At 45.8% G+C, this 52,697-nt stretch overlaps 2 protein-coding genes and 1 pseudogene across 2 annotated transcripts; 1 reads left to right on the top strand and 2 right to left on the bottom strand.

Moving 5' to 3' along the window:
• Positions 1-8,900: 8,900 nt before the first annotated feature.
• On the bottom strand, positions 8,901-23,156 carry SIGLEC5 (sialic acid binding Ig like lectin 5). Its single transcript, XM_055310224.1, has 8 exons — positions 22,661-23,156; positions 22,157-22,435; positions 21,908-21,955; positions 20,699-20,956; positions 20,332-20,616; positions 20,019-20,118; positions 19,140-19,221; positions 8,901-10,225 (listed from the first exon to the last, which is right to left on the bottom strand). The coding sequence occupies exons 1-8, from the start codon at positions 23,154-23,156 to the stop codon at positions 10,037-10,039; spliced, it is 1,737 nt and encodes a 578-aa protein (XP_055166199.1). The 3' UTR covers positions 8,901-10,036.
• Positions 23,157-23,180: 24 nt separating this feature from the next.
• LOC129500095 (syntaxin-12-like) lies at positions 23,181-24,596 on the top strand (annotated as a pseudogene).
• Positions 24,597-34,114: 9,518 nt separating this feature from the next.
• On the bottom strand, positions 34,115-37,720 carry SIGLEC14 (sialic acid binding Ig like lectin 14). The gene is given in 7 exon segments (XM_055310223.1): positions 34,115-34,206; positions 34,209-34,259; positions 34,364-34,621; positions 36,721-36,999; positions 37,225-37,356; positions 37,359-37,621; positions 37,683-37,720. Coding segments are annotated over 7 exon segments (1,113 nt in total).
• Between the last annotated feature and the right edge of the window lie 14,977 nt (positions 37,721-52,697).

Here is a 52,697-nt window from a genome sequence, read left to right as displayed (position 1 = left end):
CATGGAGAAAGGGGCTGAGTGCTCTAATAAATCCCTCGTCTTGGGATCCCTGGGTGGCACAGCAGTTTAGCGCCTGCCTTTGGCCCAGGGCGTGATCCTGGAGACCCGGGATCGAATCCCACATCAGGCTCCCGGTGCATGGAGCCTGCTTCTCCCTCTGCCTATGTCTCTGCCTCTCTCTCTCCCTCTGTGACTATCATAAATAAATAAAAAATTAAAAAAAATTATTTAAAAAAATCCCTCGTCTTAGCTCCCTCCCTGGGTGCTTCCCTAACTGCACCCACTCATACAGCTATGACAAATTCTAGAGACAATTTTAGATTCTGTATAGTAGTATTCTCTTCCTCCAGAATATATTTCTTGCCTGTAGCAGGCAGAGCATTTCAATACAATCAGGGATCAAGGGAGTTTAAAACCCAGCTTCAGTCCTTATGGGGTGAACTTTTTTTCCAGTCTACCCTCACTGGTAGTCCCAGCTACAGGACTGTAATGGAGCCAGGGCCCCTCCCCCTTGGCAAACCCTCAACTGTCTTTCTTCTCTAGCGCTCCTGACACTCTTAAGGTTCTATGTAACTTCTCAGTACCTGCTCAGAATCGGCAATCTAGCGGGGAAAGGGGGCTTTAAATACTTGGCTCATGTCTTTTAACTTCCTGCTTCTTCCATCTTCACTGTGCAATTTTCTCTGTCAACTCCAAACATCTGAAAAATTGTATCCAGGTTGTCTGATATTTGTTTTTTTTCCACAAGGAAGGTTGGTTTGAAATACCCTGACAGGCCACTGCCAGAATCGTGTAACCTGAACTAGAGAGTTTGCCAAGCTTCCTATGTGTGCTGAGTGCCATTACCAGAAGGTTCTGGGATCCCACCCACTGAGGGGCTCCCCACAGGTTTTGTTTCTCCCAGAACCGGCTAACCACCCCCAACTCATGAGCCAGACCACAGTATTGTTTGCTCTGAAGCTCTACCAGCTCTGGAGCAAGTCACCCAATAGATGGATCAGGAGTCCATATGCCTTCCTGCTCTAGGCCCCACACACACCCCACCCCCTATATCCCCATGCACCCCATCTTCATGTCCTCTTCTAGTGCTAGCTCCAGCTGGTACCTGCTGTTGTCACAAACAGCTTGAATGTCCCCTCATCCCACATCTGGGCACCTTTCATGCTCTGGGAGCAGTTGCTGGTCTGGAGGTCTCAGAGGAAGTGGATTTTTGTGGCCCTGTTGTTGCACATTTAGATTCTGTTATGTGTGCTCACTGGAGCATCCAGGTGAGGATCCTCCTTCCCAGAACCAATAGCCACGCACTGGATCTGGGCCTACCTCAACCCATCTTGAGGTGGAGAAGATTCAAGCACACACAGAACCGTCTGCGTCATCACAACCATAGAAGTGTGTTGGAGGGAGGCTAACTCAGGATAATTCCTTCTCAGTAAAAGTTGTGGGGTGTCCTACCCCATTCACCAGGCCCTGGCATGGGAAGATCAGGTTCCCCCCACACCTAGACTCTAGGATCCCCAGGGTGAGGATGTCAGGTATCTGGGTTAGCACTGAGGAGGAGAGGGAGAGGCCCAGAGCTCAGAAAAATGACACAAGGAGAATCTCTCAAGCCAACCCAATCCCCTAGCTGAGGCCCTTCCCCTAATTGTCACAGCCAGAGATCGTGTTTTCCGTTTGTGGTGGTATCTTTCAAGAAATCTCTTCTCCAAGGAGCAATATCCTAGTCTCCCTCATCCTAGTACTTCTGTTGCTCACAGAACAGTCACAGGTGGAGGTCCCCAAGGAAACAGCCCGAGGTCCAGGGTCCTCTCCTGCAGCTTCAGACCTGGTCTGTTTGTGGGCTCAGGAGGAGTGTGGTATGTATTGGCCCCTTCCACAAATCAGAAGATGTAGGCTATTCTAGAATAAACACAGAAATCTCAGGGCAAAAGAAGGTCGGAGCATGAGGACCCACTTTGTCCTATACCATGTTCTTGTTTCTCATACTTGCAGCTCCTACCCTGCATGCTTCTCCAAGTTGTGCCTCAAATGGAGACCTAAGATCTTCTGTGAAATCACAAGTCCTACAGCCCTCTTACCACCCCCCTGCCCCAAGCTCCCAGCAAGGGGAGCAGCAGCAGTAGCTTGGGCTTGGATGGGGCAGGTCTGGGCCCCCGACACTGCCAGATCAATCCTTTCCAGCTGGAGATCAGAAGCAGTGGACCTGGGGCACCTGGGTGGCTCAGTGGTTGAGTGTCTGCCTTTGGCTCAGGTGGTGATCCTGGGGTCCTGGGATCAAGTCCCACATTGGGCTTCCTGCTTGGTGGGGAGTCTGCTTCTCCCTCTCATGTTCTGCTCTCTCTCTCTCTCTCTAAAATAAATAAAAATTAAGAAAAAAAAAAACGCATCTCCTCACTGTCACCACAGTTGTCCCCGAGCTGCATCTTCTTCCCAGATAACGGCTGTTTAGATTACCATAGCACCTAATAGTGGTTCCTGCTCCCTAGAGTTCCTTACCCCCCACCATTCCCCACCACCACCTTCCCTACTACCCCCTCCACCACCAACCTCAGGGCCTGACTGAGGCCTTCCCCTCATCTGAATATTTAACTTTCAGATAAAATGAAGGAAAACTTAGAATTTATCTCTGTGACCCACCAGCTCCCAATATAACATCTCATCCAGGCTTCTTTTTTTTAAGATTTTATTTAATTATCCGTGATAGACACACAGAGAGAGGCAGAGACATAGGCAGAGGGCGAAGCAGGCTCCACGCAGGAAGCCTGATGTGGGACTCGATCCAGGGACTATGGGATCATGCCCTGAGCCAAAGGCAGACGCTCAACCGCTGAGCCGCCCAGGCGTCCCTCATCCAGGCTTCTGATGCTTCACTCCTTCACCTGAGCTGAATCAGGGCTTCCTATAGCACCAGGCACAGAGCAGGATCACAAGTCATGCTGTCATCCAGAATTCCATGGCTGCACAAGGAAGGGATTAAAAGCAATAGTGAATATCAACCCACTGGAAAGTGATGGGAGGAAGGGGAGGAATGGGACACTGAGAGAATTTTCTGGAGGGGGTGAAGGCAGAGGCAGCCCTGGGGGGCAAGGCATCTTGTGTTTTGTGAGAAATGCATTATGTCTCTGAAGTTAACTAAGCCACCAGGATGAGGAGGTTTTCAGAGAGAGACTAAGGAGAAGCCTGGATGTCCTCCAGCCACCACTTTTGTCCCCTAGAACAGAATTTCACACCAGTCCCATTCCCCAGCCCTCCTCCTTCTCCATCTGAGGCAGGTCAGGGATATGCCTCCAGGGGGTGCTCCACCCATCATGCCCACCTGGGGACCTCCCAGCCCTAGGGTTGGCGCTGTCCGTGGTTCTAGAGCAAAGCTGAGTGAGTTCAGTTCAGTAGGGTTCCCCAACTCTGCCAGGACCCTAATCCACAGGCACAAGGTCCCGAGCCCTAGGTCAGCAGGGCACCTAAGTCAGAGCAGTTTCAGAAAGTCTGGGTTCCCCCTGGGAAGGAGGATCCAGAAGAAGGGGTGGGAGTGGGCTGGGCTTATCTCTGTGCTTTCCCCCTCAACCCTCTTGTTGCCTTAACATTGATGCCAGCCTGGTGAAGCATAGGGTCAGGTCTTCTCTGAGGTTCCAGGTTATGCTCATGCTGTTGGCCCCTGGACCACACTTCAAGTAGGAAATCTGTGCCCCGATCTCCCTTCGAGTAGAGGATTAGGAAAGAGATGGTTGTTCACCGGAGCTCCTCATGTGCTGGACTCAGGGTTGTGCCTTTCTACAAACTGGCCCAGTGAGCCTTCACAACCATTCCTAGAGAGGACTGGCTAACAATTCTCATTTGGCAGAGCAGGAAACTGCAACTCAAGGTGCTAAGCAATCTTCACAGGGTTTCACATTGTTAATGCTCCTTTGGAGGCTGGGCTGCGACCTACACGTGCTTGATACCATAGAGTGACTCCTGAATCCACTGTATTCTAGTCTCAGAAAAGCAGATGACCCACACTGGGGAGGTGTTTTATTTATAAGGGATAGAGACCATCATACGATAATCAGAACACATGGCAGCAGACAGCAGAAGGTGAAACCCTCATAGGAGGGGGAATCGAGGGCAGATCGGGTGGCTCAGTGGTTTAGCACCTGCCTTCAGCCCAGGGCTGATCCTGGAGACCCAGGATGGAGTCCCACGTCAGGCTCCCTGCATGGAGCCTACTTCTCCCTCTGCCTGTGTCTCTGCCTTTCTCTCTCTCCTTCTCATTCTCTGTCTCTCTCTGTCTCTCTCTCTTTCTCTCTGTCTCTCACGAATAAATGAATAAAATCTTATTTAAAAAAAAAAAGGAGAGGGAATCGAAAGTGGTGAAGATCATGTCTTCAAGGACCAGCCTCTATGCCATCTTCCAACTGGTTCAGGAGACTCTGCTGCTAATAGACATGCAGCATGCTCACCAGTAGTGACAGAGTAGATTTCACTTAGCATTTGCCACTGGAATGTCTCTAGAAGAGGAAGTTCCCCAGTGAACTTCATATCCTAGGGAAGCTTCCAAGCTCATCAGGCCTCCACTGAGAATTAAGGTCTCAGTGTGACCTACAGAGAGGGTAGTTTTTGAGAATGCTAGGCCAGCTATGGAGAAGCAGGGGACTGGGGAAGAAGCAGAGCATGAGGGGGAAGAATGTGCAGAAATTTGTTTAAAAAAAAAAAACAAAAACAAAACCAGGGCACCTGGCTGGCTCAGTTGGTGGAGCATGTGGCTCTTGATTTCAGGTTGTGAGTTTGAGCCCCACCTTGGGTGCAGAGATTATGTAAAAATAAAATCTTAAAAAAAAATTCGTCTCACACCTGTCAGAATGGCTAAAATCAAAAATACAAAACGGGCACCTGGCTGGCTCAGTCAGAGAGTATGCAACTCTTGATCACGAATTTGAGCCCCATGTTTGGTGCAGAAATTACTAAAACAAAATAAACATTTTCCTTCAGGGATTTTATTTATTTATTTATTTGAGAGAGTGAGATTGAATACAAGCTGGGGGGAGGAGAGGGAGAAGTAGACTCCCCACTGAGTAGGGAGCCAAACATGGGGCTCCATCCCAGGACCTCAGGATCACAACCTGAGCCGAAAGCAGACACTTAACTGACTGAGCCACCTATGTACCCCTAAAACAAAATAAACTTAAAAAGAAACCAACAGTGGCACCTGGATGGCTCAGTGGTTGAGCATCTGCCTTTGGCTCAGGTCGTGATCCCGGGGTCCTGGGATTGAGTCACACATCAGGCTCCCTGTGGGGAGCCTGCTTCTCCCTCAAAAACCAAAAAGCACAAGAAACAACAAGTGTTGGAGAGGCTGTGGAGAAAAAGGGACCCTCATGCACTGTTGGTGGGAATGTGAACTGGTGCAGCCACTTTGGAAAACAGTATGTAGGTTCCTCAAAAAAATTAAAAATAGTGGCACCTGGGTGACTCAGTTGGTTAAGTGTCTGCCTTTGGCTCAAGTCATTATTCTGGGGCTCTGTGGTCAAGCCCCACATTAGGCTTTCTGCTCAGCAAGGAGTCTGCTTCTCCCTCTGCCCCTCCCCTCCCCACTCATTCTCTCTTTCTCTTTGTCTCAAATAAATAAATGAAATATTTTTAAAATTTTAAAAATAGAAATACCATATGATCCAGTAATTCCACCACTGACCACTGAGTACCCCCAAAATACAAAAACACTAATTTAAAGGGACACATGCACCCTTATGTTTATTGCAACATTATTTAAAATAGCCAAATTATGGAAGCAGCCCAAGTGTCCACTGATAGATGAATAGATAAAGAAGACATGGTACACACACACACACACACACATACACACACACTCAATGAAATACAAGCCATAAACAAGAATGAAATCTTGCCATTTGCACAACATTGATGGGTCAAGAGGGTATATGCTAAGTGAAATAAATCAGTCAGAAAAAGACAATTACCATATGATTTCACTCATGTGGAATTTGAGAGACAAAACAAATGAACAAAGAAAAAAGAAAGACCAAAAAAGATTTAAAAAAAGATTTTATTTGTTCATTTGAGAGAGTGAGAGAGAGATAGCAGAAGCAGAGGGAGAGGGAGAAGCAGATTCCCCATTGAGCAGGGAGCCCAGCTCTGGGCTAGATCTCAAGACCCTGAGACCATGACCTGGCCTGAAGGCAGATGCTCAACCAACCAAGACACCCAGGAGCCCCCCAAAAACAGACTCTTAAATATGGAGAACTGAAGGTTACCTGAGCAGAGGTGGATGGGGGGATGGGTGAAGTAGGTGAGGGAATAAGAACACACTTCAATGATGAGCACGTAGTAATGTATAGAATTGTTGAATCACTATATCGTACAGCTGAAATTGCTATAACATCATATGTTAACTATACTGGAATTTTTTTAAAGATTTTATTTATTTATTCATGAGAGGCACACAGAGAGAGAGAGAGAGAGAGACTGAGAAAGAGAGGCAGAGACACAGGTAGAGGGAGAAGCAGGCTCCACGTAGGGAGCCCAATGCAGGACTTGATCCTGGGACTCCGGGATCACACCCTGAGCTGAAGGCAGACGCTCAACCACTGAGCCACTCAGGCATCCCAACTATACTGGAATTAAAAGAAAAAGGCCACAGGTACAAAATAGTGTCATTTATGCTTAATCCCCAAAATGAAACTTAACACATAATCTCACTACAGTTTCAACCTCCTATAACTAGGGAGCGGGGGCTCTGGGAGCTCCAAACAGACCAGGTTCAGTGACTCCAAAGGCAGAGACACAAGCAGTGGTGAAACAAGAAAGGGATTTACTTGAAGGAGGCCAACACTGGGAAGACAGCAGACTAGCATCTCAAAGACTGTCTCCAGAATGCTGAAAATATTCCTAGGTTCCTATATGGAAAGTGGGGGCGGGGTGGTGCCTGGTTAAGTGGCTCAGCCGGTTAAGTGTCTGACTCTTGATTTTGGCTCAGGTCATGATCTCAGGGTCGTGAGACAGCCCCACATTGGGCTCCACTCTCAGCACAGAGTCTACTGGAGATTCTCTCTCTCTCTCTCTCTCTCTCTCTCTCTCTCTCTCTCCCTCCCCTCCCCAACCCCTACCCACAAAAACCCCCACCCCACATCCCTTCATCCATCCCCACCCCAGCATATCTCTGAGCTTTTTCTTAAAAAAAGGAAAGGAAAGAAAATGTAGGGAAAAGACAGTGAGGACATGCCGCTGGGCAGTAAAAGACAGGTGGATCATTGTCTTTGGGTCAGTCATGCCAGGTCTTACAGGCAAAGGACAGTTTTTATTGCTTGAGGGAGTAGTTTCAGTTCCCATCACGGGATGCTTTGCCCACAAGGTCTTTTGCTTAAGAGATAAGCTGCAAGGACGAACTAAATCAATTAGAAGTACTGAGGGGGCACCTGGGTGGTTCAGTCATTAAGGGTCTAATTCTTGATTTCAGCTCAAGTCTTGACCCAGGGGTCATGAGTTCAAGCCCCTTATTGAGCTCCACACTGGGCATGGAGCCTACTTACAACAAAGCGGGGGTGGGGCACCTGGATGGCTCAGTTAGTTGAGCAGCTGCCTTTGGCTCAGGTCATGTCCTGGGATTGAGCCTTGAGTTGGGCTCCCTGCTAAGCAGGGAGCCTGCTTCTCCCTCTCCTTCTGCCTGCTGCTCCCCCTGCTTGTGCTCTCTCTGTCAAATAAATAAATAAAATCTTTAAAAAAAAAAGGTCACCCTGACCTAGACTGAGGTCAAGGTCAGGGTGGGTCACCCTCTCCCCCCCAGAAATGTAGTCTTAACTGGTCAGTCAGGAAATTTTTGATCAGCACCAATGATCTGACACAAGGATCTTCCTTCCATCCCCAAAGGAAGATGAGGTAATGTGCAGAAGACCCCATACCTTCAATTCCCAGCACCAGGGAAAGCAGCCTAGCCGGGACAAATCCTTTTCTTTTGCTAGCTTTTTTGTCCCATCTCCTTCCAGAAAAATTTGCATTTTGTACCTCAGTAGAAATGCTTAATGTCAGGCACTTAACAATCAGAAAAGCTTGTTGCTGGACATTTGCACTGCAGTGCCACTGGTGAAGTTCTGGCTGTTTTTGTTCTAGTGCTTTGTGGAAAAGAAATAACACATTAGTCCCACTTTAGAGAAAGGGAGAGAGTGAGCTCTTTCTTTGGTCCAGGCTCTCAACTGGGATCTGTGCAAGGACTCAGGTGTGAAGGACCAGCTAGCATTGGCCAGGTGAAGCAGAGAGGCTGGGTCTCCAGGAGAGGGTCAGAACAACACAGATGTTGTAAGGAAGACAGCAGAGAGAAGTGCAGATGAGCAGTGCTAATGAAGGAAATTCAGCTAAGTAAATTGGAGGATGTAACGGGCTTTATTCCATGACTTATGAGGTGGTCAGCATCCCTTCCAGCAAAGAGACAGGTGCTCCGAGGAGCTGTACACAGTGGAAGGTTTATAGAGGCAGGAGGGTGGGGCAAGGGAGTTATTGTCAAAAGAAAGCAGGTATTTTCAGATCGGGCCATCTTTTTGGGGGGAGGGTATTAACTTGCAGGTGACCTCACCAGTGCTGATCAGGACATTTCAGATCCACTGTTTATTTTTTTTTTTAACTTTATTTTTTATTTATTTTTATTTATTTATGATAGTCACACACAGAGAGAGAGAGAGGCAGAGACACAGGCAGAGGGAGAAGCAGGCTCCATGCACCAGGAGCCCGACATGGGATTCGATCCTGGGTCTCCAGGATTGTGCCCTGGGCCAAAGGCAGGCGCCAAACTGCTGCACCACCCAGGGATCCCCTCAGATCCACTGTTTAAAAAGCACATTTCTGGGAGAGCTTGAAACCACTGTTAGTCTTGGTTTGCTGTGATGGAGGCAAGTGTCTCCATTTTGGGTCTGTTTCTTCTTTCCTTTCCTTTTTTTTTTTTAAGATTTTATTTATTTATTTGAGAGACAGATAATGAGAGAGAGCGAGAGAGAGAGCACAAGTGGAAGGGAGGAGCAGGCTCCCCACTGAGCAGGGAGCCTGACAAGGAGCTCAATCCCAAGACCCCAGGATCATGACCTGAGCCGAAGGCAGATGCTCAACTGACTGAGCCACCCAGGTGCCTCTGTTGTTTCTTTTTCAATAGTAGCTAGCAGTCAGGTCATGATGGACTTTAAATGCCAGGGGCAGGGATGCCTGGGTGGCTCAGTGGTTGAGCATCTGCCTTTGGCTCTGATTGTGAGCCTGGGGTCCTGGGAGGAAGTCCCACATTGGGCTCCCACAGGGAGCCTGCTTCTCCCTCTGCCTATGCTCTGCCTTTCTCTCTGTGTCTCTCATGAATAAATAAATAAAATCTTTTTAAAAATGCCAGGGGTACCAGATGCTTATGTATTGTCTAAGGCTAGGGAGCCTTGAAGGGGTTTGTGCAAGGGATCCAGGGTCAGCTCTCTGGCTGTTGGACAGATCCCTGTGAGGCCCATAAATGACATAGGGAAGGGACTGGAGGTCAGGAGGTGAAGGAATGTGATGGAAGAATTGACAGGTACAAGTGGGATGAAGAGAAGACCTGACAGAGATGATAAGATGCTGTATCATGAAGCAAATGGCAGGTCAAGGGGTTGGTCCTTCCCTGGGAGGCTTTGAAGAGTTCTGGGAAGGAGCATGAGCAAGCCCTAGGCCTGGTCATCCCCAGCCTCAGGGTAACTTGCCAGCAGGACCTTTCTGTCCAAAGAAGATAGCAGTAGGAGGCATGGAGCACACATGGTGAGACAGGACCTCTGTGGGTTGATTTCTGCATGTTAATTTCTTTAATGTCCACAACCACCTCTGAGGCAGGATGCATGATCTCTGATTTACAGAACAGGAAACAGGCACAGGGAAATGGAGCAACTTGCTGGATAGTCTATGTTTGAGCCCAAGTCAGCTCTGCCTGGAGACACATGGACAGTTTTTCCTGTTCATATTGCCACAGGGCTCCACATGCTTCACCACTTAGCGCCTGACTCCTCTCCCCCAGGGATTGTGATTCCCCAGGCCAGCACCAAGCTCTGAGCAGTCCTCATTTGCTTGTCCTGATCTCTGAGTACTCGGTGCTGGTGGCCTCCTCATCCTGAGGCTCCCTCAACTTCATCTCATGAAAGCTGAAGGAGGCATAATGCAGATCCTGTTGATCCCCCGAGGGAGGGGCATCCCCAGCAGAAGTCGCCTGGTCTTGGGTGCTGTCTGGCCAGGCCTTTTGCCTGGAACCCTAAGTAAAGGAGAAATAAAGGAGTAAGAGAAGGAATAAGGCAGGTGTAGTCCCCAAGGGAAGTTAGGCTAATGGGACATTTATTCATTCATCCTCCTAGTCACACACACTTCCTATGAATTCAACTCTTCACTCATCCATTTAAAATTCTGTAAGGCAAAAAATAATCATAAAATAAAATAAAATTATTTAATGTTATAACTTATTAGGCCACATTGAAGCTTATTAATCACATTTAATCCTCACACACACACAAAAAAAACCCACAGCCCAGTAGGAATAATATCTATTCTCACCATTTTACAGATAGGGAGACTGAGGTGGGGGAAGGTGAAGTTACTTGCCGAAGGTTACTCCTTGGCAGAGCCAGGAAAGAAAAGAAACTCAGTCCTGCTGTGTTATTGGAAATTTAAAAAGGAGGAAATACTTGAACAAAAATAATGAAGATAAAATTCCCAGAACTGAAGAAAGATAAACTACCTCAGCTGAAAAGGTCCCCACAAATACAAGGAAAAAGACCAGGGACACCACATATTCTTTTTTTTTTTTAATTTTTTAAATTTATTTATGGTAGTCACAGAGAGAGAGAGAGAGAGAGAGAGAGAGAGAGAGAGAGGCAGAGACACAGTCAGAGGGAGAAGCAGGCTCCATGCAGCGGGAGCCCAACGTGGGATTCAATCCCTAGTCTCCAGGATTGTGCCCTAGGCCAAAGGCAGGCGCCAAACCGCTGCGCCACCTAGGGATCCCCAACACCACATATTCTAATACAGCATAGTAAATCTTAAGAATATCACAACCAAAGAGAAAGGTGTATATGTGCTGCCGAAGAGAGCACTCAAAGAGAAAAGTGTAAAAGTTTCCAGGGACAACGAGTGGATTACTTACAAATGTGCAAGACTCAGACAGACATAAAATCTCTTCTTCTTCCTATTTTTTTTTTTTTTTTGAGAGACAAGGAGCATGCAAGATAGCGGGAGCAGAGGGAGAGAGAGCATCCCAAGCCGACTCCGCACTGAGCACAGAACCTGACATGGGGCTCAATCTTACCACCCTGAGATCATTACCTGAGCTGAAATCAAGAGTCAGATACTTAATCACCTAAGCCACCCAGGAGCCCCCAGACATTACATTTCTTAATGGCAACCCTAGGTACAAGAAACAATAGAGTAGGGATGCCTGGGTGACTCAGCAGTTGAGCATCTGCCTTTGGCTCAGGGCATGATCTCAGTCCTGGGATTGAGTCCCAAATCGGGCCCCCTATGAGGAGCCTGCTTCTCCCTCTGTCTATGTCTCTACTTCTCTCTGTGTATCTCTCATGAATAAATAAATAAAATCTTAAAAAGAAAAAAAAGAAACAATAGAGTTCAGTGTTGGGGCACCTGGGTGGCTCGGTGACTGAGGGGGTCTGCCTTTGGCTCAGGTCATAATCCCAGGATCCTGGGATGGAGTCCCACATCGGGCAACCTGCAGGGAGCCTGCTTCTCCCTCTGCCTATGTCTCTGCCTCTCTCTCTGTGTGTCTTTCATAAATAAGCAATATCTTAAAAAGAAAAATAAATATAGTGTTTAAAGCATTGGAAGAAGGGGGGTGCCTGGCTGGCTCAGTCAGTAGAGCTTGCGATTCTTGATCTTGAGGCTATGAGTTTGAGTCTCATGTTGGGTGTAAAGATTACTTAAAAGGAAAATAAAATAATAAAATAAAGCATTGAAGGAAAATCATTTTGATCCTAGAATTTATAACCTGCCAAATGAAACTCAAATATAGGACCATTACATAAAATTTCAAACACGTAAGTCCTCAGAAATCTTAATACAAGAGAATCCAAATTGAAAGCACATTGGGAGGAAGAATTCAAATAAAACTAACAGGGGCACCTGGGTGACTCAGTCGGTTAAAGCATCTATCTGCCTTTAGCTCAGGTCATGATCCCAGGGTGGTGGGATCAAGCCCCCCCCCGCCCCTCCCCCCGCCCATCAGCTCCCTGCTCAGCCGGCAGCCTGCTTCTCCTTCTCCCTCTACTGCTCCCCCTGCTGGTGCTCTTTCTCTCTCTGTCAAATAAATAAAAATCATAAAAAAAAAAAAAAGGATAAAAGTAACAAAACCTGAAAATGCTGCAATAAATCTGGGGTACAAAGGTGTGACTCAGTAAAATGTGTGACTGTGTATTAAACAAAATACCAAAGAATAGAAAAATATTAGGTATGTTCATAATAATCCAGAGTGAAAAATGAAGATCTAGAAAAAGCAGCAACGTTGTAGAAAGTGTAGGGAAAGAAGCATGAGAGATATAAAAAGCACACTAAAGTTCTTTCTTGGGTATAAGGGAGAGATTGATTTTTTAAGAGAGGAGAAAATGAAATATTGAAAAAAATGGAACCAAGCAAAAGGGAAAGGTAAAATAGGAGAATGAAAACCGCATGTATTAATAACCATAGTAAACACAAATAGAGGAAGTCAAATTGGATTTGTAAAAACCTGGCTGGCTCAATTAGGAGAGCAGGAGATTCTTAATCTCAGGATTGTGAGTTCAAGCCCCACATTGGGTGTGGAGACTACTTAAAATTCAAAAAATTTTTAGGGATGCCTGGGTGGCTCAGCGGTTGAGCACCTGCTTTCAGCCCAGGGCGTAATCCTGGGATTCCTGGGTTTAAGTCCCACATTGGGCTCCCTGCATGGATCCTGCTTCTCCCTCTGCCTATGTCTCTGCCTCTCTTTCTCTGTGTTTCTCATGAATAAATACATTAAATCTTTAAAAAATTTTTTTTAATTTTAAAAATGAAAAGTTCTTTTTTAAAAAACTTGGTTATACTACTGTTTACGAAAATCACTTTTGAAGCATAAATAAAATGTTGCTGGAGAAACAAAGGATGGACATATAACAGACATCTTACTAGCCAATGACAAATTGTTGTATCTATATTAAAATCTAACCAAATAGACTTTAGAACAAAAAGTCTCAATAGAGAAGATCATGATATATGATCAAATGTTCAATTCACTGAGAAGATCCAATATTTCTAAAATAGGTGGACTTACAAACTAGAAATCAAAAGTAGTATGCTCCACCTGCTGAGCCAGCCAGGTGCCCCTAACTAAGATACTTAAAATTTTTTTTTAATGGGCTCCACATCCAATGTGGGGCTCAAACTCACAACCCTGAGATCAAGAGTCATATGCTCTTCCAACTGAGCCAGCAGATGCCCTGTGATATTTTTTAAATCGGGGGAAAAAAAAAAAACCCTGTTGGGATGCCTGGGTGGCTCAGCGGTTGAGGGCCTGCCTTCAGCTCAGGGCCTGATTCCAGGATCCGGGATTGAGTCCCACATCGGGCTCCCTGCAAGGAACCTGCTTCTCCCTCTGCCTATGTCTCTGCCTGTCTCTCTCTCTCATGAATAAATAATCTTAAAAAAAAGAAAAAAGAAAAAAACTGTTAAAAATATTCCACGTCTATATACAAATTATTAGAATAACAAGAGAGCTTAGGGGCACCTGGCTGGCTCAGTTGGAAGAGCATGTGGCTCTTGATCTTGAGGTTGTCAGTTCACGCCCCACATTGGGTATAGAGATTACTTAAAAATAATTTTTTTAAAGATTTATTTATTTATGATAGAGAGAGAGAGAGGCAGAGACACAGGAGGAGGGAGAAGCAGGCTCCATACGGGAGACTGACGTGGGACTTGATCCCAGGACTCCAGGATCGCGCCCTGGGCCAAAGGCAGGCGCTAAACCACTGAGCCACCCAGGGATCCCCTTAAAAATAAAATCTTAGAACAAAACTGGGGCATCTGGGTGGCTCAGTGGTTGAGCATCTGCCTTTGGTTTAGGTCGTAATCCTGGGGTCCTGGGATCTAGTCTCTTGCCGGGCTCCCAGGAGGGAGCCTGCTTCTTCTTCTGTCTATGCCTCTGCCTTTCACTGTGTCTCTCATGAATAAATAAATAAGTTCTTTAAAAAAAAAACTAACGAGAGCTTAGCAAGCTGGGAAAATATAAGATCAATAAACATGTCATTGCTTTTCATGCGTTGCTGCATCTACTGAGAGAATGAAGACAATTCTGAGCACCCAGATCAGCACTCCGAAGAGGTGGGTGTCACAGTGAGGAGATGAACATTTACAGTGAAGCCCCAGAAGAACTCTGCAGGGGCGTTGGGCCTCACCAAGGTAGAGAGTAGAAGATGTATAGATAAATTAAGGAACTGGCTACTGCTCAATCTGTTACCACCTACCACCCACAGTCCATGTTACAGGAACATCTGTGACCAGAGGACAGAGTCTGAGTGTGCTCACTTCTCCATCACTGATTCAGGAGAGTGAGTCATTTATTGAAATACAAAATCTTTTAGGAGAAAAATACAGGAGGGTGCCTGGATGGCTCAGTTGGTTAAGCGGTTTAGACCGCATCTGCCTTTGGCTCAGGTCCTGATCCCCAGGTCCTTTAAAAGAGGCCCCACCCCCCACCCCCCATCGTGCTTCTCTGCTCAGCAGGGAGCCTGCTTCTCTTTCTCTCCCTCTGCCCCTCCCCCTGTTTGTGCTCTCTCTCTCTGCCGCTCTCTCTCAAATAAATAAATAAAATCTAAGAAAAGAAAAGAAAAATATATCTGCAGAGGATGCATGAGGCCAGGCGTTTCTTGTGTAGTATCTGTTGTGCAATCCAAAAGGACAAGTTGATTTAATATAATTCAATATAATGATGACATATTTGCATCAAATTCAGCTGCTTGGTTCAGCAAGCCATGACAGTTAAAAACCAGAATATCACAAATTTTTCAGATGGTATCTCTATCTCTGTAAAAGCATGGTGCAGTATGCTTATGAATAGATCTAAAACACTCCAGCTACCAAAACAAGAATCTAAATGACACCTAAGGCCAATTTGTAATTTTATAAAATTCTAAAACACTTTATAAAATTTTTAAGTTTCTTCTTCTTCTTCTTCTTCTTCTTCTACTTCTACTTCTACTTCTACTTCTACTTCTACTTCTTCTTCTTCTTCTTTTTAGTAATCTCTATACCCAATGTGGGGCTCGAATTCATGACCTGGAGATCGTAAGTTGCATGCTCCTCCCACTGAGTCAGTCAGGCATCTCAACACCTCGTAGTAAATATTTTTTAATTAATTAATTTATTTGAGAGAGAGTGTGTGTGCTTGCAAATTGGGGTAGGGAGCAAAAGGAGAGGGAGAGAGAGTTATAAGCAGATTTTGCGCTGAGCACAGAGTCTGGTACAGGGCTCCATCTCAGGACCCTGAGATCATGACCTGAGCTGAAATCAAGAGCCAGCTGCTCAACTGAGCCACCCAGAAGTCCCAATGCTTATATATTTTTAATCAATATTTTAATTCTGAAAAAAATATTTTAATTCTGCATATCATTGATGAGTGATCAGAAAATGCATTTTTAAAAAGATTTTATTATTTATTCATGAGAGACACAGAGAGAGAGAGAGAGGCAGGGACATAGGCAGAGGGAGAAGCAGGCTCCCCGTGGGGAGGTCTATGCAGGACTTGATTCCAGGACCACAGGATCATACCCTGAGCCAAAGGCAGATGCTCAATGGCTGAGTCACCCAGGCGTCCCAGAAAATGCATTTTTAAAAAGATAACATTTATGATAGTAACAAAACTAGCATTAAGGAAGTAAAATAACAAAAGGAAGACCTGTCTGAAGGAGTCCTACATCTTTTTTGAAAAAAATTTAAACTAATAGATCCCTGTTTTTGTGGACAAGAAGACTTGAATTCACAAACAAGTAAATTCTTCCCAAGTTGATCTATAGATTCAATGTAATTCCAGTAAAAATACCAACAGGGGTGTTTATTGGGAACTTGACAAACTGATTCTAATGTTTATTTTATTTTTTTTTTTTTTTAAATTTTTATTTATTTATGATAGTCACACAGAGAGAGAGAGAGAGGCAGAGACACAGGCAGAGGGAGAAGCAGGCTCCATGCACCGGGAGCCCGACGTGGGATTCGATCCCGGGTCTCCAGGATCGCGCCCTGGGCCAAAGGCAGGCGCCAAACCGCTGCGCCACCCGGGGATCCCTGATTCTAATGTTTAAATAGAAGAACAAAAGGTTGAGAATAGCCAAGACACTATTAGAGAAAATTAAGGAAGGGATCCTGCTCTATCAGATATCAGTACTTGGTCTTGAATCTACAGATTGGTTGCCTTGCCTCTAGAGATAGTTCTGGCTCAGACAGTTAAATTGACCACTGGAATAGAATAGAGGCCACAGACAGAGGCCCACATGTGTACTGAATTTTGATGTATGACAGAGTGGTGTGGCAGATCAGCAGAGGGGCAAGAGAGAGGTTATTCCATACACAAAGGAGGAACATATATAGGTCAACGCTGCACCCTACACAAAAATCAACTCCAAGTAGATTAAGTCTTTACATGTCCAAAGGAATACATAAAACTTTTAGTAGAAATTATACTTGAGGGATGTACCTGGGGGGCTCAGTGGTTGAGCATCTGCCTTTGGCTCAGATTGTGATCCCAGAGTCCTGGGATCGAGTCCTGCATCAGGCTCCCCGAAAGGAACCTGCTTCTCCCTCTACCTATATCTCTGCCTCTCTTTGTGTGTGTCTCTAATTAATTAATTAATTAATTAATTAATTCATGAGACACAGAGAAAGAGGGAGGCAGAGATATAGGCAGAGGGACAAGGAGGCTTTATGCAGGGAGCCTGATGTGGGACTCAGTCCTGGGCCCCCAGGATCATGCCTTGAACTAAAGACAGATGTTCAACCTCTGACCCACCCAGGCATCCCAAATAAATAAAATCTTAAAAAAAAAAAAACTACACTTGAATATCCGTCTAATCTTAGAATAAGAAAGGTCTTCTTAAATGAGACCCAAAAGTCACTAAACAAAAAAGAGGAGATTGGGGAATATGGTTATATTACAATTAAGAACGTACATTCATCAAAGATCACCTTTAAAAAGTAAAGACAAATTACTGAGAAAAGTTATTTATAGTGTGTATGACCAAGAAAAAAATTAGTATGAAGATGCATAAGCTCTCCAATAAATTCAATAAGAAAGTCAAACACCGGGGATCCCTGGGTGGCACAGCGGTTTAGCGCCTGCCTTTGGCCCAGGGCGTGATCCTGGAGACCCAGGATCGAGTCCCACGTCGGGCTCCCGGTGCATGGAGCCAGCTTCTCCCTCTGCCTGTGTCTCTGCCTCTCTCTCTCTCTGTGACTATCATAAATAAATAAAAATTTAAAAAAAATTAAAAAAAAAAAAAGAAAGTCAAACACCTAGGCTCCTGGGTGGCTCAGTTGGTTAAGTATCTGCTTGGGTCATGATCCCCAGGGTCTTGGGATCGAGTCCCAGAATCCCATGTCAGGTTCCCTGCTCAGTGGGGAATCTGTTTCTCCTTCTGCCTCTGCCCCTCCCCCCTGCTCATGTGCTCTCACTCACTCTCTCTCTCTCAGTCAAGAAAATAAATAAAATCTAGAAAGAAAGAAGAAAGAAAGAAAGAAAGAAAGAAAGAAAGAAAGAAAGAAAGAAAGAAAGAAAGAAAGTCAAACACCCAATAGGAAAATGGGCTGCAGATAGGACCAGGCACTTTAGAGAGGAGGTGTTCATATGCCAATGAAGACAGAGATTTTCATCCTCACTGGAACGAATGTAGTGCAGATCAATACCATAGTTATATTGAGACAACAAAAAAATTCCGAAAATCAAGTGCTGCAGATATTATAGATCAACAGGATCTGATAGGCACAGATGGGTATATTAATGGATGCATTCATTTGCTTTGGAAAACCATTTGTCATGATCTTGTAAATTGGAACATTCACATACCCCTGACCTAGTAATCAAATTCTTAAATAATGCTGAAGAAAAATTCTTGCATGTGAATGCAATGAGAAATGAACAGAAACATCTGGAGCAACTCAAATGTCCACCCACAGGAACTTAGGCAATAGACATAATCATAAAATGAAACAGGCAACTGTAACTTCATGCAACATGGATGCATCTCCGTGACGTCACTAGTAGTGGCGAGTCTGCAAAGCTAGTCCAAGAGGAGTAAACAGAGTGTGACAGCCTTTGCAGGTTCAGAAGCAATTAAACTGAATAGCAGATATTTCAGGCATATATATGTGGGATAACGCTAGCAAATGAAGATTCAGAGCAATGGTTAAAGGGATATGTCACAGAGCAACACGAGCAGATATAAGTTATGGTCAGTGTTTGAGGTGAGTGTTTGGTGGGTTCACAGTTGCTTATCATATTGCAAATAAAATGAGTAAGTACAAGTGAACAATGCTTGTTCCCATGATAAGAGCTTGGCCATGAATAAAGTATTTTGGATAACTCCATTTAGGGCAACACGGGCTCAATTTTATAGAAGGGCAGGGGCACCTGGATGGCTCAGTGGTTGAGCGGCTGCCTTCAGCTTCGGTTGTGATGCTAGGGTCCTGGGATCGAGTCCTGCATGGGGCTCTCTGCAGGGAGCCTGCTTCTCCCTCTGCCTGTGTCTCTGCCTCTCTCTGTGTGTGTCTCTCATGAATAAATAAATCTTTACAAATAAATAAATAAACATCAGACCAAGAAATGTGACTCAATTCTCTAAGCAACGGGCATAGACAACATCACTGAAACTCCAGAACGGCTGGAAAGCAATCGATTTTGGGAGAGGCTCTGTCAGGCTGTGTCTAGCAAAGAGGTGAGGTGGGCTCAGTGATCAGCAGGAGTGGAACAAGAGTTGACCAGAGGGTCACTGGGTCTGGGAGATGAAGGGGAAGAACAGAAGAGAAGTCAATCCCCAGCTGTCTTCCCAGGTGGCCAGACTGGAGCAGGGGTGGGGAAATGCGGAGGAGCTCTATCTGGACTCCGAATGGACAAACCTAGCCCCCATCCCCACCCCCATGCGAAAGAAGATGCCAGCATCACTCACCCAGGCAGCGGTACCCATGACAGGATCTTCATCATCCATGCCGTCTCCACTCCCAGATGTCTGCTTCCTGCGGGCTTTCATTCTAAATGGAGAAACCAGCACCCTGTAGCCAGGGTGGCTCAGGTACACATGGGCAGGCTGCCTGCTCCCTGGTGAAATGGCACCCAAACCCCAGAACCAGCCTCAGACCTTCCTGATGTGCAAGTAAGCACTCCATTCCCCTGGATGAGTGGATATTTGGCCAGACCAAATGTCCATCACTAAAGAACTCTCTCATACGTAAAAACTTGGGCCCCGGTGGTCATTGCAGTGTTATTCGTGATAGCCAAAAAGTAGAAACAACCCAAATGTCTATCAATACATGAGTGACCAATACAATGTGCTCCATCCATGTGATGGGATGGTATATGGAAATAAAAATAGGACAGGATACTGATGCATGCCACAACGTGCATGAACCCTGAAAACATCACGCTAAGTGGAAGAGGTCAGTCACAAAGCACCGTGTGTTGTAGGATTCCACCTATACAGAGTGTCTGGAATGAGCAAATGTAGAGAGACAAAAGAGATTGCCTAGGGCTGGGGGGGGGGCAGGATGAAAATTAGGGAGTGGAGGGTTTCTTTCATTTGTTTCTTTTTCTTTTAGGGCTGATGAGTCCTATAATTGGGGTAATGCATGCACAACTCTGAATGCACTAAAAGCCATTGAACTGTATGCTGTAAATGTACGGGAATTACATCTCAATGAAATTGTTATATCCCCCACCCCCACCCCCACCCCCAAAAAGGCCCCCTCTGTATCTACTCTACTCAACCCTGCATTTCTAGGATTAAGTGACCTCTTTCTGCACTCCCTGTAGTTCCCCAACATAGACTTACATGCAAAAGAAGGAGAGGCACAGACATAGGAACAGCAGAGCAGTGGCACCAGCACCTCCAAGAGCTGCAGGCAGGGCTCCTGCCAGGAATACCGATTTCCCTGCAGAGAAGAGGTGTGAAACTCACTATCAGCACTCAATCTCTTGTCTTCCTAGCTCCTCGCAGAACGTGCTGCAGGGCCTGCTTGGGCCCCAGAGATGGGAGACCATAACTCACCAATCACCTTCTGTTCAGGCCCCCGCCTCAGCTTCAGGCTTCCTTTTTTCTAGGATCCTCCCTCCTCCCACACCTCTGCCCCCAAGAGCACCCAGACCTGGCAGCAGCAGGACAGCGGCGCTCTGTTTCCCGTGCATATTCCAGGCCTCGCAGCTGAGTCTGAGGCCAGAGCCCAGCGGCCCACGGAGGCTCAGGGAGCTGTTGGCCCAGGGTCCCTCAGCGCTGGAGGTGACGGTCAAGGAGGCATTGCTGTGGTTCCGCTCCAGCAGCCCCTCCCCCAGCCGCCAGCGCAGGGTGGGGGCCGGGCGCGCGTGGGAGGAGCAGGTGCACTGCAGCGCCTCGCCCTCCCAGGAGCAGGAGGGGCTGAGCGGCCGCGGGGGGTCTGGGGGAGGGAGGAGAAGGGGTCAGCGGTGCCCCTGCTCCCCAGGCCCCGGTGTCCTGCCCCCAGAGGTCCCCTCACTCACAGACCACAGAGAGGTGCAGGGAGACGTGCTGGGAGCCCAGCGAGTTCTGAGCTCGGCAGGTGAAGTCTCCTTCCTCCGCAACCCCTACTTGAGGCAGGTCCAGGATGGGACTTCTGTAGATGGGGGTGGCATTCAGGGCGGGGGACCCCTGGAACCAGCTCAGCTCCGCAGGGGGGTTGCTGTCAGCAGCACAGAGCAGTTGCAGAGCCCAGCTCTCCTGGATGAGAATGGATGAGGTGTTTTCCAGAATCTTCAGGGCTTTGGGAGAGAGATGAAGAGAGGGAGAGGGAGAGACAGGGCATCAGCTGTCTCCAGGCTCTCAGTCTCCATCCCTCCCTCCTTCCCAGGATCCCATTGCATCTCCCTCTCCTTCCTTGACCCACTGAGTTGATTCCATCAGGGCTGAAAAGCTGGGCTTTAACACCCAAAAGAGGTTGACCTCAAGTGTCTGGGCCTCATATCTTCAGGGGAAACTCAGTGTCCCACTAGGACATGCCTGGACTGTCCGTGTCCGGTGGCTTCACTCAGTGAACACAGCAGGAAATAGGGGTGGAGGGGTAGGAAGAGTGCCAGAGTAGTGCCATTGGTAAAGTGAAATGGGCTTTGAATTCTGTGTTTGTGCATGCTTGCACATGACAGTAGAGGTGCATGGACCCATGGGATGTGGAGGAGGGAGGGTGCTGATTTTTTTTTTTAAATAGGGTGCTGATTTTTTTTATTAATTTTTATTGGTGTTCAATTTACCAACATACAGAATAACACCCAGTGCTCATCCCGTCAAGTGTCCCCCTCCGTGCCCGTCCCCCATTCACCCCCACCCCCCGCCCTCCTCCCCTTCCACCACCCCTAGTTCATTTCCCAGAGTTAGAAGTCTTTATGTTCTGTGTCCCTTTCTGATATCTCCCACACATTTCTTCTCCCTTCCCTTATATTCCCCTTCACTATTATTCATATTCCCCAAATGAATGAGAACATACACTGTTTGTCCTTCTCCGATTGACTTACTTCACTCAGCATAATACCCTCCAGTTCCATCCACGTTGAAGCAAATGGTGGGTATTTGTCGTTTAGGGTGCTGATTTTTAACCTTGCTTTCCTCATATCTGATCCCATTCAATCTATGATCCCTACCCTCTTGCTGGGAGCTGACTCCCTACCCCCACGTCAGGGCCAGGTCCCAGCCCCCCAAGAAGACAGATTATTTCCTACCTGCAACATCACTGAAGAAGATGCTGATAGTGAGGTTCTGGGGAGCGTCTAGGATGGAAAGATATGGCCCTGCTTCAGATGTGAAGATTGGAATGGAAGTAGACCCAGCACCCAGGGAGGGGTTGGGGAACACAGGGAAGGTGGGGATGACTGTCCCTGTTGACTCTTCACCTACCCTCCCAAAGGGTATTCACAAATTCACACAATCCCCACTGCCCTGAGGGATCCAGGCATCCCTCCGGCACTCACAGGACACATTGAGCCTGATGGTTCTCTCCACGGCGCTCTGAGCTCCTGGCAGGGACACCCGACAGGTGAGGTTGCTGCCATGGTCCTGCAGCCTCGGGGTGAGGGTCAGCACTGAGGAGGACAGGGTCTGGGGGTCCAGCCGGTCCAGAGCACCCCCTACCCAGGAGAAGGTGAGAGGTCTTCCCCCTTTGCAGAATCCCGGCAGACTGCAGGTCAGCTTTTGGGGGAAGCCAGACTTCAGGGGTTCCAGAAAGTGGATGTCCGGTTTCTGTGTCAGGGCTGAGGAGGAGAGAGGGAGGTGCCTGGGCCCTGGGCTAGTGGGGACCCAGAGTGTGACCCTGAGAGGGACCAGGGCCTCAGGGTACAAGCTGACCCCAGGCCCCCATATCTCTTCCCACCATCCTAACCCCCAGACCTGGAGCAGGGAAGGTTCCAGTGTCCTGTTCCTGTTCTAAGATGGGGGTTTCCAGGTCCCAGAGCCCTCTCCTGAGGCCACTGCCATACCTGCCACCTTCAGGGTCAGCTTCTTATCTCTGTAAGTATATCTCACATTCTCTCTCTCCACTCGGAATTGGTAGACTCCCTGGTCGCTCGTCATGGCCTCTCTGATTCTCAGGGAGCAGTTGCTGTCCAAGGGGTTCCCGATGAGGTAGAATCGGTCCTGGGTCTCTGTCTTCACCTTTATCCTTTGGTTATTTGTAGCCACAGGCTGGGAATTGTATATGTTGTCCCCATCCCGGAACCAGTACATATATGGGATCACAGGGGAATACCACCAGCTCCAGGGGTAGGAGAAAGAGCAGGGCACGTCTGCACACAGACCCTCCTGCACTGTTACTGATTCCTGCACTCGGAGCTCATACTGTGCATCCTCCTGCAGGGACCCTGGGGGGACACAGAGGCTTGGCGGTGGGTCCAGCCCACTCCCACCTGTGCCCAACCCCCTTTTCTTGGCCCACTTACCCCCCCACAGCAGGGGCAGCAGCAGCAGGGGTAGCATGTCTGCAGCCACCAGGGCAGGAACATGGGTGTAGATCCCTCTGTCAGGGAAGGAAATGCCCTGAAGGAGGGGGTGAGGCCGAGGAAGCCCCAACAGGAAGCAGTGTGTGACAGAGCTGTGGTCACCATGGATGGGGAACTTGGGCAACAGGAGCCATGGTGGGTGGTGAGGTGGGGGCTGAGAAATTATTATGTCTCACCTCTGCATCTGACACAGCAGGTTAAAATACTGAGGCTGTATTGGGGATTTCCAAAGGAGGCTGGCATGCTTGTCCAGATGTAAGTCTGGACAGTGATTACCTTCCAAATGATGTTTAAATCAAGAGTGAGTTCAGCAAAGGGCCAGAGACACTAGAAAAGAGAAACAGGGAGTATGCAGGCAGCCTCAACTCCTTCCCCCAGCTCTTTCTCTTCCCAGTTCCCCATCAGTCTCTGTGTCCAGTCCAGGGGCTGCTTCGGGGAATGCCAGGCAAGGGCAGTAGGTCTTGGCTCTTCATCATGTCCTACAGTCCCTTAGACATGTACCAAACCTGTAGCCCTCTGAGCCTCAGCTCCAGGATTTCATCTAGACCCACTGCAACCACACGCAGCATATCTGCTGAGCCACGGCTCTATAAAGAATTTTTTTAAAGATTTTATTTATTTATTCATGAGAGACACAAAGAGAGACACAGCCAGAGGGAGAATCAGGCTCCCTGTGGAGGAGCCTGATGCAGGACTCAATCCCAGGACTCCAGGATCATGCCCTGAGCCAAAGGCAGACGCTCAACCACTGAGCCACCCAGGCGTCCCTGATAAAGAATTTGATGAGCCAACTAGGAAGTAAGCAGGACTCAAGCAACCAGAGGAAAATCTGCAACAGTTGCAATATTCCACAAATCAGCTGGCTGGGGAAACAAATGAATAACCCAGAACCTGAGAAAGATGGCCTCCTGAATGACTTCTCTGAGGCTGTGAAGGATTTCTAGGCTGTGTAGGGAACGGATCTGGAAAAGAAAAGAAGAGTATAGCCAGAGTGAGAGGTGAATCTCCTCTCTCTGCAGAGGAGAGGCAAAGAGAGAGCAGCTCCCCTTGTTTGATGGCCACAGGAGTGGGACCAGACACAGAGAGCCAGGAGAATGAGGTGGGTCATCATGGAGCAGGTACTGGAATTTATTAAAGAGTGAGAAAAGGCAATTTGGCAGCTGCATACTGACATTTTGGATGCCCTTCAGATGTTTAAAGATCTGGCCATGACGATCCATGACCAAGATGACCCAATTGACAGCATGCATAGAAAAGCCAATGTGGAAAGCTCAAAGGTGCTTGCAGACAGAGCCACTGGTCAGTTACAGCAAGCTGCTTTACTATCAGAAAAAAAAAATCTCACAAGAACATCTGTATTCTGGTGCTTCTCCTGTTTGTGATTACCGTAATCTTGGTACTTATCTGGCAAATTTGAGGCAATTGCCTCAGAGCTAGCTTTTGCAGAGCTGTTTTCAGAGGCCAGTGCTAATTGGAGTCTTGCCAGAACAAACATCACAGGAAGAGAGCACAGGAAGAGAGCCCACGTTGGGACTCGGGACTCAGGACTCATCCCTGGACTCCAGGAACACACCCTGGGCCTAAGGCGGTGCTAAACCGCTGAGTCACCCAGGCTGCCCAGGAAGCTTTTTATTTCCATTTAGCTGAGCACTTTTATGAAAGTGCTTGAAATCAACGCTTAATAATTTTTATCTCTTGAGATTTAATCGGCCAAGGACCAATCATGAAAAATGAAGCCATACTATGTGTTTCAGCAGAGGGAACTCATCATGAAGGATTTGTTATCCAGATGTTGGGAGGTGAATGGAGCCCTGCCTAGAAATCTTGGACCACTTTAAGTACCCAGCTTGAGGGGTTTTTGTTTGTTTGTTTGTTTGTTTGTTTTTAGTCTTTTTAAAGATTTTTTAAATTGAAATACTTTTGATATATAACATTAGTTTTTGGGACACCTGGGTGGCTCAAGTTTGAGCGTCTGCCTTTGGCTCAGAACATGATCCCAGGGTCTGGGAATCAAGTCCTGCATCGGGTTCCCTGTGAGGAGCCTGCTTCTCCCTCTGCCTATGTCTCTGCCTCCCTCTTTCTGTGTCTCTCATGAATGAATAAATAAAATATTTATTAAAAAACATTAGTTTTGAGTGTACAACACAGTGATTCAATATTTGTATATATTGGAAGATGATCACCACACTAAGTCTAGTCAACATCCATCACCATACATAGTTACACATTTTTCCTTGTGATGAGAACTTTTAAGATCTACTCCTTTAGCAACTTTCAAATATACAATACAGCATTATTAATTATGGTCATTATGCTGTGCATTATATCCCCAGGACTTATTTTACAGCTGGGAATTTGTACTCCTCCCCCAAGTTTTATTTATTTGTATTTTTAGTAATTTCTACACCCAACATGGGGCTTGAACTCATGACCCCAAGATCAAGAAGAGTTACATGTTCTTCGGACTGAGCCAGCCAGGTGCCCTGCAAGTTTCTACTTTATGACCTCCTTTATCCATTCTGCCCACCCCTGGCCTCTGGCAGCCAACAATGTGTTCTTTGTATCTATAAGTTTTTTGTTTTTTGTTTCTTGTTTTTTATATTTCACTTATAAATGAGATCACATAGTATTTGTCTTTCTCTGTCTGACTTATTTCACTTAGCATACTCCCCAGGAGGTCCATCTGTGTTGTCACAAATGGCAGGATTTCCTTATTTTTATGGCTGAAGGATATTCCATCGTGTATGTATAAACTGCATCTTCTTTATCCATTCATCTACGGATAGACACTTAAGTTGTTTCCAGTCTTGGCTACTTTAAATAATGCTGCAGTGAACACAAGGGTTCATATATCTTTTTGACTTAGTTCTTTCATTTCCTTCAGATATATACCAGAAGTGGTATTACTAGATCATATGGTAGTTCTATTTTTAATTTCTTGAGGAACTTCCATACTGCACTAATTTATACCCCTGGGATCCAGCCCTGCATTGAGCTCCTTGCTCAGCAGGGAGTCTGCTTCTCCCTCTCCCTCTGCCTCTCCTCTGGCTTGTGCTCTCACTATCTCACTCTCTCTCTCAAGTAGGTGAATAAAATCTTTTTTTTTAAATTAAAAATAAAAGATGCCATACGGTGGCCTGGATGCCTCAGACTGTTGGGCAGCTGGCTTTTGATTCTGGCTCGGGTCATGATCTCATGAATAAATTTAAAAAAAAAATAAAATCGTTTAAAAAACCCAATATTGTATTAATGTCAAGTGAATCTAAATTAATATGCAGAATCAGAGCAATATAATTACCCAATCCCCCTGGTGATTTTTGTGGAACTTGATAACCTCATTATAAAATTTATATTGAAGGGATGCCTAGCTGGCTCAAGGTAGAGCATGAGACTCTTGATCTCAGGGTTGTGAGGTTAAGCCCCACATTAGGTGCAGAGATTACTTAAAAATTTTTAAAATCAGGGACGCCTGGGTGGCTCAGAGGTTGAGCATCTGCCTTTGACTCAGGGCATGATCCTGAATTTATTTATTCATGAGAGACACACACACAGAGAGACAGAGACGCAGGCAGAGGGAGAATCTGGCTCCACAAGGGGAGCCTGATGCAGGACTTGATCCCATGACCTTGGGATCACACCCTGAGCCAAAGGCAGATGCTCAACCTCTGAGCCACCCAGGCGTCCCAAAAACTTTTAAAAATCTTTTAAAAATTTATATTGAGGTAGAAATTTCCAAGTGTACCCAGGGCAATTATGAAGAACAACACGCAAGGAGGGAATCTGGAAGATATCAGGATATGTTACAATGTTATAGAAAATAAGATGGTGTTGTACTGACACAGGGATAGACCAATAGACCCATAGAGCAAAATAGGGAAGCTAGAAGTAGTCCCTAACCACAGGAAACATCCTGTATAACAGAGGAGGAGATACAAAGAAGTGACAAAAAGATAGACTTTTCAATACTGTATGTGGGTAACTGGGGATCTAAATGCAGTCAAATGAAATTGGATCCCTAGCTCATATCAGGCCCCAAACCAAGTGCTGATGGATGGAAGACTTATTGTTTTATGAGAGATGGAACAATAGCAGTAATAAATCACCAGCCACTAGTGAGAGGAGAAATTTACAATGCATATAACCATCAGTGTCTGTAATATAAGAATTTCTACAAATTCATAAGAATAAGAAAATACAGACGGAAATGGGCTCCCATGAGCAGGTGCCTCATAAAAGTTAGCATACAATTAGCCAATAAATGAATGAAAAGCTACTCTACCTCATTAGCAACCAGAATTAAGATACTACCATAAGAGGACACTCATTGTACTCATACATGCTCCTCATTGGTAAATATTAAAGTATCTGAAAACACCAAATGTTGGGGCATCTGGGTGGCTCAGTTGGTTAAGCATCTGACTTTGGCTCAGGTTGTGATCTCAGGGTCCTGGGATTGAGCCCCACATCAGGATCTGAGCTCAGTAGAAAGTCTCCTTCTCCCTCTCCCTCTGCCTCTCTCCCCACTCGTTCTCTCTCAAATAAATAAATAAATAAATAAATAAATAAATAAATAATCTTTTTTTTTTAATAAATAAGAATCTTGTTTAAAAAATGAAAATACCAAGTGTTAGTGAAAGTGTGGAGTAATGGTTGTTGCAATATAAGTTGATATAAATGCTTTACGGGAGAATAGCATCTGCTAATAAACTGAGGAAGTGCTGAACCATGACCCGGCATTCCACCTGTAGAGTTATGTTCTAGAGCCATGCTGTCCAATATGGCAGCCTGTCACCATACGTGAATTGACCACTTGAAAGGTAGCTATAAGGATGTGTGCTGTAAATGGCTCTACAATGTGCCATAAGGGTGAGGCACACCAGTTCTGAAGGCTTAGTACAAGAAAAATGAATGTAAACAATCTATTCTGGTATTCTGAGACCAAATCCAATGTAGAGGTGGGGAAGAGTTTCCCCCCACCACGACTAACAAGCAGTTCTCAGACACCAGCACAGTGTCAGAGAATTCACTTCTGCTCAATTCTGACTTTCTCCCTGGAGATAGCATCAGATCCCATAGGTTAAGGGTTCGGTCCTACAAGCCTCCTTCCTATCCCCACAGTCCCCTTCATATGTCAGTTGCAAATCCAGGTTGTTACCTATACTTCTCACCAACTGGCTACAGATCAGAAGTTCCCAGGAACTCATCCTCAGATTTGATTAATTTGCTAGAGTGGCTCAGAGAACCCAGAGAAACATTTAACATTTAACTTGCTGGATTACTCGCTTATTACTGTACTCAGGTACAGCCAGACAGAAGAAATGCACAAGGCAAAGGTATGGAGAGAAGACGTGCAGCTTCCATGTTCTCTCCAGGCATGGCACTCTCCTGCACCTGCATGGATTCACCAACATGGCAGTTCTCTGAACTCAGTCCTCTTGGGTTTTGGGGTTTTTAAAAAAAGACTTTATTTATTTATCTTTTAAGTAACAAAGAGAGAGCATAGAGGGACAAGCCGACTCCCAGCTGAGCAGAGAGCCTGATGGTGGGCTCCATCCCAGCATCCCAGGATCATGACCTGAGCTGAAGGCAGGCACTTAACCGACTAAGCCACCCAAGTGCCCCATAGGTTTTTAAAAAAAGATTTTATTTCTTATTTGAGTGGAGGGAGGAGCGGGGGCGGGGGGGGAATGAGACTCTGAAGCAGAATCTGCTTGATCCCAGGGCCATGAGATCATGACCTGAGCAGAAACCAAGAGCCAGAGGCTCAACTGGCTGAGCCATCCAGGCACTCCCTGCTTACAGATGTTTAAAATAATTGTGAAATTATCTAAGTGTAAAAAAAAATTATCTAAGTGTATCCAAATATATCAGTTATATAAAACAGTACTGAGACCACTTCTATTTTACCATCTGCTTTCTGAGGATTAACTATGCTGGAAACAAAGTCTTCTAAAATTTGTTTCCTTTCTTTTTGTTTTTTAAGATTTTATTTATTTATTCATGAGAGTCACAGAGAGAGAGAGGCAGAGACATAGGCAGAGGGAGAAGCAGGCTCCCTGCAGGGAGCCCGATGCAGGACCGATCCCAGGACCCTGGGATCATGTCCTGAGCCAAAGGCAGACACTCAACCACTCAGCCACCGGCATCCCTAAAATTTGTTTCTTAATAAATAGAATAGGAAGATCAACTCAAAACCAAGTTAGAAACAAGCTACAAGATGCAATGAATAAACTTAAAAATAAGTTGAAAGCACTTAAGACATGGCTTCCCCAGGGATCCCTGGGTGGCGCAGCGGTTTGGCGCCTGCCTTTGGCCCGGGGCGCGATCCTGGAGACCCGGGATCGAGTCCCACGTCGGGCTCCCGGTGCATGGAGCCTGCTTCTCCCTCTGCCTGTGTCTCTGCCTCTCTCTCTCTCTCTGTGACTATCATAAATAAATAAATAAAAATTAAAAAAAAAAAAAAGACATGGCTTCCCCAAAGAGAGAAGATAAAAAATAAAATAAAATCCTGAAATAAATGTCACATTTGTCATTAAGACCCATTAAAAGAGTCCCTGGGTGGCTCAGCTGGTTAAGCATCTGCTTCGGCTCAGGTCATGATCCCAGTATCCTGGGATGCAGTCTCACTTGGAGCTCTGTATCCAGCCGTCATTGAACCCCACATCAGGCTCCACACTCAGTGGGGAGTCTGCTTGTCCCTCTCCCTCTTCCCCTCCCCCTGCTCATTCTCTGTCTCTCTCACACAAAGAAATAAAATAAAGTCTTTTAAAAAATAAATGTTCTATTTTGGTAAAGTAAACATAACACAAAAAAACCATTTTAGCTATTTTGATCATTTTAAAGTATACATTTCAATGGTATTAAGCACATTCACCCTGTTGTGCAACCATCACCATCATCCATTTCCAGAACTTTTCATCTTTCCAAATTGAAACTCTGTAAACAACGAACATAACTCTGTATCTCCCTTCCTCCTAGCCCCTGACAACCACTATTCTACTTTCTTTTTCTGTGACTTTGCTCCATGTACCTCATCTAAGTAGAATCATACAGCATTTGTTATTGTGTGTCTGGCTTATTTCCCTTATCATAGTATCCTCAAGGTTCACCCATGCTATAGCCTGTATTAGAATTTCCTTCCTTTTCACAATTGAATAATATTCCATTGTGTGTATACACCACATTTTGTTTATCCATTTATCTACTGATGGATACTTGGGCTGCTTCCAGCTTTTGTTGTTGAGAATGAAGTTGCTGTGAACATGGGTGCACAAAGATCTGTTGGAGTCCCTGCTTTCTGTTCATTTGGAGGTCTACCTAAAAGAGGAACCACTGGATGTGGTGAAATTAGGAGTTTCAAACATGAACATGAGGGTGGGAAAGTGAGTTCGTTTGGGTATTCTGGAGAACTCTTGAATACTATCCTCTGTAGCTGACTATATGCCAAATCATGATGAAGCCATTCCATATCTACCATGAAGAAAAGTGCTGGTCCTTCTTATTTTCATTGAAAAATCATATTGGGGCACCTGGGTGGCTCAGTCAGTTAAGCATCTGTCTTTGGCTCAGGTCATGATCCCGAGGTCCTGGGATCGAGGCCCACATCTGGCTCCCTGCTCAGTGGGGAGTCTGCTTCTCCTTCTGCCTCTGCTACTCCCCCTGCTTGTGCTCTCTCTCTCACTCTCTCACAAATAAATATATAAAATCTTTAAAAAAAAGAAAAGAAAATTCATATCAAAATCATAAGTAAAAGCCCCAAACTGGAAACAAATGCAGTCATTGTATTTTAGAATAAACAACTGGAAGGATGTTCACACATGGAATACTAATTAAAAGCAAAAACAAGACTTACAAATGGGTGACAGACACATGGAAAAGTGCTCAACATTGCTCAGCATCAAGGAAATACAAATCAGAACCACAGTGAGATACCACCTCACACTCTCACACTGCTGGTGGGAAGGCAAGCTGGTGCAGCCACTCTGGAGAACAGTATGGAGGCTCCTCAAAAAGTTGAAAATAGAGCTACCCTACAGCCCAACAATTGCACTACTGGGTACTACTTAAGCCAAAGATACAAATGTAGTGATTTGAAGGGGCACTTGCACCCCAGTGTTTATAGCAGCAATGTCCACAATAGTCAAACTAGGGAAAGATCCCAGATATCCATCAACAGATGAATGGATAAAAAAGAAGTGGTATATCTATACAATGGAATACTACTCAGCCATCAAAAAGTAAAATCTTGCCATTTGCAATGACATGGATGGAACTAGGGGATCTTATGCTTAGGGAAATAAGTGAGTTAGAGAAAGACAATTATCATATGATCTCACTCACATGTGGGTTTTAAGAAACAAAACAGAGGATCATAGGGGAAGGAAGGGAAAAATAAATAAGACAAAATCAGAGAGGGAGACAAACTGTAAAAGACTCTTAAATCATAGGAAAAAACAGGGTTGCTGGAGGGGAGGTGAGTGGGGGTATGGAGTAACTGGGTAGTGTAATGAGCACTGGGTGTTATATAAGACTGATGAATCATTGACCTCTACCTCTGAATAGTACACTATATGTTAATTCATTGAATTTAAATAAAATAAAAAAATAAAAGCAAAAACATACTGAAACCAAAAATGAATTTTTGATACGTGTAACAACATGGATAAATCTGAAAAATGTAAAACTGGAAGAAAGAAGTCAGACCCTAAAGAACATATAACATTTGAGGCCACTTACACAGTACACAAACCTGAGAGTACAGATCTGTATTTAAAAAAAAGAGGGATTCAGTACTTCTGTGACCATGTTGATTTGAAGGAGCCCAAAGAAAGCCCAATACTTTCAGCATGGCATTCAAGTTTCCAAATTTCTTTCTTTCTTTCTTTCTTTCTTTCTTTCTTTCTTTCTTTCTTTCTTTCTTTCTTCTTTCTTCTTTCTCTTTCTTTCTTTCTTTCTTTCTTTCTTTCTTTCTTTCTTTCTTTCATGTTTTACTTATTTATTTAACAGAGAGAGAGCACAAGTAGGGGGAGAGGCAGGCAGAAGGAGTGGGAGAAGGGAGCCTGACAAGGGGCTTGATCCCAGCACCCTGAGATCATGATCTGAACCAAAGGCAGACACTTAACCTACTGAGCCACCCAGGTCCTTCAAGTCTCCAAAATTTCTGACCTTGCCTTCTCTCCCGCCATGATCATGTCCATTGTGCTGCTGGTTCTTCCTGCCAAGTTATAGGTATAAGAGCGCTTCCTCTCATCTGCCAGCCTGTCTCCATCCTTGGCACATCTCCACTGGAGCTGCCTGCCCACTGCCCATCCCTCCTGCCTCAATGGTAGGTCCTGACCTCCAGGGGTAGGGGGAAAGAATCTGTGCATTGAACTTGGTGGTGGAAGCAAGGGTGTGCATATAGGTAAACATTCATCTAGTTGCATTCCTTAGATTTGGTTATTTAATCAATTTAAGTTAGGCTTTGAAACACAATAAACTGAAAGTCTGCTTTGGAACATGTTCAACAAAAAAGAATAGAAGATTAAGATATAATTTTGCTTGAGAAACTTCCACATGGGCATTAAATAGTAAAATCAATTTGTATGTTGCATTTTTTTAAAAAAATTATTTATTCATGAGAGACACAGAGAGAGAGAGAGGCAGAGACACAGGCAGAGGGAGAAGCAGGCTCCATGCACCGGGAGCCCAACGTGGGACTTGATCCCGGGACCCCAGGACCACGCTGTGGGTCAAAGGCAGGCACTAAACCACCGAGCCACCCAGAGATCCCCTGTATGTTGCATTTTTTTTGTTGCATTTTTAATAAAGCTTTCATTTGTAATTAAATGTGAGGGTTTATAGCGATTACTGGGAGGTAGGCGTCTTTCATCTGGGAAAGAAAAGCTGTACTCCTGACTTACCGTGCACTGATGTCTACACTGAGAGGGAGGTTTGGGAGACCAGAAACACAGGGGTTAAGCAGATAACTTCTGGGTCATGGGAAGTAAGCCCCCAACTCCCTTGGCAGGGGCAGGGCTGGGTATGGAGAGGAGGAGGGGCGAGAGAGGTGGGGTGGGCAGTACTGGAAAGGGGAGGCAGGTTAAACAGATGGAGTCTGGCATAGGCAGAAACAAGGGGCATCAGTGGGGGTGTGTATTAGTCAGATTTTTTATTTCCTGTATCTTAAAAAGCTTGCTGTCCGGGGAGAGACCACCCCTCCCAGGATCAGCCAGTTCTTCAAGATGGCAAAGTGCTCTGCCAGGAGCACATCTTTCACATCAAACCAACCAATCCCCAGCCAGGGTCCCACAAATACCCCCTTTTCTCTCTGTCTCTAACTTACACACTAGACCACCATCTCCCCTGCCCTAAATCACCCAGGACAGGGGCCAGACAACTAGAACCACCCCTCTGGGCCAAAGTCCCCCAGAATCACTCAAACTAGCTGATCCTGAACAACTCTCCAGGCCTTGCCTTTCCCACAGAAACCCTGTGGGAATGCTCCTGCAAGGCTTCCCCTGCACCTGCTTCTGCCTCCCATCCAGAACGTGGTGCTTACAGATCCCCTGTGGCCCTGCGTGGCCTGGCACGCCACATTTCCTCGGGAAACATAAGTAGTAACTTCTTCTGATGGTGTTGGCCAGGGCATGCCATCACTCATTCACTTCCCCAAATTAAACTCCCAGGGGTACAACTGAGAAGGTTTTGGTTGAGAGGTTCCAAAGAGAAGCTGGCTATGATGTCCCCATATCTGCCCCCTGGGCTCCAGGTCACTCCCGTCTTGAGAAGAAGGAAGCCTCTGTCAGTCCCTCCGCCTCACTCTCTGGGGCCTCCACACCTGCAGAACTGACACAGGTCTCCAATCAGAGAGCCGCCACCACTTTAATTCCAACTCTAGCAGGTGGGGGGGGGGGCAGGGGGACAGCTCAGCCCCGCCTGGAGTGCAGGGGCCCATCAGCAGACTTCCCTGGAGAGGGACAGGCCCATGCACCAGCTGAGGAGGAAGCCAGCCCCCATGAGGGCCCCTCTGATCAGGGTGAGGACCGGGGCCAGGAGCTCTCCTGTTCTTCAATCACACAGTTGCAGGAAGAGGGGCTTCCTGAAGAAGGGGGTACAGAGGATGAAGTTCTGTCCCCAAGCCCCAGGCCCTTCCACACTCCAAACACCTGATCAGGCTGTCCACCCCCAGAACCTTATTACAACTTTGCACAGAGAGGCTGAAGGAAATGTGCTAGAAGCCCAGTGGGTGCTGAGCCTGGCAGGTGAATTCCCCTTCATCTTCAAACCCTACATGGGGCAGCTCCAGGACCCCTGGTGCTGAGGATTGGGAGGGGCTCAGGGCTTTTCCTTCCCAGGACCAACTCAGCATGGCAGGGGGGCTGCTGTCAGCACTGCAGACCAGAGGCAGGTATTGGCCCTTCAAGACAGGCAGTGACAAGTGGTTGGTCAGGGTCTTCAGGACTGGGTAAGATATTTACCACTTTGAGGGTGGAACTGAGAGATCTGTCTCTTCCTCATCTTCCCACAGAGCCAGCAGTGAAAAGACAGGTCATGTGACAAGAGCTAAGAGGGTAGGCAAATCATGCCTGAAGGGGCAATGACCCTGGTGGTTGAGTCAGGCCACCAGAAGGAAGGGGGCTGGGACACCTGGGTGGCTCAGTGGTTGAGTGTCTGCCTTTGTGGCTCAGATATTGATTACTGGGTCCTGGGATTGAGTCCCACATCGGGGTCCCCACAGGGAGCCTCCTTCTCCCTCTGCCTATGTCTCAGCCTCTCTCTCTGTCTCTTATGAATAAATAAATAAAATCTTTAAAAAAAAAAAAAGAAGGAAGAGGGCTGCACTGAAGTGGGGAGGGTGAGTGGTGGGTGGGCAGCTCTGGCAGAGATGAGTCCAGAATGGAGACAGGCTGGCAGATGAGGAGAAGTGCTCTTGTACCTATAATTTGGCAGGGAGGACTGGGAGCACAAGAGACATGATCAGGGTGGGAGAGAAGGCAGGATCAGAAATTTTGGAGCTTTGAGTGCCAGGCTCAGGGCATTGGGCTTTGCCCTGAGGTTACTGAGAAGCAGCAGGGGATATGAATAGGGAAAATGCAGAATCATGCTGGGTCTAGAAAGATCATGCTGGGGCCAAGTGGGGACCTGTGCCAGAGAGAGTAAACAGGAGGCAAGGAGGCTGAGGAAGAGGCTGAGGCAATGGTCCAGGGTCCAGGATAAGATTGGAGCTGGGTCTGGGGCCAAAGGCAAGAAAAGAAATGATTTGGGAAACGAAGTTCTAGAGACTCACTGACTCATGGAGTGCAGCTGGTGAGAAGAGGAGTTATCTAGCCTCCTGTCCAGACCATCCCCTAAAGATAAGTAGCAGAAGCAGGGACAGTTGAGAGGCATGAGCAAGAGACAGCTACCTGTGCAGATCTGTGGCCGAATAGAAAGTTGTGGAAGACACAGGAGAGGGATGGGGGTCACAGGTGAAGGCTTGGGACAGGATGAGGAGGCCCAGCAAAGTGGGTGTCCAGGGTGGGGCTACAGGGAATGGGAAAGATCAGTGATGAAGGAGGGCAGATGGAAATTTAAGTGCAGGGAGCAGAACCCGGAGCAGTCAAAATCAGAGACAGAACAAGGTGGAAGGGTGGCTGCCAGGGGCTGGGTAGTCAGTGGGTGATGGGCACGGAGTTTCAGTTCTGCAAGATGGAGAGAGCTCTGCAGACCCACTGCACAACACTGTGAAAGCCCTCCACACCGCTGAGCTCTAGCCTTAAACATGGTGAAGACAGTAAGTGTTATGTTGTATCTGTCTTATTACAATTAAACAAACTCTAAAGCTAATGAAAAAAGGAAGGAGGTCAAAAGGTACCAACTTCCAGTTATAAAATCAGTAAGTCACGGAATGTAACGTGCAGCGCGGTGACTACAGTTAATCGCGCTGTGTTGTATACTTGAAAGTTGCTAAGGGGGTAGATCTTAGATGTTCTCATCACAAGAAAAAAAACTTTGTAACTGTGGTGAGGGGTGTTAAGTAGACTTATTGTGATGATCCGTTTTGCAATACACACAAATACCAAAACATGTTGTACACCTGAAACCAATACACTGGTATGTGTCGATTAGAACTCAATTAAAATAAAACATACATAACACACACAGGCTAGAGCAAAGAAGCAGCAGCAGCCAGAAGCAATCCTGGGTGCACCTGGGAGACACCGGTGAGGTGGGTAGGGGCAGGTACAGACCCGGGGGCTGAGGAGGGAGGGAGGGTTTCATCCCCAAGCCCTGAGCCCTGTGCTGGCAGACCCTGCTCCCATCACAGTCCCAGGGAATAGAGTGTCTTTCCTACCTGTGTAGTTTCCCTGAAAAAATGTGGGTGGTCATCAATTGTAGAGCGTCTGAGAATGAAAGATGTGATGAGGGGCAGGGTGGGCTTTTGCCCTTTACAGGAGCTCCTTAAGTGAAGGGATGGGGCTTTCCAGCTTCCCCCCAATCTCCTTCAGAAAAAAGATTCCAGGACTGACTTCTCCTTCCCCCACTGCCCTGAGGGATCCAGGCATCCCTCCAGCACTCACAGGACACATTGAGCCTGATGGTTCTCTCCACGGTGCTCTGAGCTCCTGGCAGGGACACACCACAGGTGAGGTTGCTGCCATGGTCCTGCAGCCTCAGGGTGAGGGTCAGCACTAAGGAGGACAGGGTCTGGGGGTCCAGCCGGTCCAGAGCACCCCCTACCCAGGAGAAGGTGAGAGGTCTTCCCCCTTTGCAGAATCCCGGCAGACTGCAGGTCAGCTTTTGGGGGAAGCCAGACTTCAGGGGCTCCAGAAAGTGGGTGTCTGGTTTCTGTGTCAGGGCTGAGGAGGAGAGAGGGAGGTGCCTGGGCCCTGGGCTAGTGGGTACCCAGAGTGTGACCCTGAGAGGGACCAGGGCCTCAGGGTACAAGCTGACCCCAGGCCCCCATATCTCTTCCCACCATCCTAACCCCCAGACCTGGAGCAGGGAATGTTCCAGTATCCTGTTCCTGTTCTAAGATGGGGGTTTCCAGGTCCCAGAGCCCTCTCCTGAGGCCACTGCCATACCTGCCACCTTCAGGGTCGGCTTCTTATCTCTGTAAGTATATCTCACATTCTCTCTCTCCACTCGGAATTGGTAGACTCCCTGGTCACTTGTCCTGGCCTCTCTGATTCTCAGGGAGCAGTTGCTGTCAAGGGGTTCCCGATGAGGTGGAATCAGTCCTGGGTCTCTGTCTTCACCTTTATCCTTCAGTTATTTGTAGCCACAGGCTGGGAATTGTATATGTTGTCCCGATCCCGGAACCAGTACATATATGGGATCCCAGGGGAAGACCACCAGCTCCAGGGGTAGGAGAAAGAGCAGGGCACATCTGCACACAGACCCTCCTGCACTGTTACTGATTCCTGCACTCGGAGCTCATACTGTGTATCCTCCTGCAGGGACCCTGGGGGGACACAAAGGCTCGGCGGTGGGTCCAGCCCACTCCCACCTGTGCCCAACCCCCTTTTCTTGGCCCACTTACCCCCCCCACAGCAGGGGCAGCAGCAGCAGGGGTAGCATGTCTGCAGCCACCAGGGCAAGAACATGGGTGTAGATCCCTCTGTCAGGGAAGGAAATGCCCTGAAGGAGGGGGTGAGGCCGAGGAAGCCCCAACAGGAAGCAGTGTGTGACAGAGCTGTGGTCACCATGGATGGGGAACTTGGGCAGCAGGGGCCATGGTAGGGGGGTGAGGTGAGGGCTAAATCATCCCATTTCACCTCTGTCATTTGCAGGTGGAGCCTGTGAGCTACTGAGATGGTGAGAGGCTTGTCTAGGGGGATAAGGCCCCAGAACTGCAGTCCTTTCTCATACACCTTAGGTTTTCTTTTCTTTTCTTATTTATTTTGGGGGGTGGCACAAGCAGAGGGAGGGGCTGAGGGAGAGAGAGAAGCAGACTCCCCAGTGAGTGGGGAGAAGGAGGTGGGGTTCTATCCCAGGAACCCGGGATCATGACCTGAGCTGAAGACAAATGCTAATGGACTGAGCCACTCAGGCACCCCTCCTCATGCACCATGTTTGCACAGGGAAGAGAACACTACCTGACCAGCTCCCTGGCATCAGAGCCTCTGGGCGCTGGAAGAGATCAGAAGCAAATGCATTATCACATGATGGAGCTCTAAGGAGAGGCTCCCAGGCTGAGGGGCCAGGTGGCAGGGTCTGCCCCTCTGTCAGAAGGTAAGTTCTCAGGGACAATTACATCAGGTAGACGTGACTTGGTCCACAGTAGTTACAAGAGATGTGGTTCCCACCAGTGACCCTGGGGCCTCCTGACTCCATGGGTTTGGGTCCCCCTTCCCACCACTGTGCTCATGCCAGGCAGCTTCAGACTCTGGCCTTGGTGTTGACGCAGTATTGACCTGAGAGTGGGGCACTTGGAAGGTAGTAGTGACCGGGCTTAGGACAGTGTCTGGCACTGAGCATTAATTCATCCAAATGATCAAAATGATGTTTCCTGGACACCTTGCATATGCCAGGCCCTATTTTAAGGCTGGAGATACAGCAAAGGGTCAGCTCTGAGGATGGAAAATAGGAGTCAGAAACTAGTTAGAAGATAAACAGTTAATAAAAAAATTAAAATGCACTATCTCTTAGAGAGTGATATCTTTTAAGGGGGAAAAAAAAACCCAAACAGTAAAACAGAAGAGGAATCTTTGAAGATTGCTGAAATTTAAAAAAAAAAAATGTACCTTCTCACAGAGAAGGTGACATCTGAGTGAAGACACAGAAGAAGCGAGAAAGAGCCTGTGGGCATCCACAATAAAGGAACCGGTTATGAAGGAAGAGTGCACACAGAAGTCCTATGTGGGAATAGATGTGGTGTGTTGACAGACAGCTGGATGACAGCGTAGCAGAGTGAGCCATGGGGAATATGGGAAGGAGACGAGGTCTGGGAGGTACCTCAGGTCAGTTTCTGAAGAGCTCTGGAGGCTACTGTAAGAACTTGACTTCTACTCCAGGTGTATTAGTCAAGGTTCTCCAGAACCCAGAGGATCACATCCTTTGCATAGACACAGAAATCTATTGTAAGGAATTGGCTCCTGTGATTATGGAGGTTGACAAGTCCCAAGATATGCAGTTGGCAAGCTGGAGACCCAAGACATCTGAGGGTGAGTTTCAGTCTGGAGACCAGCTGGCTTGAGACACAAGAAGAGCTGACATTTCAGTTCAAGTCCAATGGCACAGAAAAACTGATTCCTAGCTCAAAGGCAGTGAAACAGGAAGAGTTCCCCTTACAGGTAGAAGGGTCAACCCTTCTCTTCTATGCAGGCCTTCAACTGATTGGATCAGGATGACTACACTGGGAAGGACAATCTGCTTTACTCAATCTACTGATTTAAATCATTGGCCATTGGTGATTTACTCATTTTCCAGCCCCTCTGGGCTCTCTAGAGGTCAAAGGAGCAGGACTGAAAGTCCCAACATTTCACTCAAAGGTTGATTCCCTTAAAAACCAGCCCCCACTCCCAAAAGCTATCCCAAAGTCGCTTTATTAACATAACAAAACACACCTTTATTGCTTTCATCACTTAGTAAATTCCAAGGGTTTTAGGAGCTCTGTGCCAGAAGCCTGACTGGGAGGACCAAATATACATATTTCTTATTATAAATCACAAGTGCAGAGGGATGGCAGTACAGAACTTGAACTGAAAAGGAACAGGGTGTGATTTGCTATTCCCTGACCCCTTGCTTGCTGGACGGAGCCCAGACTCCTCCAGGGCTGTTGTGGTGCCCGGGTTGTGAGATGGGAGCGCCAGGGTCTGAGTGGACATGGTGGATTGGCGGAAAGCTGATGGCTCGCAGTATTTCTTGGTGCATCAGATGCATATTGACAGAGAAAGAGAAAGATCAACAACACCGATGTGTTTCTCCTGAGTGGTTGCAAGCTCCAAACTGCCATTGCTGGAAAAGGGAAAGCCTTGAAGAGAATTTTTTTTTAAGATTTTATTCATTTATTCTTAAGAGACAGAGAGAGGCAGAGACATAGGCAGAGGGAGAAGCAGGGTCCCTGCAAGGAGCCCGATGCAGGACTTGATTCCAGGGCCCCAGGATCACGCCCTGAGCTGAAGACAGACGCTCAACCACAGAGCCACACAGGTGTCCCTTGAAGAGATTTTTAAAGAGGAAAATCAGGAGCTCAATTTCAGACATGTTGGGTTAGAGATGCATGTTTGACATATAAGTGGAAAATCAACAGAATATTTGCTCTGTGGGTCTGTAGTTTAGAAAAAGTTCCAGCTAGACCCATGAACTTGGAGTGCCACCACACAGATCGTATTTAACCATGGGCCTGAGTGAGATCACACATGGCATGAGCTAAAACAGAGAGGAGGTGAGAACCATCTCCATTGGGCATCAAACCAACCTGTCTGCTGAAAACAGCCAAACCCTGAGGGAAAATCATGGTAAATCTGAAAACCACTGAAGGGCTGACAAGAGAATTTTCACTGTGAAACTGAGGACAGGCTAGAAACCCAGATAGGGAACAGAGGCACCAAAGCTACACATTTCCTGAGAGAATTTTTTTTCTCTTTTTTAGATTTTATTTATTTATTCATGAGAGACACAGAGAGAGGCAGAGACATAGGTCCAATGGGGGACTCCATCCCAGGACCACAGAATCACAACCTGAGCCGAAGGCAGATGCTCAACCACTGAGCCACCCAGTTGCCCATCCTTGAGGGAATTTTGAACATGGATTTGGGACTTAACGGTCCTGAGGATCAAAGTCAGACTGTATGTCAGGTGGGGAAGGCTCAGGACCTGTGTGCATATCCAACTCCCTGCACACCCCCAGGCTCTTTCTGGGGACAAGCTGGAGCAGGGCAACCCCACTCCGCCCTCTGGGGTTATCCCGTCATTAGCAGAGAGGGCAGAAGCATCTCTAGGCTGGGGGTCCAGACCCTGCCCTTCCTGCTCTGACTCATCTATTAGGAATGTGAATACAGACAAGACCCATGAGTGGGAAGGAAGCTCCTGTCAGAGACCACAATATATAGATATAAGGACCCTGCTTGAACAGAAAAGGAAGTTTCCCCATAGCATTTCCAAGGAAGGATGAAGCCAGACCCGACAACCACCAGGCCCACAGGACATGGACTGATGGGAAGCCTCTGTCCCAGCCTGAGGGTTCAGCAGCCCTCTGAGGGCACCTAGGTGGGTGCGGATAACAAGTTCTCAGGGTGAGATCTGCACCTCCAAGCTTCAATCCAACCCATACATCTTATAGCCCTAGGAAAGCTTGTCCTCACTCCCACTGCCTCCCCTACATTCCCAGATTCTCCGGGGTTCCCTCATGACTGTCTTCCTATGGTATTGTTTTATTGTTGGTTGGTTGGTTGGTTGGTTGGTTTTTTGACTGTCCAGACCCTGGTTTTACCTCAAAGCAGCATCTTGGGGCACCTGGGTGATTCAATTGCTTGGGTGTCCAACTCTTGGTTTCAGCTCCTGTCATGATCTCAGGGTCATGGCATCGAGCACCACATTGGATTCCTCACTCAGTGACGAGTCTGCTTGAGATTCTCCCTCTGCCCCTCCCCCTGCTCTTGTGCACTCTCTCTCTAAAATAAATACATAAATGTTAAAAAGAATTTAAGTAACATCTTGATTTCTTTTTGGAGAATGATCATTCTCCCATCATCAACCCCATTCTCTACTTCAGGGGTGAGCCTATGAGCCAACACTGATCAGTTGGCATATTTTATCACTGATAACACCCATGATCAACTTATTAGCTCCTGGATGTGCCTATATCTATTTTCCTCTAAAGAGTTTCTAGGACTTTTGCTCTACCTTTGGGAAAAATAGCTGCCCTCCTTTACCTGGGGTCTTTGAATGGGGAAGAGTCAAGCCTGGAGCTGTCAGAGCCCAATACCAGGCTAGAGCCTGCCTGAGAACAATGCCAACAGATGAAAGCAGAGCGACAAGGGGTAGCAAATTTTTATAAAGGATTTCGGTGACATTGACTAAGCTCTAGAACCCTCTGTGCCAGAAGCCAGTGTATTTCAAAACTCTTCATATAACAAAGTGTGATACTGTGATTTATAATAAGAAATATATATTTGGTTATTGTCCCAGTTCCTGGCACAAATGTCCTAAAACACTTGGATTTCTTAAGTGATGAGAGCAGATAAAGGTGCCTTTTGCTGTGTTAACAAGGTAACTTGGAAAACACCTAAGGATGGGGGCTGGTTGCCAGGGGAAACAACCATACTATTAGAATGTTGGGACTTGGGGCGCATGGTGGCTCATTGGTTAAGCATCTGCCTTCACTTCAGGTTATGATCCTGGGGTCCTGGGATGGAGTCCCATATTGGGCTCCCCGCAGGGACCCTGCTTCTCCCTTTGCCTATGTCTCTGCCTCTGTCTGTGTCTCTCATGAATAAATAAATAAAATCTCAAAAAAAAAAAAAAAAAAAAAAGAAAGAAAGAATGCTGGGACTTCCAGGAAGGGGAAAGGAGCTGTAGGTCAAATTCAAATGCCAAGGGCCAATGATTTAAGCACTCAAGCCTATATAATGTAGCCTCTGTATAAACCCGTATGGAGGAGGTCCCGAGAGAGCTTTCAGATGAGTGAACCAGAAGGCTCCCAGGTACCACAGTGCAGGGTCCCAAACTCCACAGGATCAGAAAAGTTCCTGTGTTCAGGACCTTATCCTATGTACCTTTGATCTGACTGTTAAATTATATCCTTCCATATCCTTTGTAATAAATTGGTAACCTCAGGAGTAAACAGGTTTCCTGAGTATGTGAGCTGCTCTAGCAAATTAACTGAACCCAAGGAGGGGATCCTGGGGGCTTCTAATCCATAGCCCGTGGGTCAGAAGCACAAATGACAACCTGGGACCAATGATGGGAATGAGCCCTTAACCTGTGGGATCTTAGACTGTTTCCAGGTAGCTAGTGTCAGAATTAAACTGAATTGTAGGACACCTAGCTAGCATCAGAGAATTTCCTAAATGTGTAAGGAAAAAGACCCACATGTTGATATAGGGAGAATTGTAGTGAGTTAATACTTTTCCCCCCTCCATTAGGCCAGTTTGAACTAGACTCATCTTTTTTTTTTTTTTTTTTTAGATTTTATTTATTTATTTGTTTTAGATTTTATTTATCCATGAGAGACGCACAGAAAGAAGCAGAGACATAGGCAGAGGGAGAAGCAGGCTCCCAATCCCGGGATCATGCCCTGAGCCCGAAGGCAGCCGCTCAACCACTGAGCCACCCAGGTGCCCCCAAACTAGATTCATCTTACATGCACCTGAAAGAGTTCTAACACAACCTCTCTCTTAACCATGGTGCCCACACTCCCTTACCTACTCTGCTTCAGCCCCTGAAGCCGCCCAAGCCTCCTCACGAAACTTCGACTCCAATTTCACAGCTCATCAGCCTGCCATGTACTTCTGGGAAAGACACTGATGTGCGTTCATGCTTTTAATCAGCCCATCTCCGGCAGCCCAGGTGGCTCAGCAGTTTAGCGCCACCTTCAGCCCAGGGTGTGATCCTGGAGACCTGGGATCGAGTCCCACGTGGGGCTCCCTGCGTGGAGTCGGCTTCTCCCTCTGCATGTGTCTCTGCCTCTCTCTCTCTCTTTCTCTCTCTCTGTCCCTCATGAATAAATAAATAAAATCTTAAAAAAAAATCAGCCCATCTCTGATGCCCATCAGTATAAGACAAACATGATCAAAACCAGCTGTAGAAATAAAGACCAATCTTAGCTTGCATTTCCACAACAAAATATCACAGATAGGCAGCTTAAACAAAATGGAAGGAGGGATGTGATGGAGGGAGAGGGAATAAGAGAGAGAGAGACCAAGGGAGCATGCCCACCAGTCTCTATTTTTCCTCTTGGGAGAACATTAATCCCATCATGGGGGCTCCATCCTCATGACCTCATCCAAATTTAATCACCTTCCAGAGGCTCCACCTTCAAATATCACACTGGGGGTTAGGGCTTCTACATATGAATTTGGGGGTGGAAGGACATGAACATTATAACCAATGAAATGAGAGGGGGCAGAAGCTTATTTTTTCAGAGCTTGCTAATAATAAAGGGAGTGGGCCACCACCACTTGCACTTGGGCACAGACTCAAAGGCACGCAGAGGATTAGGAAAGCTTCACTGAGGAGAAAAGAGAAGGCTTCAGGTATATCCTGGTTGGAAGCTGTTGGCCTGGGGAAGCCAGAGGAGGGTTAGCTAGAAGTGAGGCACCCTAAATGACTAAGGTTATTTAAGCCACATGTATGTGGCTAAATACTCTGGTTGGTCTTAAATTGGAAGCAGAGACAAAAACCAGGGAAGCTATCAATTATTAATCAAATCCTGGCCGTGTGGGGCTGCTTGATACAGGGGTTAGTGTTTGGCTTCCTGAATCAGAGACATGATCTGACTTCCTACAAGTCCGAATTGTCGATAGTAACTGGTTTCCTGGGCTGGTAGGCTGCAGGTTGTGTGTCAGACTTCTATTTTTATATATGGTCTGAGTTTCCCCTACTTGCATATTCAATCTCTCACCATGTGGTGAAGCAATGTCCACATTTACAAAGGACCACAAAACTCGTCTTAGGGAGAAGACCTACATACTTATTTTTCAAAACAAATCAATGACCTTTTTTGGGTGTTTAAACAGAAAGCCCAGGATTCATCTGGAGGTTGGGCTAAAGAGTAGGCTAATATTTCCCTGCCTGAAAATCATGAGAATCCTAAAACTGGCTGAGATAAACACTGAGGGCAGCACTGGAGGTGGTGGCCATGGAGGTTGTGGGGACTGAAGCTGGACTTCTCATGTGGCAGGAGATGCAGCTGATATGAGGCCCCCATGGGGTGGAGATGGACAGTGAGGATTAATGTACCATTTACATTGCTTCCTTTGTTGTGGGGCCATTCCCCACTGTTGTCTCCAAATGTTTGGTATGTTATGCATAATACTATTGTATTAAAGTGCTAAAGATTGCAAGAAAGAAATTTGGTTGGGTTTTTTCCCCCATATTGGGAGAAAGGACATCACAATGTGTGTGACAATTAGGAGAATGGCATCCCCAGTAATCCTCCTAAATAGTATGCAAAGCAGGCAATTTTGTATTTACTGTACTTCTGTGGCATGGGGGCTCCAGTTATATTCTCTAAATATCAAAGTCCTGGGGTGCTGCAGGATTTGGGGGACCTTTGGCTTGTGCTATGTGTGATGGCTAAAATCCCTGAGGATATCAATCTGATAACGAAATTTGGATATAATTGAAGATGGACAAAAGGGCCAAGAATAAAGGTATAACCTCTGCATTGGGACACAGTCCGATGCAGTGAAGTGAAGCACAGGGAGGAAATGTTGTGAAATTCCACCTAGCACAGATATCAAACACAGGAATGACAAGAGTCCACACTTGACCAGCAGTGTGGTTCCAGGGTTAAGAGTAAAACCAGGCATCTGTGAAGAGTTTTCCCTTGACTCAGCTTCTAATGAATAGGCTTGATCTAGTTCGTATTTGTTTTTGTTTTTGGTTTTTTTTCTTTTTGGCTGGACCAATTTGGAATTTTATTTTTTAAGATTTTATTTATTTATCCTGAGAGACCCACAGAGAGAGACAGAGACACAGGCAGAGGGAGAAGTAGGCTCTCTGCAGGAAGCCGGATGTGGAACTCAATCCCAGGACCCGGGAATCACCACCTGAGCTGAAGGCAGATGTTCAACCACTGAGCCAACCAGGTGTTTCTGGTTTGGAAATATTTTAACAAAAAACTTATGACACTTAAATACTGGGAGTTATTTCAAGATATTTCTTTCCTTGTCTATTCTTTAAGTAGTCTCCATGCCTAGCATGGATTCCCAATGCAGGGCTTGAATTCAAGACCCTGAGATCAAGACCTGAGTCGAGATCAAGAGTCAGCCATTTAACCAACTGAACTATCCAGGTACCCCTCAAGATATTTCTTGAAAAATTGAAATATCTGGTATTCTCTCATGGTAACAATCAGCTGGAGCTGCACATGAACTGGCTCCCTTTATACCCCCACCATGCACAATTGCCTCTTTCCACTAACGCCAGATCCAGGTACTACTTGTCAGAAACTTACCCAGATACTTTCCTTATGCTAGTCTGCTCCAGTTATTTACCACATTGCCTTGTTGTGTAGGGATTTGATTTTGGGGAAAAGCCCTTGGCATCTGTGGCCCTGGTTTAAGGAAGTATTAATACCCTTAAAATATCAAATATTCAAATTCATGAGTATAACATATCTCTTACTGAAGACTTCTTTATTTTAATTTTTTTAAAGATTTTATTTATTTATGATAGACACACACAGAGAGACAGGCAGAGGAAGACACAGGCAGAGGAAGAAGCAGGCTCCATGCAGGGAGCCCGACATAGGACTCAATCCCTGGTCTCCAGGATGGTGCCCTGGGCCAAAGGCAGGCGCCAAACCGCTGCGCCACCCAGGGATCCCTGAAGACTTCTTTAATTTCTCTCAGCAACACTTTCAGTTTTGGGTGTAGAGGTCTTGAAACTATTTTGTTAATTTTACTTATAGGAATATTTGTGATTTTGGGGTGTTTTTAAAACGATATTGAAAAATAAATTTTTTAATGATACTGTATTTTTTATTTAATTTTCTGATATTTGATAATAGAGATGCAGAAATCATTTCTGTATGTTAACCTTGGATATAGTAACTCTAGTGCATTACATATTAATTCCAGTAGTTTGTCTGTTTTGGATTTTTTTTTAAGATTTTATTTATATATTCATGAGAGACACAGGGGTGGGTGCAGAGACACAAGCAAAAGGAGAAGCAGGCTCCGTGCAGGGAGCCAGACGTGGGACTGGATTCCGGGTCTCCAGGATCACACCCTGGGCTGAAGGCGGCGCCAAACCGCTTGAGCCACCAGGGCTGCCCTGTTTTGGATTTTCTATGTAAATGATCTTGTCATTGGAAACAATGGCATTACTTCTTCCTTTCCAGTCACACTGCTTCCCCTCTCTGCTTCACTGCAGCCTCCCATCATTTCATCCAGCCATAGAGACCCCCTGACTGGCTCAATGTGACTCTTGATCTTGGGGTTGTGAGTTCAAGCCCCATATGGGGTGTGGAGATTACATTTACTTTTTTTTAATATTTTATTTATTTATTCATAAGAGACACAGGGAGAGAGAGGCAGAGACACAGGCAGAGGGAGAAGCAGGCTCCATGCAGGGAGCCAGACCTGGGACTCGATCCTGGGACTCCAGGATCACGCCCTGGTTCAAAGGCAGGCGCTAAACTGCTGAGCCACCCAGGGATCCCCCCTACATTTACTTTTTTAAAAATGTACTTTTAAAAAGAGGAAGAAGAAAAAGTGGTGAAAATAGACATCTTTGTCTTTCTCGGCCTTAGGGGAATAGCAGTCAATATTTCACTATTCAGCATAACTGAAACCAGTGCCATGTAAGTACAGAAGATCCAATGCCACTCACCAAAACATTCCAGATGATAGTTTGCATTTAGTTTACACACAGGCTTCTAAAATAGTCTTAAGGGGCACCTGGGCAGCTCAGCCAGTTCAGCAGCTGCCTTCAGCTTAGATCATAATCTTAGGGTCCTAGGATCAAGTCCTGCATCAGGCTCCCTGTTCAGGAGGACACTACTTCTGCCACTTCCTCTGGTTGTGCTTTCTCTCTCTCTCTCTCTCTCTCTCTCTCTCTCTTTCAAATAAATAAATAAAATCTTAAAAAAAACAGTTTTAATTCATTAGTCACAGTTTAATATTTGGAGATCTTTCATAATAATTGGAATGTCCACCCTCTCTTGAAACTGTTCATGATCTAACATTCCCATAAGACAGCAACCTGCTGAGGCTGAGCAAGATATGTATGGCTTTATTGTGGGGCATTCTCCTAGCAATTGCTGTGGTTTCCCTGGAAATGAGGCCAAAGCCTGGGTACTGCTTGTCAGAATATGTGTCCCATTATTGTCCTTTACCCCATGTCTCCTACACTCATTTTCTACACTTGCCTTTCTATTGTAGAGGTTTAATTTTGCATCTGTTGGGAAAATAGAAGCACTGTCTCATCAAGCAAAAAATTCCTTTAGCCAGAGATTTAATTTCATTTCTCAACAGTGGATCCTGTTCAACCTGAGGCAGGGAGGCACTCAAAGCCCAAGCGTGCCCCCTGCTGGAAAAAATGCACTTACCATGCTTGGTGGGTAAATTATGGAGTGAACAGGATTCCAGATTTAGGTGCCTAACAATACTCTAACCCTCACTTTCAACACAATTTTTACAAATAATAAAGGAGAAAAAGAAGAGAGCATGGAAAAATTATAAAGAGAAGTGCTCAGCTGGCTCAGTCAGTGGAGCACGTAACTCTTGATCTTGGGAGTGAGTTTGGGCCCCACCTTGGGTGTAGAAATTACTTAAAAATAAAATCTTTTTTTTTAAGATTTTATTTATTTATTTGACACACACAGAGAGAGAGCACAAGTAGGCAGAGCAGCAGGCATTGGGAAAGAGAGAAGCAAGCTGCCCCCTGAGCAGAAGAGCCTTATGTGGGGCTTGATCCCAGGAAGCCAAAGGCAGACACATAACCAACTAAGCCACCCAGGTGCCTCCTTTTAAATAGTATTTTAATTTTTTAAAAAAGATTTTATTTATTTATTCATAGAGACAGAGAGAGAGAGAGAAGGGCAGAGACACAGGCAGAGGTAGAAGCAGGCATCATACAGAGAGCCTGACGTGGGACTCGATCCAGGGTCTCCAGGATTATGCCCTGGGCTGCAGGCTGCACCAAACCGTTGTGCCACTGGGGCTGCCCAGTATTTTAATTTATTATTCATTTCACCTTTTGGTTCTTTCCCCTGCATCCTGAACTTGGAATCTATGCCACTAGTTTTTACTTTCTGTGGGCCAAGTATTATATTTTATGCTTCTAAGTCACGTTTTAATTTTTCATTGTCATCATTTTCTCTTTAATAATTTCCCCTAGAGGGGTGCCTGGGTAGCTCAGTTGCTGAGCATATGCCTTCAGAACAGGTCATGACCTCAGGGTCCTGGGATTGAGGCCCACCTGAGCCTCTCTGCTCAATGGGGAATCTGCCTCTCCTCTCCCTCTACCCCTCCCCCCACTTGTGCTTGCATGCGCTCTCTCCGTGTGTGCTCTCTCTCAAATAAATAAAATCTTTTAAAAAATAATAATTACCCCTAGATTTATTAGTTCCATTTGTATTGTTTTCTTATCATTGCTACTATGTTTTCTTTAATTTCCTTATAAGGGGAAAGCTGCTACAGCCTATGATTTTTTTTTTTTTTTGGCTTCATGAAAGTCTTGCTATGTTAGTACTATCATTGCAGAATATATGATAAAATATGTTTTTGGGGTGCCTGGATAACTCAGAGGGAAGAGCAGTGACTTGATCTCAGGATCATGAGTTCAAGTTCCATGTTGGGTACAGAGATTACTAAAAATAATAAGTAAAGTTAAAAAAAAATCTTTAGGGGATGTCTAGGTGGCTCAGCAGTTGAGCGTCTGCCTTTGGCTCAGGGCATGAATCTGGAATCCCAGGATTGAGCCCCGCATTGGGCTCCCTGCATGGAGCCTGCTTCTCCCTCTGACTATGTCTCTGCCTCTCTGTGTGTCTCTCATGAATAAATAAATAAAATCTTAAAAAAAAAAAAAACTTTTGAATTCTACTTACCTACTTACCTGTCAGGAACATAAAACCAAAACCAACTTAAATGCTTCCTTCTAAAACACTGCATTGGCCTACCCTAAGGCCTATTCCTTGTGGGTAAGGAGAACAAAGACAAAAGGAAATGTAGATAAATTAAATTTCCTTATAACTTGCAACCCATTGACAAACACTTGAGGTAGGCAAAGAATGACCTTCCTCCAAGAACTTCCAACTGTTTTAATGTTAATACTTTGCTGGAGGCAAAAAGCAACCTTGGCTTGAGAATAGCTATGCCTCCAGGATTCTGGAGTCTTTAACATATAAAAGTCTTTAACATGAAAAACCTTTAGGAAACTTGCTTTATCTCTACCCCTTGCAACTTAAAAATACACAATTAAGGCTCAGTAGGTGGCTCAGTTGGTTAGAAGTCTGACTCTTGATTTCTGTTCCTGTCACGATCTCAGGGTCAGGAATTTGAGCCCTACATCAGGCTCTGCACTGGGTGTGGAGCCTGCTTGAGATTCTCTCTCCCTTTGTTCCTGCCCTAATCTCAGGCTCTCTTTCTCGCTCTCTAAAAATAAAAAATAAAATAAAAATAAAACCTTAAAATAAAAAGTATATAATCAGTTACTCTTCACAACCCTGGTGCACCTCTTTCTGCCCATAAGTCTTGTCCCCATACTTTCATAAAACCAGCTTTCTTGCACCAAAACATCTCAAGAATTCTTTTGTGACCATTCACTCTTGGACAACACATAAAATCACATCACCTGGACCACTTCTCTCTGCCATCTTTACTCATTCCCAAAGCAATTTATTCCAGTCCAAAGTCTTCAAATACTATCAAATATATTGATAACTCCCAAATGTGTATCCTTCTTCTGGTCCTGTCCCCAAAGCTCCAATTCATCTATTTAATTGTCTGCTTGGGTATCTAATATGAACCTTAAACTCACCATGCCCAAGCCTTACTCTAGATTTCTGCTCCTTGCCCTCTCTTCCCACAGTCTTCCCCATCTCAGGAGAAGTTAACTCCACTTTGCATGTGTTCAGGTCAAAGATCTTGGAGTCCTCCCTATCTCCTCTCCTCATTCACCCTACATCCTGTCAGAAATCACCTCAGTTCTGCATTCAGAATATATCCAGGATTCATCTCCTTTTGTCTCCTCTCCTTCTCTTCTCTTCTTTTCTCTTTCCCTTCTGATTGGTAGGGCTCAGGTGTGACAGAGAAAGATGGATACCTGTGCAGAGAGGTGGCTGGGAATGGAGTATCTCAAACACAGTGAAGAGGGTGTCCACTCAAGAATGTCACAGAGGAATGTCAGGACCTGAGCAAGATGAGGAGGGCATTTGCTTGTGTTTGCTCTCTGAAATGACTCAGCAGGACGATGAGAGAATCCTAGGTGGAGTAGGGTAGGAACATCCCAGCAGGGAAAGCAGAACCAAGTGGGATAAGGAGGGCAACCATACTGGGTAGGAATGGTGGCTGAGAGGGAGAGCTAGTTACACTTAGGGGATTGATGAAATAAGTAAATATATTATGAATAACGGGAAACAGATTTCTCAATTTCATAGAAGGGATTTACATATACAGAAAGCAGAAACTAGAATGATGCATATGGTTTTAGATTGGAACTGCAGGTAAAGGACTGAATACATGGATTTCAATATTTATTTTGCAAATGAATTAATGAATGTGTGCAGACAAAAAACATGTTCCAACAAAGTCAGGAATAAGAGCATGACACCTGTTACCACAATTATTATTTAACATTCTAACAGTGGGGCTCTTGGTTGCAAAGGAAACCAATTTGGGTTAACTAAAATGAAAAAAAAAAGGGAATTCATTCATAGGACATGAGGCATCTGACAGTTTGGATGAGAAAGCTAAAGTACCACATTTAGAAAATGGGTCAGAACCCAAGGAAACAATGAAAAGAGAATCATCACTAAGTTTGCCTAGGGACAGCCTGGTTTAGTGTCAAGGCCATCCAAATGAGCACTGACCCATTCTTGATATCTTTTTAAAGTCTCAGTGTGAGTTTAGTCAGACACCTGCATGCTGGCCATGAGGTTTCAGGGAAAGCAAATGTCTAGCATTTAGGTCCTTAACAGTAGGAAATGGGACCTCAACAACAATGGATTTCCCAGAATGAGAGAGAAAGAGAGAGAGAGAGAGAGAGAGAGAGAGAGAGAGAGATCAGCTGCTCAGTGCAAACATGGTTCTGATGGTGCCAGCCAAACACAGTTACAAAACAGAACCAAATAAGAAGTATAAATGCTAGGAAGGATATATCCTTATTTTTTGCAATTAGTGTGATTGTGTACTGGGAAATCCAAGGTTAACTGAAAAAACTATTAGAAATAATATGATAACCCATCAAGGTGTCACATTACAATTTTTCAATTTCAGCACTATTGACATTTGGAACTGGATAATCCCCTTGCTGTGGGGAGAGAGGACACCCTGAAGCATGTTTAGAAAATCTCTATCTTCCACTCACTAGATGCCAGTAGCAAGCCTCCCGGCATTCAGGACAAACAAATGTCTTCAGATGTTGCCAAATGTCCCCAGGAGGGAGAGCAAAATTGTCTCCACTTGGATTGGGTTGTTAATTTATAAAAATCATTAACTTTTTTACACTAAAAAACAACCAGTCAAAAATGATAATCAGAAAATATTTTCTGTTTATCACAAATTACCTTAAAATCATATTAAATCCAGCTAGAATAGCATTGTGTATGGTGTGAGATACAGATTTAATTTTACTTGTTGATTCTTCATAAGATCTTGATTAGTATATTTATCTTATATCTTGCCAAGTCAAAGAACTTGATAATGAGTTCTGTTTCTCTGTG

Source organism: Nyctereutes procyonoides, unplaced genomic scaffold (genome assembly GCF_905146905.1).
Source record: "Nyctereutes procyonoides isolate TBG_1078 unplaced genomic scaffold, NYPRO_anot_genome, whole genome shotgun sequence".
Taxonomy (NCBI): Eukaryota; Metazoa; Chordata; class Mammalia; order Carnivora; family Canidae; genus Nyctereutes; species Nyctereutes procyonoides.
The sequence above is the reverse complement of the archived record's forward strand: the minus strand, read 5'-3'. Positions and strand labels throughout refer to the sequence as shown.

Bases quoted from the DNA above. Each gene is read 5' to 3' on its own strand.
- SIGLEC5 (XM_055310224.1), bottom strand. From the start codon at position 23,156: ATGCTACCCCTGCTGCTGCTGCCCCTGCTGTGGGGGGGTAAGTGGGCC. The intron at 20,617-20,698 runs GTGAGTGAGGGG...TCCCTCCCCCAG, and splicing joins CCTGCACCTCTCTGTGGTCT to ACCCCCCGCGGCCGCTCAGC. The intron at 10,226-19,139 runs GTGAGTGATGCT...TCCTTTACTTAG, and splicing joins TCATGGGTACCGCTGCCTGG to GGTTCCAGGCAAAAGGCCTG.